This window comes from Osmerus mordax, chromosome 19 (genome assembly GCF_038355195.1).
Source record: "Osmerus mordax isolate fOsmMor3 chromosome 19, fOsmMor3.pri, whole genome shotgun sequence".
In the NCBI taxonomy this organism is placed as follows: domain Eukaryota; kingdom Metazoa; phylum Chordata; class Actinopteri; order Osmeriformes; family Osmeridae; genus Osmerus; species Osmerus mordax.
In genome coordinates, this window is record NC_090068.1 from 3,845,458 (window position 1) to 3,917,546 (window position 72,089).

The 72,089-nt window shown below is 37.7% G+C and overlaps 2 long non-coding RNA genes across 2 annotated transcripts; both read left to right on the forward strand.

The window, feature by feature from the left end:
- The first annotated feature begins 16,046 nt into the window (after nt 1-16,046).
- LOC136963633 (uncharacterized) lies at nt 16,047-16,744 on the forward strand. The gene is made up of 3 exons (XR_010879004.1): nt 16,047-16,079; nt 16,243-16,302; nt 16,383-16,744. It is a non-coding gene; the product is annotated as an uncharacterized lncRNA (long non-coding RNA).
- Nucleotides 16,745-22,561: 5,817 nt separating this feature from the next.
- On the forward strand, nt 22,562-23,259 carry LOC136963632 (uncharacterized). The gene is made up of 3 exons (XR_010879003.1): nt 22,562-22,594; nt 22,758-22,817; nt 22,898-23,259. It is a non-coding gene; the product is annotated as an uncharacterized lncRNA (long non-coding RNA).
- The last annotated feature ends 48,830 nt before the right edge of the window (nt 23,260-72,089 follow it).

Here is a 72,089-nt window from a genome sequence, read left to right on the forward strand (position 1 = left end):
TCGGAATCTAATGGCTAAGTATTGTCAAGTAGCATGGATTAGGTGATTTCCAGTTGATTTGAGTCAGTGTGGCCTGTTTTAGTCCGAAATCTAAGTCAAAGTCGTGTAAACTAGTAAAATGCCAAACATTGTAAATGCATTAAAAACGGATATTCAGGAGCTGAAAAGCACTTTAAAGCAATAAAAGAATGAACGTCTCAAAACTTGGAATTTAATGGCTAAGTATTGTCAAGTAGCATGGATTAGGTGATTTCCAGTTGATTTGAGTCAGTGTGGCCTGTTTTAGCCTGAAATCTAAGTCAAAGTCATGTAATGTGAACGATTACAATGCCAAACATTGTAAAATGCATTGAAAACGGCTATTCAGGAGCTGAAAAGCACTTTAAAGCAATAAAAGAATGAAAGTCTCAAAACTCGGAATCTAATGGCTAAGTATTGTCAATTAGCATGGATTAGGTGATTTCCAGTTGAGTTGACTCAGTGTGGCCTGTGTTAGGCTGAAATCTAAGTCACAGTGATGTAATGTGAACTAGTAAAATGCCAAACATTGTAAATGCATTGAAAACGGCTATTCAGGAGCTGAAAAGCACTTTAAAGCAATAAAAGAATGAAAGTCTCAAAAATCGGAATCTAATTGGTAAATCTTATCAAGTAGCATGGATTAGGTGATTTCCAGTTGATTTGAGTCAGTGTGGCCTGTTTTAGCCTGAAATCTAAGTCAAAGTCATGTAATGTGAACGATTACAATGCCAAACATTGTAAAATGCATTGAAAACGGCTATTCAGGAGCTGAAAAGCACTATAAAGCAATAAAAGAATGAAAGTCTCAAAACTCGGAATCTAATGGCTAAGTATTGTCAATTAGCATGGATTAGGTGATGTCCAGTTGTGTTGAGTCAGTGTGGCCTGTGTTAGGCTGAAATCTAAGTCACAGTGATGTAATGTGAACTAGTAAAATGCCATACATTGTAAATGCATTGAAAACGGCTATTCAGGAGCTGAAAAGCACTTTAAAGCAATAAAAGAATGAAAGTCTCAAAACTCGGAATCTAATGGCTAAGTATTGTCAATTAGCATGGATTAGGTGATTTCCAGTTGATTTGAGTCAGTGTGGCCTGTTTTTTAGGCTGAAATCTAAGTCAAAGTCGTGTGAACTAGTACATTGCCAAAAATTGTAAATGCATTGAAAACGGATATTCAGGAGCTGAAAAGCACTATAAAGCAATAAAAGAATGAAAGTCTCAAAACTCGGAATCTAATGGCTAAGTATTGTCAATTAGCATGGATTAGGTGATGTCCAGTTGAGTTGAGTCAGTGTGGCCTGTGTTAGGCTGAAATCTAAGTCAAAGTCGTGTGAACTAGTACAATTCCAAAAATTGTAAATGCATTGAAAACGGCTATTCAGGAGATGAAAAGCACTATAAAGCAATAAAAGAATGAAAGTCTCAAAACTCGGAATCTAATGGCTAAGTATTGTCAATTAGCATGGATTAGGTGATGTCCAGTTGAGTTGAGTCAGTGTGGCCTGTGTTAGCCTGAAATCTAAGTCAAAGTCATGTAATGTGAACGATTACAATGCCAAACATTGTAAAATGCATTGAAAACGGCTATTCAGGAGCTGAAAAGCACTATAAAGCAATAAAAGAATGAACGTCTCAAAACTTGGAATCTAATGGCTAAGTATTGTCAAGTAGCATGGATTAGGTGATTTCCAGTTGATTTGAGTCAGTGTGGCCGGTTTCTTTTAGGCTGAAATCTGAATCAAAGTCGTATGAACTAGTACAATGCCAAAAATTGTAAATGCATTGAAAACGGATATTCAGGAGCTGAAAAGCACTATAAAGCAATAAAAGAATGAAAGTCTCAAAACTCGGAATCTAATGGCTAAGTATTGTCAATTAGCATGGATTAGGTGATGTCCAGTTGAGTTGAGTCAGTGTGGCCTGTTTTAGGCTGAAATCTAAGTCAAAGTCGTGTAAACTAGTAAAATGCCAAACATTGTAAATGCATTAAAAACGGATATTCAGGAGCTGAAAAGCACTTTAAAGCAATAAAAGAATGAACGTCTCAACACTCGGAATCTGATGGCTAAGTATTGTCAAGTAGCATGGATTAGGTGATTTCCAGTTGATTTGAGTCAGTGTGGCCTGTTTTAGGCTGAAATCTGAGTCAAAGTCGTGTGAACTAGTACAATGCCAAACATTGTAAATGCATTAAAAACTACTATTCAGGAGCTGAAAAGCACTTTAAAGCAATAAAAGAATGAAAGTCTCAAAACTCGGAATCTAATGGCTAAGTATTGTCAAGTAGCATGGATTAGGTGATTTCCAGTTGATTTGAGTCAGTGTGGCCTGTTTTAGGCCGAAATCTAAGTCAAAGTCGTGTAAACTAGTAAAATGCCAAACATTGTAAATGCATTAAAAACGGATATTCAGGAGCTGAAAAGCACTTTAAAGCAATAAAAGAATGAAAGTCTCAAAACTTGGAATCTAATGGCTAAGTATTGTCAAGTAGCATGGATTAGGTGATTTCCAGTTGATTTGAGTCAGTGTGGCCTGTTTTAGCCTGAAATCTAAGTCAAAGTCATGTAATGTGAACGATTACAATGCCAAACATTGTAAAATGCATTGAAAACGGCTATTCAGGAGCTGAAAAGCACTTTAAAGCAATAAAAGAATGAAAGTCTCAAAACTCGGAATCTAATGGCTAAGTATTGTCAATTAGCATGGATTAGGTGATTTCCAGTTGAGTTGACTCAGTGTGGCCTGTGTTAGGCTGAAATCTAAGTCACAGTGATGTAATGTGAACTAGTAAAATGCCAAACATTGTAAATGCATTGAAAACGGCTATTCAGGAGCTGAAAAGCACTTTAAAGCAACAAAAGAATGAAAGTCTCAGAAATCAGAATCTAATTGGTAAATCTTATCAAGTAGCATGGATTAGGTGATTTACAGTTGATTTGAGTCAGTGTGGCCTGTTTTAGCCTGAAATCTAAGTCAAAGTCATGTAATGTGAACGATTACAATGCCAAACATTGTAAAATGCATTGAAAACGGCTATTCAGGAGCTGAAAAGCACTAAAAAGCAATAAAAGAATGAAAGTCTCAAAACGCGGAATCTAATGGCTAAGTATTGTCAATTAGCATGGATTAGGTGATGTCCAGTTGAGTTGAGTCAGTGTGGCCTGTGTTAGGCTGAAATCTAAGTCACAGTGATGTAATGTGAACTAGTAAAATGCCATACATTGTAAATGCATTGAAAACGGCTATTCAGGAGATGAAAAGCACTATAAAGCAATAAAAGAATGAAAGTCTCAAAACTCGGAATCTAATGGCTAAGTATTGTCAATTAGCATGGATTAGGTGATGTCCAGTTGAGTTGAGTCAGTGTGGCCTGTTTTAGGCTGAAATCTAAGTCAAAGTCGTGTAAACTAGTAAAATGCCAAACATTGTAAATGCATTAAAAACGGATATTCAGGAGCTGAAAAGCACTTTAAAGCAATAAAAGAATGAACGTCTCAACACTCGGAATCTGATGGCTAAGTATTGTCAAGTAGCATGGATTAGGTGATTTCCAGTTGATTTGAGTCAGTGTGGCCTGTTTTAGGCTGAAATCTGAGTCAAAGTCGTGTGAACTAGTACAATGCCAAACATTGTAAATGCATTAAAAACTACTATTCAGGAGCTGAAAAGCACTTTAAAGCAATAAAAGAATGAAAGTCTCAAAACTCGGAATCTAATGGCTAAGTATTGTCAAGTAGCATGGATTAGGTGATTTCCAGTTGATTTGAGTCAGTGTGGCCTGTTTTAGGCCGAAATCTAAGTCAAAGTCGTGTAAACTAGTAAAATGCCAAACATTGTAAATGCATTAAAAACGGATATTCAGGAGCTGAAAAGCACTTTAAAGCAATAAAAGAATGAAAGTCTCAAAACTTGGAATCTAATGGCTAAGTATTGTCAAGTAGCATGGATTAGGTGATTTCCAGTTGATTTGAGTCAGTGTGGCCTGTTTTAGCCTGAAATCTAAGTCAAAGTCATGTAATGTGAACGATTACAATGCCAAACATTGTAAAATGCATTGAAAACGGCTATTCAGGAGCTGAAAAGCACTTTAAAGCAATAAAAGAATGAAAGTCTCAAAACTCGGAATCTAATGGCTAAGTATTGTCAATTAGCATGGATTAGGTGATTTCCAGTTGAGTTGACTCAGTGTGGCCTGTGTTAGGCTGAAATCTAAGTCACAGTGATGTAATGTGAACTAGTAAAATGCCAAACATTGTAAATGCATTGAAAACGGCTATTCAGGAGCTGAAAAGCACTTTAAAGCAATAAAAGAATGAAAGTCTCAGAAATCAGAATCTAATTGGTAAATCTTATCAAGTAGCATGGATTAGGTGATTTACAGTTGATTTGAGTCAGTGTGGCCTGTTTTAGCCTGAAATCTAAGTCAAAGTCATGTAATGTGAACGATTACAATGCCAAACATTGTAAAATGCATTGAAAACGGCTATTCAGGAGCTGAAAAGCACTAAAAAGCAATAAAAGAATGAAAGTCTCAAAACGCGGAATCTAATGGCTAAGTATTGTCAATTAGCATGGATTAGGTGATGTCCAGTTGAGTTGAGTCAGTGTGGCCTGTGTTAGGCTGAAATCTAAGTCACAGTGATGTAATGTGAACTAGTAAAATGCCATACATTGTAAATGCATTGAAAACGGCTATTCAGGAGATGAAAAGCACTATAAAGCAATAAAAGAATGAAAGTCTCAAAACTCGGAATCTAATGGCTAAGTATTGTCAATTAGCATGGATTAGGTGATGTCCAGTTGAATTGAGTCAGTGTGGCCTGTGTTAGCCTGAAATCTAAGTCAAAGTCATGTAATGTGAACGATTACAATGCCAAACATTGTAAAATGCATTGAAAACGGCTATTCAGGAGCTGAAAAGCACTATAAAGCAATAAAAGAATGAAAGTCTCAAAACTCGGAATCTAATGGCTAAGTATTGTCAATTAGCATGGATTAGGTGATGTCCAGTTGAGTTGAGTCAGTGTGGCCTGTTTTAGGCTGAAATCTAAGTCAAAGTCGTGTAAACTAGTAAAATGCCAAACATTGTAAATGCATTAAAAACGGATATTCAGGAGCTGAAAAGCACTTTAAAGCAATAAAAGAATGAACGTCTCAACACTCGGAATCTGATGGCTAAGTATTGTCAAGTAGCATGGATTAGGTGATTTCCAGTTCATTTGAGTCAGTGTGGCCTGTTTTAGGCTGAAATCTGAGTCAAAGTCGTGTGAACTAGTACAATGCCAAACATTGTAAATGCATTAAAAACTACAATTCAGGAGCTGAAAAGCACTTTAAAGCAATAAAAGAATGAAAGTCTCAAAACTCGGAATCTAATGGCTAAGTATTGTCAAGTAGCATGGATTAGGTGATTTCCAGTTGATTTGAGTCAGTGTGGCCTGTTTTAGTCCGAAATCTAAGTCAAAGTCGTGTAAACTAGTAAAATGCCAAACATTGTAAATGCATTAAAAACGGATATTCAGGAGCTGAAAAGCACTTTAAAGCAATAAAAGAATGAACGTCTCAAAACTTGGAATTTAATGGCTAAGTATTGTCAAGTAGCATGGATTAGGTGATTTCCAGTTGATTTGAGTCAGTGTGGCCTGTTTTAGCCTGAAATCTAAGTCAAAGTCATGTAATGTGAACGATTACAATGCCAAACATTGTAAAATGCATTGAAAACGGCTATTCAGGAGCTGAAAAGCACTTTAAAGCAATAAAAGAATGAAAGTCTCAAAACTCGGAATCTAATGGCTAAGTATTGTCAATTAGCATGGATTAGGTGATTTCCAGTTGAGTTGACTCAGTGTGGCCTGTGTTAGGCTGAAATCTAAGTCACAGTGATGTAATGTGAACTAGTAAAATGCCAAACATTGTAAATGCATTGAAAACGGCTATTCAGGAGCTGAAAAGCACTTTAAAGCAATAAAAGAATGAAAGTCTCAAAAATCGGAATCTAATTGGTAAATCTTATCAAGTAGCATGGATTAGGTGATTTCCAGTTGATTTGAGTCAGTGTGGCCTGTTTTAGCCTGAAATCTAAGTCAGTCATGTAATGTGAACGATTACAATGCCAAACATTGTAAAATGCATTGAAAACGGCTATTCAGGAGCTGAAAAGCACTATAAAGCAATAAAAGAATGAAAGTCTCAAAACTCGGAATCTAATGGCTAAGTATTGTCAATTAGCATGGATTAGGTGATGTCCAGTTGTGTTGAGTCAGTGTGGCCTGTGTTAGGCTGAAATCTAAGTCACAGTGATGTAATGTGAACTAGTAAAATGCCATACATTGTAAATGCATTGAAAACGGCTATTCAGGAGCTGAAAAGCACTTTAAAGCAATAAAAGAATGAAAGTCTCAAAACTCGGAATCTAATGGCTAAGTATTGTCAATTAGCATGGATTAGGTGATTTCCAGTTGATTTGAGTCAGTGTGGCCTGTTTTTTAGGCTGAAATCTAAGTCAAAGTCGTGTGAACTAGTACATTGCCAAAAATTGTAAATGCATTGAAAACGGATATTCAGGAGCTGAAAAGCACTATAAAGCAATAAAAGAATGAAAGTCTCAAAACTCGGAATCTAATGGCTAAGTATTGTCAATTAGCATGGATTAGGTGATGTCCAGTTGAGTTGAGTCAGTGTGGCCTGTGTTAGGCTGAAATCTAAGTCAAAGTCGTGTGAACTAGTACAATTCCAAAAATTGTAAATGCATTGAAAACGGCTATTCAGGAGATGAAAAGCACTATAAAGCAATAAAAGAATGAAAGTCTCAAAACTCGGAATCTAATGGCTAAGTATTGTCAATTAGCATGGATTAGGTGATGTCCAGTTGAGTTGAGTCAGTGTGGCCTGTGTTAGCCTGAAATCTAAGTCAAAGTCATGTAATGTGAACGATTACAATGCCAAACATTGTAAAATGCATTGAAAACGGCTATTCAGGAGCTGAAAAGCACTATAAAGCAATAAAAGAATGAACGTCTCAAAACTTGGAATCTAATGGCTAAGTATTGTCAAGTAGCATGGATTAGGTGATTTCCAGTTGATTTGAGTCAGTGTGGCCGGTTTCTTTTAGGCTGAAATCTGAATCAAAGTCGTATGAACTAGTACAATGCCAAAAATTGTAAATGCATTGAAAACGGATATTCAGGAGCTGAAAAGCACTATAAAGCAATAAAAGAATGAAAGTCTCAAAACTCGGAATCTAATGGCTAAGTATTGTCAATTAGCATGGATTAGGTGATGTCCAGTTGAGTTGAGTCAGTGTGGCCTGTTTTAGGCTGAAATCTAAGTCAAAGTCGTGTAAACTAGTAAAATGCCAAACATTGTAAATGCATTAAAAACGGATATTCAGGAGCTGAAAAGCACTTTAAAGCAATAAAAGAATGAACGTCTCAACACTCGGAATCTGATGGCTAAGTATTGTCAAGTAGCATGGATTAGGTGATTTCCAGTTGATTTGAGTCAGTGTGGCCTGTTTTAGGCTGAAATCTGAGTCAAAGTCGTGTGAACTAGTACAATGCCAAACATTGTAAATGCATTAAAAACTACTATTCAGGAGCTGAAAAGCACTTTAAAGCAATAAAAGAATGAAAGTCTCAAAACTCGGAATCTAATGGCTAAGTATTGTCAAGTAGCATGGATTAGGTGATTTCCAGTTGATTTGAGTCAGTGTGGCCTGTTTTAGGCCGAAATCTAAGTCAAAGTCGTGTAAACTAGTAAAATGCCAAACATTGTAAATGCATTAAAAACGGATATTCAGGAGCTGAAAAGCACTTTAAAGCAATAAAAGAATGAAAGTCTCAAAACTTGGAATCTAATGGCTAAGTATTGTCAAGTAGCATGGATTAGGTGATTTCCAGTTGATTTGAGTCAGTGTGGCCTGTTTTAGCCTGAAATCTAAGTCAAAGTCATGTAATGTGAACGATTACAATGCCAAACATTGTAAAATGCATTGAAAACGGCTATTCAGGAGCTGAAAAGCACTTTAAAGCAATAAAAGAATGAAAGTCTCAAAACTCGGAATCTAATGGCTAAGTATTGTCAATTAGCATGGATTAGGTGATTTCCAGTTGAGTTGACTCAGTGTGGCCTGTGTTAGGCTGAAATCTAAGTCACAGTGATGTAATGTGAACTAGTAAAATGCCAAACATTGTAAATGCATTGAAAACGGCTATTCAGGAGCTGAAAAGCACTTTAAAGCAACAAAAGAATGAAAGTCTCAGAAATCAGAATCTAATTGGTAAATCTTATCAAGTAGCATGGATTAGGTGATTTACAGTTGATTTGAGTCAGTGTGGCCTGTTTTAGCCTGAAATCTAAGTCAAAGTCATGTAATGTGAACGATTACAATGCCAAACATTGTAAAATGCATTGAAAACGGCTATTCAGGAGCTGAAAAGCACTAAAAAGCAATAAAAGAATGAAAGTCTCAAAACGCGGAATCTAATGGCTAAGTATTGTCAATTAGCATGGATTAGGTGATGTCCAGTTGAGTTGAGTCAGTGTGGCCTGTGTTAGGCTGAAATCTAAGTCACAGTGATGTAATGTGAACTAGTAAAATGCCATACATTGTAAATGCATTGAAAACGGCTATTCAGGAGATGAAAAGCACTATAAAGCAATAAAAGAATGAAAGTCTCAAAACTCGGAATCTAATGGCTAAGTATTGTCAATTAGCATGGATTAGGTGATGTCCAGTTGAGTTGAGTCAGTGTGGCCTGTTTTAGGCTGAAATCTAAGTCAAAGTCGTGTAAACTAGTAAAATGCCAAACATTGTAAATGCATTAAAAACGGATATTCAGGAGCTGAAAAGCACTTTAAAGCAATAAAAGAATGAACGTCTCAACACTCGGAATCTGATGGCTAAGTATTGTCAAGTAGCATGGATTAGGTGATTTCCAGTTGATTTGAGTCAGTGTGGCCTGTTTTAGGCTGAAATCTGAGTCAAAGTCGTGTGAACTAGTACAATGCCAAACATTGTAAATGCATTAAAAACTACTATTCAGGAGCTGAAAAGCACTTTAAAGCAATAAAAGAATGAAAGTCTCAAAACTCGGAATCTAATGGCTAAGTATTGTCAAGTAGCATGGATTAGGTGATTTCCAGTTGATTTGAGTCAGTGTGGCCTGTTTTAGGCCGAAATCTAAGTCAAAGTCGTGTAAACTAGTAAAATGCCAAACATTGTAAATGCATTAAAAACGGATATTCAGGAGCTGAAAAGCACTTTAAAGCAATAAAAGAATGAAAGTCTCAAAACTTGGAATCTAATGGCTAAGTATTGTCAAGTAGCATGGATTAGGTGATTTCCAGTTGATTTGAGTCAGTGTGGCCTGTTTTAGCCTGAAATCTAAGTCAAAGTCATGTAATGTGAACGATTACAATGCCAAACATTGTAAAATGCATTGAAAACGGCTATTCAGGAGCTGAAAAGCACTTTAAAGCAATAAAAGAATGAAAGTCTCAAAACTCGGAATCTAATGGCTAAGTATTGTCAATTAGCATGGATTAGGTGATTTCCAGTTGAGTTGACTCAGTGTGGCCTGTGTTAGGCTGAAATCTAAGTCACAGTGATGTAATGTGAACTAGTAAAATGCCAAACATTGTAAATGCATTGAAAACGGCTATTCAGGAGCTGAAAAGCACTTTAAAGCAATAAAAGAATGAAAGTCTCAGAAATCAGAATCTAATTGGTAAATCTTATCAAGTAGCATGGATTAGGTGATTTACAGTTGATTTGAGTCAGTGTGGCCTGTTTTAGCCTGAAATCTAAGTCAAAGTCATGTAATGTGAACGATTACAATGCCAAACATTGTAAAATGCATTGAAAACGGCTATTCAGGAGCTGAAAAGCACTAAAAAGCAATAAAAGAATGAAAGTCTCAAAACGCGGAATCTAATGGCTAAGTATTGTCAATTAGCATGGATTAGGTGATGTCCAGTTGAGTTGAGTCAGTGTGGCCTGTGTTAGGCTGAAATCTAAGTCACAGTGATGTAATGTGAACTAGTAAAATGCCATACATTGTAAATGCATTGAAAACGGCTATTCAGGAGATGAAAAGCACTATAAAGCAATAAAAGAATGAAAGTCTCAAAACTCGGAATCTAATGGCTAAGTATTGTCAATTAGCATGGATTAGGTGATGTCCAGTTGAATTGAGTCAGTGTGGCCTGTGTTAGCCTGAAATCTAAGTCAAAGTCATGTAATGTGAACGATTACAATGCCAAACATTGTAAAATGCATTGAAAACGGCTATTCAGGAGCTGAAAAGCACTATAAAGCAATAAAAGAATGAAAGTCTCAAAACTCGGAATCTAATGGCTAAGTATTGTCAATTAGCATGGATTAGGTGATGTCCAGTTGAGTTGAGTCAGTGTGGCCTGTTTTAGGCTGAAATCTAAGTCAAAGTCGTGTAAACTAGTAAAATGCCAAACATTGTAAATGCATTAAAAACGGATATTCAGGAGCTGAAAAGCACTTTAAAGCAATAAAAGAATGAACGTCTCAACACTCGGAATCTGATGGCTAAGTATTGTCAAGTAGCATGGATTAGGTGATTTCCAGTTGATTTGAGTCAGTGTGGCCTGTTTTAGGCTGAAATCTGAGTCAAAGTCGTGTGAACTAGTACAATGCCAAACATTGTAAATGCATTAAAAACTACAATTCAGGAGCTGAAAAGCACTTTAAAGCAATAAAAGAATGAAAGTCTCAAAACTCGGAATCTAATGGCTAAGTATTGTCAAGTAGCATGGATTAGGTGATTTCCAGTTGATTTGAGTCAGTGTGGCCTGTTTTAGTCCGAAATCTAAGTCAAAGTCGTGTAAACTAGTAAAATGCCAAACATTGTAAATGCATTAAAAACGGATATTCAGGAGCTGAAAAGCACTTTAAAGCAATAAAAGAATGAACGTCTCAAAACTTGGAATTTAATGGCTAAGTATTGTCAAGTAGCATGGATTAGGTGATTTCCAGTTGATTTGAGTCAGTGTGGCCTGTTTTAGCCTGAAATCTAAGTCAAAGTCATGTAATGTGAACGATTACAATGCCAAACATTGTAAAATGCATTGAAAACGGCTATTCAGGAGCTGAAAAGCACTTTAAAGCAATAAAAGAATGAAAGTCTCAAAACTCGGAATCTAATGGCTAAGTATTGTCAATTAGCATGGATTAGGTGATTTCCAGTTGAGTTGACTCAGTGTGGCCTGTGTTAGGCTGAAATCTAAGTCACAGTGATGTAATGTGAACTAGTAAAATGCCAAACATTGTAAATGCATTGAAAACGGCTATTCAGGAGCTGAAAAGCACTTTAAAGCAATAAAAGAATGAAAGTCTCAAAAATCGGAATCTAATTGGTAAATCTTATCAAGTAGCATGGATTAGGTGATTTCCAGTTGATTTGAGTCAGTGTGGCCTGTTTTAGCCTGAAATCTAAGTCAAAGTCATGTAATGTGAACGATTACAATGCCAAACATTGTAAAATGCATTGAAAACGGCTATTCAGGAGCTGAAAAGCACTATAAAGCAATAAAAGAATGAAAGTCTCAAAACTCGGAATCTAATGGCTAAGTATTGTCAATTAGCATGGATTAGGTGATGTCCAGTTGTGTTGAGTCAGTGTGGCCTGTGTTAGGCTGAAATCTAAGTCACAGTGATGTAATGTGAACTAGTAAAATGCCATACATTGTAAATGCATTGAAAACGGCTATTCAGGAGCTGAAAAGCACTTTAAAGCAATAAAAGAATGAAAGTCTCAAAACTCGGAATCTAATGGCTAAGTATTGTCAATTAGCATGGATTAGGTGATTTCCAGTTGATTTGAGTCAGTGTGGCCTGTTTTTTAGGCTGAAATCTAAGTCAAAGTCGTGTGAACTAGTACATTGCCAAAAATTGTAAATGCATTGAAAACGGATATTCAGGAGCTGAAAAGCACTATAAAGCAATAAAAGAATGAAAGTCTCAAAACTCGGAATCTAATGGCTAAGTATTGTCAATTAGCATGGATTAGGTGATGTCCAGTTGAGTTGAGTCAGTGTGGCCTGTGTTAGGCTGAAATCTAAGTCAAAGTCGTGTGAACTAGTACAATTCCAAAAATTGTAAATGCATTGAAAACGGCTATTCAGGAGATGAAAAGCACTATAAAGCAATAAAAGAATGAAAGTCTCAAAACTCGGAATCTAATGGCTAAGTATTGTCAATTAGCATGGATTAGGTGATGTCCAGTTGAGTTGAGTCAGTGTGGCCTGTGTTAGCCTGAAATCTAAGTCAAAGTCATGTAATGTGAACGATTACAATGCCAAACATTGTAAAATGCATTGAAAACGGCTATTCAGGAGCTGAAAAGCACTATAAAGCAATAAAAGAATGAACGTCTCAAAACTTGGAATCTAATGGCTAAGTATTGTCAAGTAGCATGGATTAGGTGATTTCCAGTTGATTTGAGTCAGTGTGGCCGGTTTCTTTTAGGCTGAAATCTGAATCAAAGTCGTATGAACTAGTACAATGCCAAAAATTGTAAATGCATTGAAAACGGATATTCAGGAGCTGAAAAGCACTATAAAGCAATAAAAGAATGAAAGTCTCAAAACTCGGAATCTAATGGCTAAGTATTGTCAATTAGCATGGATTAGGTGATGTCCAGTTGAGTTGAGTCAGTGTGGCCTGTTTTAGGCTGAAATCTAAGTCAAAGTCGTGTAAACTAGTAAAATGCCAAACATTGTAAATGCATTAAAAACTACAATTCAGGAGCTGAAAAGCACTTTAAAGCAATAAAAGAATGAAAGTCTCAAAACTCGGAATCTAATGGCTAAGTATTGTCAAGTAGCATGGATTAGGTGATTACCAGTTGATTTGAGTCAGTGTGGCCTGTTTTAGGCCGAAATCTAAGTCAAAGTCGTGTAAACTAGTAAAATGCCAAACATTGTAAATGCATTAAAAACGGATATTCAGGAGCTGAAAAGCACTTTAAAGCAATAAAAGAATGAAAGTCTCAAAACTTGGAATTTAATGGCTAAGTATTGTCAAGTAGCATGGATTAGGTGATTTCCAGTTGATTTGAGTCAGTGTGGCCTGTTTTAGCCTGAAATCTAAGTCAAAGTCATGTAATGTGAACGATTACAATGCCAAACATTGTAAAATGCATTGAAAACGGCTATTCAGGAGCTGAAAAGCACTTTAAAGCAATAAAAGAATGAAAGTCTCAAAACTCGGAATCTAATGGCTAAGTATTGTCAATTAGCATGGATTAGGTGATTTCCAGTTGATTTGAGTCAGTGTGGCCGGTTTCTTTTAGGCTGAAATCTGAATCAAAGTCGTATGAACTAGTACAATGCCAAAAATTGTAAATGCATTGAAAACGGATATTCAGGAGCTGAAAAGCACTATAAAGCAATAAAAGAATGAAAGTCTCAAAACTCGGAATCTAATGGCTAAGTATTGTCAATTAGCATGGATTAGGTGATGTCCAGTTGAGTTGAGTCAGTGTGGCCTGTTTTAGGCTGAAATCTAAGTCAAAGTCGTGTAAACTAGTAAAATGCCAAACATTGTAAATGCATTAAAAACTACAATTCAGGAGCTGAAAAGCACTTTAAAGCAATAAAAGAATGAAAGTCTCAAAACTCGGAATCTAATGGCTAAGTATTGTCAAGTAGCATGGATTAGGTGATTTCCAGTTGATTTGAGTCAGTGTGGCCTGTTTTAGGCCGAAATCTAAGTCAAAGTCGTGTAAACTAGTAAAATGCCAAACATTGTAAATGCATTAAAAACGGATATTCAGGAGCTGAAAAGCACTTTAAAGCAATAAAAGAATGAAAGTCTCAAAACTTGGAATTTAATGGCTAAGTATTGTCAAGTAGCATGGATTAGGTGATTTCCAGTTGATTTGAGTCAGTGTGGCCTGTTTTAGCCTGAAATCTAAGTCAAAGTCATGTAATGTGAACGATTACAATGCCAAACATTGTAAAATGCATTGAAAACGGCTATTCAGGAGCTGAAAAGCACTTTAAAGCAATAAAAGAATGAAAGTCTCAAAACTCGGAATCTAATGGCTAAGTATTGTCAATTAGCATGGATTAGGTGATTTCCAGTTGAGTTGACTCAGTGTGGCCTGTGTTAGGCTGAAATCTAAGTCACAGTGATGTAATGTGAACTAGTAAAATGCCAAACATTGTAAATGCATTGAAAACGGCTATTCAGGAGCTGAAAAGCACTTTAAAGCAATAAAAGAATGAAAGTCTCAGAAATCGGAATCTAATTGGTAAATCTTATCAAGTAGCATGGATTAGGTGATTTACAGTTGATTTGAGTCAGTGTGGCCTGTTTTAGCCTGAAATCTAAGTCAAAGTCATGTAATGTGAACGATTACAATGCCAAACATTGTAAAATGCATTGAAAACGGCTATTCAGGAGCTGAAAAGCACTATAAAGCAATAAAAGAATGAAAGTCTCAAAACTCGGAATCTAATGGCTAAGTATTGTCAATTAGCATGGATTAGGTGATGTCCAGTTGAGTTGAGTCAGTGTGGCCTGTGTTAGGCTGAAATCTAAGTCACAGTGATGTAATGTGAACTAGTAAAATGCCATACATTGTAAATGCATTGAAAACGGCTATTCAGGAGCTGAAAAGCACTTTAAAGCAATAAAAGAATGAAAGTCTCAAAACTCGGAATCTAATGGCTAAGTATTGTCAATTAGCATGGATTAGGTGATTTCCAGTTGATTTGAGTCAGTGTGGCCTGTTTTTTAGGCTGAAATCTAAGTCAAAGTCGTGTGAACTAGTACATTGCCAAAAATTGTAAATGCATTGAAAACGGATATTCAGGAGCTGAAAAGCACTATAAAGCAATAAAAGAATGAAAGTCTCAAAACTCGGAATCTAATGGCTAAGTATTGTCAATTAGCATGGATTAGGTGATGTCCAGTTGAGTTGAGTCAGTGTGGCCTGTTTTAGGCTGAAATCTAAGTCAAAGTCGTGTAAACTAGTAAAATGCCAAACATTGTAAATGCATTAAAAACGGATATTCAGGAGCTGAAAAGCACTTCAAAGCAATAAAAGAATGAACGTCTCAACACTCGGAATCTGATGGCTAAGTATTGTCAAGTAGCATGGATTAGGTGATTTCCAGTTGATTTGAGTCAGTGTGGCCTGTTTTAGGCTGAAATCTGAGTCAAAGTCGTGTGAACTAGTACAATGCCAAACATTGTAAATGCATTAAAAACTACAATTCAGGAGCTGAAAAGCACTATAAAGCAATAAAAGAATGAACGTCTCAAAACTTGGAATCTAATGGCTAAGTATTGTCAAGTAGCATGGATTAGGTGATTTCCAGTTGAGTTGAGTCAGTGTGGCCTGTTTTAGGCTGAAATCTGAGTCAAAGTCGTGTGAACTAGTACAATGCCAAACATTGTAAATGCATTAAAAACTACAATTCAGGAGCTGAAAAGCATTTTAAAGCAATAAAAGAATGAAAGTCTCAAAACTCGGAATCTAATGGCTAAGTATTGTCAAGTAGCATGGATTAGGTGATTTCCAGTTGATTTGAGTCAGTGTGGCCTGTTTTAGGCCGAAATCTAAGTCAAAGTCGTGTAAACTAGTAAAATGCCAAACATTGTAAATGCATTAAAAACTACTATTCAGGAGCTGAAAAGCACTTTAAAGCAATAAAAGAATGAAAGTCTCAAAACTTGGAATCTAATGGCTAAGTATTGTCAAGTAGCATGGATTAGGTGATTTCCAGTTGATTTGAGTCAGTGTGGCCTGTTTTAGCCTGAAATCTAAGTCAAAGTCATGTAATGTGAACGATTACAATGCCAAACATTGTAAAATGCATTGAAAACGGCTATTCAGGAGCTGAAAAGCACTTTAAAGCAATGTGACAGGTGGGAGGGGGATAAACCAGGGAGCCATTTGGTTCACCTGGTTCTGTCACATGACCACCGTAATTTCAATTAAATGCAGGTAGATGGCATACCACAGTTAGTGTTGTTTTAATCAGAGCTGGCCGGCGGTGATAAATTGGAAGCGGGTAAGGACAAGCGTCACCACGTAACCCATGTTTACAAATGTTTGTGTTTTAATTGAGATTTTAAGACGGTAAATGTGAGGTGAATTAAACAGAGTAAATTGTGGGAGTAAATGAGTAATGTTTATACTGCTTTGTATTGATTATGCATTTATTGTTGTTGTAGTGTCCTGTGCTAGAAACGCATGGTTCCCATCTGAAATCTGACCTCAGCACAGACGTAAAGGTATTAATTGACCAGTGTAATATTATGTAAAATCAGTGTTTTGATACACAAGTGACTAAAATAATGTCTGCTATTTTCAGGGATCATTAGTAGCCACTGTTTTTCCCACCGTAGAATTTCACTAACACAAATTAGTTAAAACATTCGCTGTTCCCCAGCCTAATAGCCTATTACAGGACAGCAGTTCAGGGCTTGCAGTTTGCCGTTGAGTGCCTTTGTTATGTAAACCACCTCCAAGTTTTGTGTGTCATTTATTTTGTTTGACGGGCGTTATTCTGTCCTTTCGTTTCTTTGCAGTGAGAGTGCCCCCCCCTTGTGTTTGGATTGATTTAATTATATTAGTTTGATTTGACTTTATGTAACAGGCAACGTAATAAGATCGCAGCCTTGGTGCAGCTTGTTGTGCTAGCGGCTCGAGGGAACACCAACTGTACCGTAAATAAAGTGCATTATTTTTGTACGCCGCCTCCTCCCCTTTTCATTTAATTGAACACACCTTCGTGATAACTACTGTTCTAGCTTACCGCTGGCTCTTGGTGAAGAGCCAGTAGGGTGTAGGTTACATTTGGCGCTGCGAGTAGGGTGGAGGTGGTGTGAAATTTTGCCTGGCTACTTGTGTATATTTTGTTGTTTGTTAGATACATATATGTATTTTCTTTGTGGAGGTGGTTATTTTAAAAGGCATTAGATTGGTGGGGAAAACAGTGGTTACCACGAGGAAGATTCATCACACTTCGCTCTCAAGGTTGGCTTCTCATCATCAACATGTCTGATACCTTGGAGGAACAGGTTAGGGCTTTGACAGAGCTGGTTAAACAGCTTCAAGCTGATAACCAGCAACTTAGAGGACAGGCAGGTCCTTCAAATATATCAGACTCTGACCAGGATTCTCTCAACAATCCTACTAGGCGAACCTCTGTTGAGCGTCTGTTATGTCTACCTAGAGAAAGAAAATGTTCAAGGTTTTCTGGTAAAATGTCTGTTGACAATATGTCTGTAGAAGACTGGATTGAGGAGGCAAAGCGGTCATTGGCGGTCCGCCCTATGCCTGGATTTGAGCAGGCTTTGTTTCTGTATGATTTATTGGATGGAGAGGCTAAGCGGGAGATTAAGTTTAGTCCAGCAGCTGATCGCAATGACCCACAGAGAATTTTTGCCGTTTTGAAAAATAACTTTCGTTGCTCCAAATCTCTTAATGCTTTACACCGCCAGTTTTATCACCGCCGGCAGTTTGAAAGTGAATCTGTGAGGGAATATTCCCATGTTTTAATGGAGTTAATGGAACAGATTAAGGAGAGGGATGATGATTTAGAGCATTCGGATCGCGTCCTCCGTGACCAGTTTGTCGAAGGTCTCCGTAATGATAAACTGCAGGGTGACTTGCTGGATAAAATCTCAGCTAACCAGCGGTTACTTTTTAGGGATATACGAAATGAAGCCCTCGATTGGCTTAATAGGCGTACACAAACCACCCCCCGAGCCCGTGCATATTCCTGCAATTCCTATGAGGCAGACACTAATGCCGTTACAGCCAGTCCCTCCTCTGAGTTTACAGAACTGAAGGAGTGCCTTCGCAAACAACAGTCTCAGCTTGATGTAATTTTAGCCCAACTAGGACAGTCACGCAGTCTTACCAGTTCCACTCACAGACCGGCAGCAGCTCAGCCTAGGCCCTACAAGTTCCAGGCAGATGGGAAGCCCATATGCTTACGTTGTAACCAAGCTGGCCATATAGCTAGAATGTGCAGGGTTTTCATTCCAGGAGGTCAGGGGGTAGCAACACGGAGTGACTACCCTGGCGGGGTGCAGACTACGGTAACCACCAACAGTGTGATGCAGCCGGAAAACTAGCGCCCTCTGGTGTTGGGAGCTTGACACCGGGGGGGGGTTTGATGGGCTCAAAACAGAAGACTTCATCTACTAACACCCGTCTTATCGGAAGTTGTCCAGTCATTGACATTCGTCTTGGGGGTGTACTTACACGCTGCCTCCTCGATACTGGCTCCATGGTAACAACGGTGACTGAGAGTTTTTTTCGGCAGCATGTACAACCTCAGACCACTGAAGCGATGCAGCCATGTGATTGGCTACAGCTTAAAGCAGCTAATGGGATAGCCATTCCCTACCTGGGTTATCTTGAGCTTGACTTAGAGGTGCTGGGCAAAGCCCTCCCAAAAATAGGAGTGTTGGTGGTTAGAGATGCATTGGACCCCACCACGCGGCAACAGAAGATGGCTGTGCCAGGCTTGCTGGGAATGAACGCTATTAGTCCCTGCTACCAAGAACTGTTCAAGGAACATGGGCAGGATCTCTTCCATTGCCCGCCAGTACAGGCCGCGGAGAATGGATGGAAACAAGCGTTATCCGAATGTCAAAGCTTGGAGCGCATCTCTGGCTCTGGGTGCATTGGGAAGGCAGTAGTACAGCCAGGTCCCACTCTTCGTATACCGGCTGGGTGCCTTAAGTTTGTGCAGGCCACTTGCTCGCTTGTCCCAGGCTCTATTGTGTCATGCTTCCTCGAGCCCCTACCCTATGGAGAAGGGCAGTTGCCTGTGCATCTCCTTATCTCGTCTGCCTTATTGCCCATTACTCAGGGCAAAGTGAATGTACCAGTGGTTAACGTAGGGATAGAAGACCAGTGGCTCCAACCCCGCAGTATACTGGGAACCCTTCACATAGTAGACTCCACCTCTGGTGATGGTACAGGTAACGAGCAGGTAGCTCTTGTTCAAGCAGCAGGGGCTAGCACCATAGCCCCGGTAGATTTCGGGGGGGTACCTTGGCCAAACCTTTCATGTTCACAACAGCAGGAAGCTAGGGCCCTTCTAGAGCAGTACCGAAGGGTATTCAGTGAACACGACGGGGACTTGGGTTGTACAGCACTAGTCCAACATGAGATACACTTAGTGGAAACGACCCCAGTACGGCAACGTTACCGGCGTCTGCCTCCATCTCAGTTTGCACAAGTCAAGGCTCATGTACATGAACTGGTAGGGAAGGGGATAGTTCAACCTAGTTGTAGTCCATACGCTTCACCTATCGTAGTGGTCCAAAAGAAAGATGGTACAATCCGCCTTTGTGTGGACTATAGACAACTTAATGCCAAAACAAGAAAGGACGCATACCCTCTTCCAAGAATAGAGGAATCCTTGGATGCACTAACGGGGGCCACACTGTTTTCGACTCTAGACCTGGCCTCTGGATACCATCAAGTTCCCATGGCTGAAAAGGATAAAGATAAGACTGCCTTCTGTACACCCTTTGGGTTATTTGAATTTAATCGCATGCCCTTTGGCCTATGTAATGCCCCGAGTACATTCCAGCGCCTGATGGAAAGAATCTTTGGCGACCAAAGTTTCCACTCATTGTTGTTGTACTTGGATGATATCGTGATTTTTTCATCCTCGTTTCAACAGCATTTACAACGATTACAAGTGGTATTGGGTAGACTCAAGGAACACAACTTAAAACTTAAATTGAGCAAATGCCATTTTTTCCAAGAGGAAGTACAATATTTAGGACATGTAATATCAGCTCGTGGAGTGGCAACTGACCCAGATAAGATCCGGACTGTCCTGCAGTGGAAACGCCCTTCCACCCTGACTGACCTGCGTTCATTTTTGGGGTTTGCCTCTTATTACCGCAGGTTCGTGGCAGGCTTTGCCAGGCATGCAGGGCCTTTACACAAGCTCGTTGCAGCAGTCCAAGGGAAAGGAAAGAAAAGGGGTGGATCTAACACTATGCTGGGGAATCTCTGGAATGACCACTGTGAACAAGCATTCGAAACACTGAAACAGAAACTTGTAAGTGCCCCAGTTCTCAAGTATGCAGACTTCTCAAAGCCATTTATCCTTGAGATTGATGCCAGTCACCAGGGCCTGGGTGGGGTCCTGTCTCAGGAAGTGGACGGAAAGAGACGTCCCATTGCCTTTGCCAGTAGAACCTTGCGACCATCTGAAAGAAACATGTCGAACTACAGTTCGATGAAGCTAGAGTTTCTGGCATTGAAATGGGCGGTGACGGAGAGGTTCAGGGAATATTTGCTCGGGGCCAAATTTATTGTCTATACAGACAACAATCCCTTAAGCCACCTGCAGACTGCCAAGTTAGCTGCAGTTGAACAGAGGTGGGCCTCCCAGTTGGCAAGTTTTGACTTTCAGCTGAAATATCGCCCTGGTACAGCAAACCAGAATGCCGACGCCCTGTCACGTCAAAATCGTGATTTGTCTCCACAGCTTGTCACAGCAGTCGTCTCTGGCATCACGGTCCCAATGGAGTTGAGGGTGCCCGAGGTACTAACGGAACACCCGGCACGACAAGCAGTGATCGCCACCATCGATGCAGCTCCCATCCGCTTGCCAGCAGACCTACGAGCACTCCAGGCAAAAGACGTAGTGATTGGGGCCTTTTTGGCGTATTGGAGGAGGGCCCGGCCGCCAAATAGACAGGAGAGACCACAGGAAGCCACGATGGTACTGGAGCTAGCTCGTCAGTGGCGCAGAATCCGAGAGCAGGATGGCATCTTGTATCGTGAGATTCAACGACCCCCAGCGCGGAACCTTAAACTACAGCTACTACTACCAAAAGTTCTGCTCAAGGAGGTATTAACCAGCTTGCATGACAATCATGGCCACCAAGGGGTGGAAAGAACTACTGAACTAGTCCGTCAGAGGTGTTACTGGCCTAGGATGCGTCGGGACATTGAGCAGTGGTGCAAAGAATGTGAGCGGTGTTCCCTAGCCAAGGGAGTGGTTCCTACTGCACGCACCTATGCAGGCCACCTGTTGGCCACCAAACCACTGGAAGTTGTCGCTATTGACTTCTCAACCATGGAAAAAGCAAGTAATGGCTATGAAAATGTTCTAATTGTTACAGATGTGTTTTCCAAATTCACCCAAGCTTATCCAACTGCTAATCAGCAGGCAGAGACTGTGGCCAAGGTCCTTACGGAAAAGTGGTTCTACTCCTTTGGGGTGCCAAAAAGAATCCACTCAGACCAAGGCCGGTCCTTTGAGGGAGAATTGCTGAAGCGTTTGTGCAAGTTGTATGGGATCAACAAAAGCAGAACCACTCCCTATCATCCGCAGGGAAACGGGCAATGTGAACGTTTTAATCGCACACTCCATGACCTTTTGCGGACCCTGCCTCCTGAGAAGAAGAAAAGGTGGCCCCAAGCCCTCCCACACTTGCTGTTTGCATACAACACATCTGTGCATCAGTCCACGGGTCATTCCCCATACGAACTCATGTTTGGGCAGAAGCCCCAACTTCCGGTGGATTTCTTGCTGGGGCTGGGAGCAGCAGATCCAGATGATACACCCCCAGCCGATTGGGTCACTACCCACCAAGAACACCTTGCTGAAATTTACGCTGACGCCAAGAGCCGTCTGGAGGCAGCAGCGGCCACTAGAGAACGTTACAGTCACCCCCCACCCCTTCTCCCAGTGAATACCAGGGTGTATCGTAGAAGCCATCCACTCGGCCGGCACAAAATCCAAGATTCTTGGGACCCAAGAATATACCGAGTGGTGAAATGCCGGGACGACAAGGGTCTTGTGTACCATCTTACACCTGAAGATGGGTTGGGTCCAGACATGAATGTCCACCGCTCCGAGTTGCAAGCTCTGCCAAGCCAGGATAAACCACCGGTGGATGCTCCTTGGGACATGCTATGTGGCACACCAGAAAATGAGAGACAAAAAATTAATGAAGAGGATGAGGATGAGGTGTGGTTTCAAGCTCTACCTAATCTGCCAGATGCAAGGCCAGGCTGCGAAGTTGGACAAGATGGGACAGTGACTGGACCACAACTGGACAACAACTGCCCGCCACAAGTTGACCAGGCAACCCCAATGACAACAGTAGTTGGCACAGGTAGCTCCTCTCCAGAGGTGGAGTCAGACGCACCCCAAGAAATGATGCCGTTGGGAGAAGACCCAGTGAGACGCCCAAGACGGGCACGAGCAGGCCAACACTCCAACCCCTTCCGGTTGCCACAGTCAGTTACCCAACACCTAGAAGCCCAACAAAACGCCATTCGGTCAGTAAACCTTACCCCCAGCTACTATTTTAGGCCATGGCATTAGAAAGAATAGATCAACGGCACCGGGACGGTGACCTTTTAAAGTGGGGGAAATATGTGACAGGTGGGAGGGGGATAAACCAGGGAGCCATTTGGTTCACCTGGTTCTGTCACATGACCACCGTAATTTCAATTAAATGCAGGTAGATGGCATACCACAGTTAGTGTTGTTTTAATCAGAGCTGGCCGGCGGTGATAAATTGGAAGCGGGTAAGGACAAGCGTCACCACGTAACCCATGTTTACAAATGTTTGTGTTTTAATTGAGATTTTAAGACGGTAAATGTGAGGTGAATTAAACAGAGTAAATTGTGGGAGTAAATGAGTAATGTTTATACTGCTTTGTATTGATTATGCATTTATTGTTGTTGTAGTGTCCTGTGCTAGAAACGCATGGTTCCCATCTGAAATCTGACCTCAGCACAGACGTAAAGGTATTAATTGACCAGTGTAATATTATGTAAAATCAGTGTTTTGATACACAAGTGACTAAAATAATGTCTGCTATTTTCAGGGATCATTAGTAGCCACTGTTTTTCCCACCGTAGAATTTCACTAACACAAATTAGTTAAAACATTCGCTGTTCCCCAGCCTAATAGCCTATTACAGGACAGCAGTTCAGGGCTTGCAGTTTGCCGTTGAGTGCCTTTGTTATGTAAACCACCTCCAAGTTTTGTGTGTCATTTATTTTGTTTGACGGGCGTTATTCTGTCCTTTCGTTTCTTTGCAGTGAGAGTGCCCCCCCCTTGTGTTTGGATTGATTTAATTATATTAGTTTGATTTGACTTTATGTAACAGGCAACGTAATAAGATCGCAGCCTTGGTGCAGCTTGTTGTGCTAGCGGCTCGAGGGAACACCAACTGTACCGTAAATAAAGTGCATTATTTTTGTACGCCGCCTCCTCCCCTTTTCATTTAATTGAACACACCTTCGTGATAACTACTGTTCTAGCTTACCGCTGGCTCTTGGTGAAGAGCCAGTAGGGTGTAGGTTACAGCAATAAAAGAATGAAAGTCTCAAAACTCGGAATCTAATGGCTAAGTATTATCAATTAGCATGGATTAGGTGATTTCCAGTTGAGTTGACTCAGTGTGGCCTGTGTTAGGCTGAAATCTAAGTCACAGTGATGTAATGTGAACTAGTAAAATGCCAAACATTGTAAATGCATTGAAAACGGCTATTCAGGAGCTGAAAAGCACTTTAAAGCAATAAAAGAATGAAAGTCTCAGAAATCGGAATCTAATTGGTAAATCTTATCAAGTAGCATGGATTAGGTGATTTCCAGTTGATTTGAGTCAGTGTGGCCTGTTTTAGCCTGAAATCTAAGTCAAAGTCATGTAATGTGAACGATTACAATGCCAAACATTGTAAAATGCATTGAAAACGGCTATTCAGGAGCTGAAAAGCACTATAAAGCAATAAAAGAATGAACGTCTCAACACTCGGAATCTGATGGCTAAGTATTGTCAAGTAGCATGGATTAGGTGATTTCCAGTTGATTTGAGTCAGTGTGGCCGGTTTTTTTTAGGCTGAAATCTGAATCAAAGTCGTGTGAACTAGTACAATGCCAAAAATTGTAAATGCATTGAAAACGGATATTCAGGAGCTGAAAAGCACTATAAAGCAATAAAAGAATGAAAGTCTCAAAACTCGGAATCTAATGGCTAAGTATTGTCAATTAGCATGGATTAGGTGATGTCCAGTTGAGTTGAGTCAGTGTGGCCTGTTTTTGGCTGAAATCTAAGTCAAAGTCGTGTAAACTAGTAAAATGCCAAACATTGTAAATGCATTAAAAACGGATATTCAGGAGCTGAAAAGCACTTTAAAGCAATAAAAGAATGAACGTCTCAACACTCGGAATCTGATGGCTAAGTATTGTCAAGTAGCATGGATTAGGTGATTTCCAGTTGATTTGAGTCAGTGTGGCCTGTTTTAGGCTGAAATCTGAGTCAAAGTCGTGTGAACTAGTACAATGCCAAACATTGTAAATGCATTAAAAACTGATATTCAGGAGCTGAAAAGCACTTTAAAGCAATAAAAGAATGAAAGTCTCAAAACTTGGAATCTAATGGCTAAGTATTGTCAAGTAGCATGGATTAGGTGATTTCCAGTTGATTTGAGTCAGTTTGGCCTGTTTTAGCCTGAAATCTAAGTCAAAGTCATGTAATGTGAACGATTACAATGCCAAACATTGTAAATGCATTGAAAACGGCTATTCAGGAGCTGAAAAGCACTTTAAAGCAATAAAAGAATGAAAGTCTCAGAAATCGGAATCTAATTGGTAAATCTTATCAAGTAGCATGGATTAGGTGATTTCCAGTTGATTTGAGTCAGTGTGGCCTGTTTTAGGCCGAAATCTAAGTCAAAGTCGTGTAAACTAGTAAAATGCCAAACATTGTAAATGCATTAAAAACGGATATTCAGGAGCTGAAAAGCACTTTAAAGCAATAAAAGAATGAAAGTCTCAAAACTTGGAATTTAATGGCTAAGTATTGTCAAGTAGCATGGATTAGGTGATTTCCAGTTGATTTGAGTCAGTGTGGCCTGTTGTAGCCTGAAATCTAAGTCAAAGTCATGTAATGTGAACGATTACAATGCCAAACATTGTAAAATGCATTGAAAACGGCTATTCAGGAGCTGAAAAGCACTTTAAAGCAATAAAAGAATGAAAGTCTCAAAACTCGGAATCTAATGGCTAAGTATTGTCAATTAGCATGGATTAGGTGATTTCCAGTTGAGTTGACTCAGTGTGGCCTGTGTTAGGCTGAAATCTAAGTCACAGTGATGTAATGTGAACTAGTAAAATGCCAAACATTGTAAATGCATTGAAAACGGCTATTCAGGAGCTGAAAAGCACTTTAAAGCAATAAAAGAATGAAAGTCTCAGAAATCGGAATCTAATAGGTAAATCTTATGAAGTAGCATGGATTAGGTGATTTACAGTTGATTTGAGTCAGTGTGGCCTGTTTTAGCCTGAAATCTAAGTCAAAGTCATGTAATGTGAACGATTACAATGCCAAACATTGTAAAATGCATTGAAAACGGCTATTCAGGAGCTGAAAAGCACTATAAAGCAATAAAAGAATGAAAGTCTCAAAACTCGGAATCTAATGGCTAAGTATTGTCAATTAGCATGGATTAGGTGATGTCCAGTTGAGTTGAGTCAGTGTGGCCTGTGTTAGGCTGAAATCTAAGTCACAGTGATGTAATGTGAACTAGTAAAATGCCATACATTGTAAATGCATTGAAAACGGCTATTCAGTAGCTGAAAAGCACTTTAAAGCAATAAAAGAATGAAAGTCTCAAAACTCGGAATCTAATGGCTAAGTATTGTCAATTAGCATGGATTATGTGATTTCCAGTTGATTTGAGTCAGTGTGGCCTGTTTTTTAGGCTGAAATCTAAGTCAAAGTCGTGTGAACTAGTACATTGCCAAAAATTGTAAATGCATTGAAAACGGATATTCAGGAGCTGAAAAGCACTATAAAGCAATAAAAGAATGAAAGTCTCAAAACTCGGAATCTAATGGCTAAGTATTGTCAATTAGCAAGGATTAGGTGATGTCAAATTGAGTTGAGTCAGTGTGGCCTGTGTTAGGCTGAAATCTAAGTCAAAGTCGTGTGAACTAGTAGAATGCCAAACATTGTAAATGCATTAAAAACGGATATTCAGGAGCTGAAAAGCACTTTAAAGCAATAAAAGAATGAACGTCTCAACACTCGGAATCTGATGGCTAAGTATTGTCAAGTAGCATGGATTAGGTGATTTCCAGTTGATTTGAGTCAGTGTGGCCTGTTTTAGGCTGAAATCTGAGTCAAAGTCGTGTGAACTAGTACAATGCCAAACATTGTAAATGCATTAAAAACTACTATTCAGGAGCTGAAAAGCACTTTAAAGCAATAAAAGAATGAACGTCTCAACACTCGGAATCTGATGGCTAAGTATTGTCAAGTAGCATGGATTAGGTGATTTCCAGTTGATTTGAGTCAGTGTGGCCTGTTTTAGGCTGAAATCTGAGTCAAAGTCGTGTGAACTAGTACAATGCCAAACATTGTAAATGCATTGAAAACGGCTATTCAGTAGCTGAAAAGCACTTTAAAGCAATAAAAGAATGAAAGTCTCAGAAATCGGAATCTAATTGGTAAATCTTATCAAGTAGCATGGATTAGGTGATTTCCAGTTGATTTGAGTCAGTGTGGCCTGTTTTAGGCCGAAATCTAAGTCAAAGTCGTGTAAACTAGTAAAATGCTAAACATTGTAAATGCATTAAAAACGGATATTCAGGAGCTGAAAAGCACTTTAAAGCAATAAAAGAATGAAAGTCTCAAAACTTGGAATTTAATGGCTAAGTATTGTCAAGTAGCATGGATTAGGTGATTTCCAGTTGATTTGAGTCAGTGTGGCCTGTTTTAGCCTGAAATCTAAGTCAAAGTCATGTAATGTGAACGATTACAATGCCAAACATTGTAAAATGCATTGAAAACGGCTATTCAGGAGCTGAAAAGCACTTTAAAGCAATAAAAGAATGAAAGTCTCAAAACTCGGAATCTAATGGCTAAGTATTGTCAATTAGCATGGATTAGGTGATTTCCAGTTGAGTTGACTCAGTGTGGCCTGTGTTAGGCTGAAATCTAAGTCACAGTGATGTAATGTGAACTAGTAAAATGCCAAACATTGTAAATGCATTGAAAACGGCTATTCAGGAGCTGAAAAGCACTTTAAAGCAATAAAAGAATGAAAGTCTCAGAAATCGGAATCTAATTGGTAAATCTTATCAAGTAGCATGGATTAGGTGATTTACAGTTGATTTGAGTCAGTGTGGCCTGTTTTAGCCTGAAATCTAAGTCAAAGTCATGTAATGTGAACGATTACAATGCCAAACATTGTAAAATGCATTGAAAACGGCTATTCAGGAGCTGAAAAGCACTATAAAGCAATAAAAGAATGAAAGTCTCAAAACTCGGAATCTAATGGCTAAGTATTGTCAATTAGCATGGATTAGGTGATGTCCAGTTGAGTTGAGTCAGTGTGGCCTGTGTTAGGCTGAAATCTAAGTCACAGTGATGTAATGTGAACTAGTAAAATGCCATACATTGTAAATGCATTGAAAACGGCTATTCAGGAGCTGAAAAGCACTTTAAAGCAATAAAAGAATGAAAGTCTCAAAATTCGGAATCTAATGGCTAAGTATTGTCAATTAGCATGGATTAGGTGATTTCCAGTTGATTTGAGTCAGTGTGGCCTGTTTTTTAGGCTGAAATCTAAGTCAAAGTCGTGTGAACTAGTACATTGCCAAAAATTGTAAATGCATTGAAAACGGATATTCAGGAGCTGAAAAGCACTATAAAGCAATAAAAGAATGAAAGTCTCAAAACTCGGAATCTAATGGCTAAGTATTGTCAATTAGCATGGATTAGGTGATGTCCAGTTGAGTTGAGTCAGTGTGGCCTGTGTTAGGCTGAAATCTAAGTCAAAGTCGTGTGAACTAGTACAATTCCAAAAATTGTAAATGCATTGAAAACGGCTATTCAGGAGATGAAAAGCACTATAAAGCAATAAAAGAATGAAAGTCTCAAAACTCGGAATCTAATGGCTAAGTATTGTCAATTAGCATGGATTAGGTGATTTCCAGTTGATTTGAGTCAGTGTGGCCTGTTTTAGGCTGAAATCTGAGTCAAAGTCGTGTGAACTAGTACAATGCCAAACATTGTAAATGCATTAAAAACTACTATTCAGGAGCTGAAAAGCACTTTAAAGCAATAAAAGAATGAAAGTCTCAAAACTCGGAATCTAATGGCTAAGTATTGTCAAGTAGCATGGATTAGGTGATTTCCAGTTGATTTGAGTCAGTGTGGCCTGTTTTAGGCCGAAATCTAAGTCAAAGTCGTGTAAACTAGTAAAATGCCAAACATTGTAAATGCATTAAAAACGGATATTCAGGAGCTGAAAAGCACTTTAAAGCAATAAAAGAATGAAAGTCTCAAAACTTGGAATCTAATGGCTAAGTATTGTCAAGTAGCATGGATTAGGTGATTTCCAGTTGATTTGAGTCAGTGTGGCCTGTTTTAGCCTGAAATCTAAGTCAAAGTCATGTAATGTGAACGATTACAATGCCAAACATTGTAAAATGCATTGAAAACGGCTATTCAGGAGCTGAAAAGCACTTTAAAGCAATAAAAGAATGAAAGTCTCAAAACTCGGAATCTAATGGCTAAGTATTGTCAATTAGCATGGATTAGGTGATTTCCAGTTGAGTTGACTCAGTGTGGCCTGTGTTAGGCTGAAATCTAAGTCACAGTGATGTAATGTGAACTAGTAAAATGCCAAACATTGTAAATGCATTGAAAACGGCTATTCAGGAGCTGAAAAGCACTTTAAAGCAATAAAAGAATGAAAGTCTCAGAAATCAGAATCTAATTGGTAAATCTTATCAAGTAGCATGGATTAGGTGATTTACAGTTGATTTGAGTCATTGTGGCCTGTTTTAGCCTGAAATCTAAGTCAAAGTCATGTAATGTGAACGATTACAATGCCAAACATTGTAAAATGCATTGAAAACGGCTATTCAGGAGCTGAAAAGCACTATAAAGCAATAAAAGAATGAAAGTCTCAAAACGCGGAATCTAATGGCTAAGTATTGTCAATTAGCATGGATTAGGTGATGTCCAGTTGAGTTGAGTCAGTGTGGCCTGTGTTAGGCTGAAATCTAAGTCACAGTGATGTAATGTGAACTAGTAAAATGCCATACATTGTAAATGCATTGAAAACGGCTATTCAGGAGATGAAAAGCACTATAAAGCAATAAAAGAATGAAAGTCTCAAAACTCGGAATCTAATGGCTAAGTATTGTCAATTAGCATGGATTAGGTGATGTCCAGTTGAATTGAGTCAGTGTGGCCTGTGTTAGCCTGAAATCTAAGTCAAAGTCATGTAATGTGAACGATTACAATGCCAAACATTGTAAAATGCATTGAAAACGGCTATTCAGGAGCTGAAAAGCACTATAAAGCAATAAAAGAATGAAAGTCTCAAAACTCGGAATCTAATGGCTAAGTATTGTCAATTAGCATGGATTAGGTGATGTCCAGTTGAGTTGAGTCAGTGTGGCCTGTTTTAGGCTGAAATCTAAGTCAAAGTCGTGTAAACTAGTAAAATGCCAAACATTGTAAATGCATTAAAAACGGATATTCAGGAGCTGAAAAGCACTTTAAAGCAATAAAAGAATGAAAGTCTCAAAACTTGGAATCTAATGGCTAAGTATTGTCAGGTAGCATGGATTAGGTGATTTCCAGTTGATTTGAGTCAGTGTGGCCTGTTTTAGCCTGAAATCTAAGTCAAAGTCATGTAATGTGAACGATTACAATGCCAAACATTGTAAAATGCATTGAAAACGGCTATTCAGGAGCTGAAAAGCACTTTAAAGCAATAAAAGAATGAAAGTCTCAAAACTCGGAATCTAATGGCTAAGTATTGTCAATTAGCATGGATTAGGTGATTTCCAGTTGAGTTGACTCAGTGTGGCCTGTGTTAGGCTGAAATCTAAGTCACAGTGATGTAATGTGAACTAGTAAAATGCCAAACATTGTAAATGCATTGAAAACGGCTATTCAGGAGCTGAAAAGCACTTTAAAGCAATAAAAGAATGAAAGTCTCAGAAATCAGAATCTAATTGGTAAATCTTATCAAGTAGCATGGATTAGGTGATTTACAGTTGATTTGAGTCAGTGTGGCCTGTTTTAGCCTGAAATCTAAGTCAAAGTCATGTAATGTGAACGATTACAATGCCAAACATTGTAAAATGCATTGAAAACGGCTATTCAGGAGCTGAAAAGCACTAAAAAGCAATAAAAGAATGAAAGTCTCAAAACGCGGAATCTAATGGCTAAGTATTGTCAATTAGCATGGATTAGGTGATGTCCAGTTGAGTTGAGTCAGTGTGGCCTGTGTTAGGCTGAAATCTAAGTCACAGTGATGTAATGTGAACTAGTAAAATGCCATACATTGTAAATGCATTGAAAACGGCTATTCAGGAGATGAAAAGCACTATAAAGCAATAAAAGAATGAAAGTCTCAAAACTCGGAATCTAATGGCTAAGTATTGTCAATTAGCATGGATTAGGTGATGTCCAGTTGAATTGAGTCAGTGTGGCCTGTGTTAGCCTGAAATCTAAGTCAAAGTCATGTAATGTGAACGATTACAATGCCAAACATTGTAAAATGCATTGAAAACGGCTATTCAGGAGCTGAAAAGCACTATAAAGCAATAAAAGAATGAAAGTCTCAAAACTCGGAATCTAATGGCTAAGTATTGTCAATTAGCATGGATTAGGTGATGTCCAGTTGAGTTGAGTCAGTGTGGCCTGTTTTAGGCTGAAATCTAAGTCAAAGTCGTGTAAACTAGTAAAATGCCAAACATTGTAAATGCATTAAAAACGGATATTCAGGAGCTGAAAAGCACTTTAAAGCAATAAAAGAATGAACGTCTCAACACTCGGAATCTGATGGCTAAGTATTGTCAAGTAGCATGGATTAGGTGATTTCCAGTTCATTTGAGTCAGTGTGGCCTGTTTTAGGCTGAAATCTGAGTCAAAGTCGTGTGAACTAGTACAATGCCAAACATTGTAAATGCATTAAAAACTACAATTCAGGAGCTGAAAAGCACTTTAAAGCAATAAAAGAATGAAAGTCTCAAAACTCGGAATCTAATGGCTAAGTATTGTCAATTAGCATGGATTAGGTGATGTCCAGTTGAGTTGAGTCAGTGTGGCCTGTTTTAGGCTGAAATCTAAGTCAAAGTCGTGTAAACTAGTAAAATGCCAAACATTGTAAATGCATTAAAAACGGATATTCAGGAGCTGAAAAGCACTTTAAAGCAATAAAAGAATGAACGTCTCAACACTCGGAATCTGATGGCTAAGTATTGTCAAGTAGCATGGATTAGGTGATTTCCAGTTGATTTGAGTCAGTGTGGCCTGTTTTAGGCTGAAATCTGAGTCAAAGTCGTGTGAACTAGTACAATGCCAAACATTGTAAATGCATTAAAAACTACAATTCAGGAGCTGAAAAGCACTTTAAAGCAATAAAAGAATGAAAGTCTCAAAACTCGGAATCTAATGGCTAAGTATTGTCAAGTAGCATGGATTAGGTGATTTCCAGTTGATTTGAGTCAGTGTGGCCTGTTTTAGTCCGAAATCTAAGTCAAAGTCGTGTAAACTAGTAAAATGCCAAACATTGTAAATGCATTAAAAACGGATATTCAGGAGCTGAAAAGCACTTTAAAGCAATAAAAGAATGAACGTCTCAAAACTTGGAATTTAATGGCTAAGTATTGTCAAGTAGCATGGATTAGGTGATTTCCAGTTGATTTGAGTCAGTGTGGCTTGTTTTAGCCTGAAATCTAAGTCAAAGTCATGTAATGTGAACGATTACAATGCCAAACATTGTAAAATGCATTGAAAACGGCTATTCAGGAGCTGAAAAGCACTTTAAAGCAATAAAAGAATGAAAGTCTCAAAACTCGGAATCTAATGGCTAAGTATTGTCAATTAGCATGGATTAGGTGATTTCCAGTTGAGTTGACTCAGTGTGGCCTGTGTTAGGCTGAAATCTAAGTCACAGTGATGTAATGTGAACTCGTAAAATGCCAAACATTGTAAATGCATTGAAAACGGCTATTCAGGAGCTGAAAAGCACTTTAAAGCAATAAAAGAATGAAAGTCTCAAAAATCGGAATCTAATTGGTAAATCTTATCAAGTAGCATGGATTAGGTGATTTCCAGTTGATTTGAGTCAGTGTGGCCTGTTTTAGCCTGAAATCTAAGTCAAAGTCATGTAATGTGAACGATTACAATGCCAAACATTGTAAAATGCATTGAAAACGGCTATTCAGGAGCTGAAAAGCACTATAAAGCAATAAAAGAATGAAAGTCTCAAAACTCGGAATCTAATGGCTAAGTATTGTCAATTAGCATGGATTAGGTGATGTCCAGTTGTGTTGAGTCAGTGTGGCCTGTGTTAGGCTGAAATCTAAGTCACAGTGATGTAATGTGAACTAGTAAAATGCCATACATTGTAAATGCATTGAAAACGGCTATTCAGGAGCTGAAAAGCACTTTAAAGCAATAAAAGAATGAAAGTCTCAAAACTCGGAATCTAATGGCTAAGTATTGTCAATTAGCATGGATTAGGTGATTTCCAGTTGATTTGAGTCAGTGTGGCCTGTTTTTTAGGCTGAAATCTAAGTCAAAGTCGTGTGAACTAGTACATTGCCAAAAATTGTAAATGCATTGAAAACGGATATTCAGGAGCTGAAAAGCACTATAAAGCAATAAAAGAATGAAAGTCTCAAAACTCGGAATCTAATGGCTAAGTATTGTCAATTAGCATGGATTAGGTGATGTCCAGTTGAGTTGAGTCAGTGTGGCCTGTGTTAGGCTGAAATCTAAGTCAAAGTCGTGTGAACTAGTACAATTCCAAAAATTGTAAATGCATTGAAAACGGCTATTCAGGAGATGAAAAGCACTATAAAGCAATAAAAGAATGAAAGTCTCAAAACTCGGAATCTAATGGCTAAGTATTGTCAATTAGCATGGATTAGGTGATGTCCAGTTGAGTTGAGTCAGTGTGGCCTGTGTTAGCCTGAAATCTAAGTCAAAGTCATGTAATGTGAACGATTACAATGCCAAACATTGTAAAATGCATTGAAAACGGCTATTCAGGAGCTGAAAAGCACTATAAAGCAATAAAAGAATGAACGTCTCAAAACTTGGAATCTAATGGCTAAGTATTGTCAAGTAGCATGGATTAGGTGATTTCCAGTTGATTTGAGTCAGTGTGGCCGGTTTCTTTTAGGCTGAAATCTGAATCAAAGTCGTATGAACTAGTACAATGCCAAAAATTGTAAATGCATTGAAAACGGATATTCAGGAGCTGAAAAGCACTATAAAGCAATAAAAGAATGAAAGTCTCAAAACTCGGAATCTAATGGCTAAGTATTGTCAATTAGCATGGATTAGGTGATGTCCAGTTGAGTTGAGTCAGTGTGGCCTGTTTTAGGCTGAAATCTAAGTCAAAGTTGTGTAAACTAGTAAAATGCCAAACATTGTAAATGCATTAAAAACTACAATTCAGGAGCTGAAAAGCACTTTAAAGCAATAAAAGAATGAAAGTCTCAAAACTCGGAATCTAATGGCTAAGTATTGTCAAGTAGCATGGATTAGGTGATTTCCAGTTGATTTGAGTCAGTGTGGCCTGTTTTAGGCCGAAATCTAAGTCAAAGTCGTGTAAACTAGTAAAATGCCAAACATTGTAAATGCATTAAAAACGGATATTCAGGAGCTGAAAAGCACTTTAAAGCAATAAAAGAATGAAAGTCTCAAAACTTGGAATTTAATGGCTAAGTATTGTCAAGTAGCATGGATTAGGTGATTTCCAGTTGATTTGAGTCAGTGTGGCCTGTTTTAGCCTGAAATCTAAGTCAAAGTCATGTAATGTGAACGATTACAATGCCAAACATTGTAAAATGCATTGAAAACGGCTATTCAGGAGCTGAAAAGCACTTTAAAGCAATAAAAGAATGAAAGTCTCAAAACTCGGAATCTAATGGCTAAGTATTGTCAATTAGCATGGATTAGGTGATTTCCAGTTGAGTTGACTCAGTGTGGCCTGTGTTAGGCTGAAATCTAAGTCACAGTGATGTAATGTGAACTAGTAAAATGCCAAACATTGTAAATGCATTGAAAACGGCTATTCAGGAGCTGAAAAGCACTTTAAAGCAATAAAAGAATGAAAGTCTCAGAAATCGGAATCTAATTGGTAAATCTTATCAAGTAGCATGGATTAGGTGATTTACAGTTGATTTGAGTCAGTGTGGCCTGTTTTAGCCTGAAATCTAAGTCAAAGTCATGTAATGTGAACGATTACAATGCCAAACATTGTAAAATGCATTGAAAACGGCTATTCAGGAGCTGAAAAGCACTATAAAGCAATAAAAGAATGAAAGTCTCAAAACTCGGAATCTAATGGCTAAGTATTGTCAATTAGCATGGATTAGGTGATTTCCAGTTGATTTGAGTCAGTGTGGCCTGTTTTTTAGGCTGAAATCTAAGTCAAAGTCGTGTGAACTAGTACATTGCCAAAAATTGTAAATGCATTGAAAACGGATATTCAGGAGCTGAAAAGCACTATAAAGCAATAAAAGAATGAAAGTCTCAAAACTCGGAATCTAATGGCTAAGTATTGTCAATTAGCATGGATTAGGTGATGTCCAGTTGAGTTGAGTCAGTGTGGCCTGTGTTAGGCTGAAATCTAAGTCAAAGTCGTGTGAACTAGTACAATTCCAAAAATTGTAAATGCATTGAAAACGGCTATTCAGGAGATGAAAAGCACTATAAAGCAATAAAAGAATGAAAGTCTCAAAACTTGGAATCTAATGGCTAAGTATTGTCAAGTAGCATGGATTAGGTGATTTCCAGTTGATTTGAGTCAGTGTGGCCTGTTTTAGCCTGAAATCTAAGTCAAAGTCATGTAATGTGAACGATTACAATGCCAAACATTGTAAAATGCATTGAAAACGGCTATTCAGGAGCTGAAAAGCACTTTAAAGCAATAAAAGAATGAAAGTCTCAAAACTCGGAATCTAATGGCTAAGTATTGTCAATTAGCATGGATTAGGTGATTTCCAGTTGAGTTGACTCAGTGTGGCCTGTGTTAGGCTGAAATCTAAGTCACAGTGATGTAATGTGAACTAGTAAAATGCCAAACATTGTAAATGCATTGAAAACGGCTATTCAGGAGCTGAAAAGCACTTTAAAGCAATAAAAGAATGAAAGTCTCAGAAATCGGAATCTAATTGGTAAATCTTATCAAGTAGCATGGATTAGGTGATTTCCAGTTGATTTGAGTCAGTGTGGCCTGTTTTAGCCTGAAATCTAAGTCAAAGTCATGTAATGTGAACGATTACAATGCCAAACATTGTAAAATGCATTGAAAACGGCTATTCAGGAGCTGAAAAGCACTATAAAGCAATAAAAGAATGAACGTCTCAAAACTTGGAATCTAATGGCTAAGTATTGTCAAGTAGCATGGATTAGGTGATTTCCAGTTGATTTGAGTCAGTGTGGCCGTTTTTTTTTAGGCTGAAATCTGAATCAAAGTCGTGTGAACTAGTACAATGCCAAAAATTGTAAATGCATTGAAAACGGATATTCAGGAGCTGAAAAGCACTATAAAGCAATAAAAGAATGAAAGTCTCAAAACTCGGAATCTAATGGCTAAGTATTGTCAATTAGCATGGATTAGGTGATGTCCAGTTGAGTTGAGTCAGTGTGGCCTGTTTTAGGCTGAAATCTAAGTCAAAGTCGTGTAAACTAGTAAAATGCCAAACATTGTAAATGCATTAAAAACAGATATTCAGGAGCTGAAAAGCACTTTAAAGCAATAAAAGAATGAACGTCTCAACACTCGGAATCTGATGGCTAAGTATTGTCAAGTAGCATGGATTAGGTTATTTCCAGTTCATTTGAGTCAGTGTGGCCTGTTTTAGGCTGAAATCTGAGTCAAAGTCGTGTGAACTAGTACAATGCCAAACATTGTAAATGCATTAAAAACTACAATTCAGGAGCTGAAAAGCATTTTAAAGCAATAAAAGAATGAAAGTCTCAAAACTCGGAATCTAATGGCTAAGTATTGTCAAGTAGCATGGATTAGGTGATTTCCAGTTGATTTGAGTCAGTGTGGCCTGTTTTAGGCCGAAATCTAAGTCAAAGTCGTGTAAACTAGTAAAATGCCAAGCATTGTAAATGCATTAAAAACGGATATTCAGGAGCTGAAAAGCACTTTAAAGCAATAAAAGAATGAAAGTCTCAAAACTCGGAATCTAATGGCTAAGTATTGTCAAGTAGCATGGATTAGGTGATGTCCAGTTGAGTTGAGTCAGTGTGGCCTGTGTTAGCCTGAAATCTAAGTCAAAGTCATGTAATGTGAACGATTACAATGCCAAACATTGTAAAATGCATTGAAAACGGCTATTCAGGAGCTGAAAAGCACTATAAAGCAATAAAAGAATGAACGTCTCAAAACTTGGAATCTAATGGCTAAGTATTGTCAAGTAGCATGGATTAGGTGATTTCCAGTTGATTTGAGTCAGTGTGGCCTGTTTTAGGCTGATATCTGAATCAAAGTCGTGTGAACTAGTACAATGCCAAAAATTGTAAATGCATTGAAAACGGATATTCAGGAGCTGAAAAGCACTATAAAGCAATAAAAGAATGAAAGTCTCAAAACTCGGAATCTAATGGCTAAGTATTGTCAATTAGCATGGATTAGGTGATGTCCAGTTGAGTTGAGTCAGTGTGGCCTGTTTTAGGCTGAAATCTAAGTCAAAGTCGTGTAAACTAGTAAAATGCCAAACATTGTAAATGCATTAAAAACGGATATTCAGGAGCTGAAAAGCACTTTAAAGCAATAAAAGAATGAACGTCTCAACACTCGGAATCTGATGGCTAAGTATTGTCAAGTAGCATGGATTAGGTGATTTCCAGTTGATTTGAGTCAGTGTGGCCTGTTTTAGGCTGAAATCTGAGTCAAAGTCGTGTGAACTAGTACAATGCCAAACATTGTAAATGCATTAAAAACTACAATTCAGGAGCTGAAAAGCACTATAAAGCAATAAAAGAATGAAAGTCTCAAAACTCGGAATCTAATGGCTAAGTATTGTCAATTAGCATGGATTAGGTGATTTCCAGTTGAGTTGACTCAGTGTGGCCTGTGTTAGGCTGAAATCTAAGTCACAGTGATGTAATGTGAACTAGTAAAATGCCAAACATTGTAAATGCATTGAAAACGGCTATTCAGGAGCTGAAAAGCACTTTAAAGCAATAAAAGAATGAAAGTCTCAGAAATCGGAATCTAATTGGTAAATCTTATCAAGTGGCATGGATTAGGTGATTTACAGTTGATTTGAGTCAGTGTGGCCTGTTTTAGCCTGAAATCTAAGTCAAAGTCATGTAATGTGAACGATTACAATGCCAAACATTGTAAAATGCATTGAAAACGGCTATTCAGGAGCTGAAAAGCACTATAAAGCAATAAAAGAATGAAAGTCTCAAAACTCGGAATCTAATGGCTAAGTATTGTCAATTAGCATGGATTAGGTGATGTCCAGTTGAGTTGAGTCAGTGTGGCCTGTGTTAGGCTGAAATCTAAGTCACAGTGATGTAATGTGAACTAGTAAAATGCCATACATTGTAAATGCATTGAAAACGGCTATTCAGGAGCTGAAAAGCACTTTAAAGCAATAAAAGAATGAAAGTCTCAAAACTCGGAATCTAATGGCTAAGTATTGTCAATTAGCATGGATTAGGTGATTTCCAGTTGATTTGAGTCAGTGTGGCCTGTTTTAGCCTGAAATCTAAGTCAAAGTCATGTAATGTGAACGATTACAATGCCAAACATTGTAAAATGCATTGAAAACGGCTATTCAGGAGCTGAAAAGCACTATAAAGCAATAAAAGAATGAAAGTCTCAAAACTCGGAATCTAATGGCTAAGTATTGTCAATTAGCATGGATTAGGTGATGTCCAGTTGAGTTGAGTCAGTGTGGCCTGTGTTAGGCTGAAATCTAAGTCACAGTGATGTAATGTGAACTAGTAAAATGCCATACATTGTAAATGCATTGAAAACGGCTATTCAGGAGCTGAAAAGCACTTTAAAGCAATAAAAGAATGAAAGTCTCAAAACTCGGAATCTAATGGCTAAGTATTGTCAATTAGCATGGATTAGGTGATTTCCAGTTGATTTGAGTCAGTGTGGCCTGTTTTTTAGGCTGAAATCTAAGTCAAAGTCGTGTGAACTAGTACATTGCCAAAAATTGTAAATGCATTGAAAACGGATATTCAGGAGCTGAAAAGCACTATAAAGCAATAAAAGAATGAAAGTCTCAAAACTCGGAATCTAATGGCTAAGTATTGTCAATTAGCATGGATTAGGTGATGTCCAGTTGAGTTGAGTCAGTGTGGCCTGTGTTAGGCTGAAATCTAAGTCAAAGTCGTGTGAACTAGTACAATTCCAAAAATTGTAAATGCATTGAAAACGGCTATTCAGGAGATGAAAAGCACTATAAAGCAATAAAAGAATGAAAGTCTCAAAACTCGGAATCTAATGGCTAAGTATTGTCAATTAGCATGGATTAGGTGATGTCCAGTTGAGTTGAGTCAGTGTGGCCTGTGTTAGCCTGAAATCTAAGTCAAAGTCATGTAATGTGAACGATTACAATGCCAAACATTGTAAAATGCATTGAAAACGGCTATTCAGGAGCTGAAAAGCACTATAAAGCAATAAAAGAATGAACGTCTCAAAACTTGGAATCTAATGGCTAAGTATTGTCAAGTAGCATGGATTAGGTGATTTCAAGTTGAGTTGAGTCAGTGTGGCCTGTTTTAGGCTGAAATCTGAGTCAAAGTCGTGTGAACTAGTACAATGCCAAACATTGTAAATGCATTAAAAACTACAATTCAGGAGCTGAAAAGCATTTTAAAGCAATAAAAGAATGAAAGTCTCAAAACTCGGAATCTAATGGCTAAGTATTGTCAAGTAGCATGGATTAGGTGATTTCCAGTTGATTTGAGTCAGTGTGGCCTGTTTTAGGCCGAAATCTAAGTCAAAGTCGTGTAAACTAGTAAAATGCCAAACATTGTAAATGCATTAAAAACGGATATTCAGGAGCTGAAAAGCACTTTAAAGCAATAAAAGAATGAACGTCTCAACACTCGGAATCTGATGGCTAAGTATTGTCAAGTAGCATGGATTAGGTGATTTCCAGTTGATTTGAGTCAGTGTGGCCTGTTTTAGGCTGAAATCTGAGTCAAAGTCGTGTGAACTAGTACAATGCCAAACATTGTAAATGCATTAAAAACTACAATTCAGGAGCTGAAAAGCACTATAAAGCAATAAAAGAATGAAAGTCTCAAAACTCGGAATCTAATGGCTAAGTATTGTCAATTAGCATGGATTAGGTGATTTCCAGTTGAGTTGACTCAGTGTGGCCTGTGTTAGGCTGAAATCTAAGTCACAGTGATGTAATGTGAACTAGTAAAATGCCAAACATTGTAAATGCATTGAAAACGGCTATTCAGGAGCTGAAAAGCACTTTAAAGCAATAAAAGAATGAAAGTCTCAGAAATCGGAATCTAATTGGTAAATCTTATCAAGTGGCATGGATTAGGTGATTTACAGTTGATTTGAGTCAGTGTGGCCTGTTTTAGCCTGAAATCTAAGTCAAAGTCATGTAATGTGAACGATTACAATGCCAAACATTGTAAAATGCATTGAAAACGGCTATTCAGGAGCTGAAAAGCACTATAAAGCAATAAAAGAATGAAAGTCTCAAAACTCGGAATCTAATGGCTAAGTATTGTCAATTAGCATGGATTAGGTGATGTCCAGTTGAGTTGAGTCAGTGTGGCCTGTGTTAGGCTGAAATCTAAGTCACAGTGATGTAATGTGAACTAGTAAAATGCCATACATTGTAAATGCATTGAAAACGGCTATTCAGGAGCTGAAAAGCACTTTAAAGCAATAAAAGAATGAAAGTCTCAAAACTCGGAATCTAATGGCTAAGTATTGTCAATTAGCATGGATTAGGTGATTTCCAGTTGATTTGAGTCAGTGTGGCCTGTTTTAGCCTGAAATCTAAGTCAAAGTCATGTAATGTGAACGATTACAATGCCAAACATTGTAAAATGCATTGAAAACGGCTATTCAGGAGCTGAAAAGCACTATAAAGCAATAAAAGAATGAAAGTCTCAAAACTCGGAATCTAATGGCTAAGTATTGTCAATTAGCATGGATTAGGTGATGTCCAGTTGAGTTGAGTCAGTGTGGCCTGTGTTAGGCTGAAATCTAAGTCACAGTGATGTAATGTGAACTAGTAAAATGCCATACATTGTAAATGCATTGAAAACGGCTATTCAGGAGCTGAAAAGCACTTTAAAGCAATAAAAGAATGAAAGTCTCAAAACTCGGAATCTAATGGCTAAGTATTGTCAATTAGCATGGATTAGGTGATTTCCAGTTGATTTGAGTCAGTGTGGCCTGTTTTTTAGGCTGAAATCTAAGTCAAAGTCGTGTGAACTAGTACATTGCCAAAAATTGTAAATGCATTGAAAACGGATATTCAGGAGCTGAAAAGCACTATAAAGCAATAAAAGAATGAAAGTCTCAAAACTCGGAATCTAATGGCTAAGTATTGTCAATTAGCATGGATTAGGTGATGTCCAGTTGAGTTGAGTCAGTGTGGCCTGTGTTAGGCTGAAATCTAAGTCAAAGTCGTGTGAACTAGTACAATTCCAAAAATTGTAAATGCATTGAAAACGGCTATTCAGGAGATGAAAAGCACTATAAAGCAATAAAAGAATGAAAGTCTCAAAACTCGGAATCTAATGGCTAAGTATTGTCAATTAGCATGGATTAGGTGATGTCCAGTTGAGTTGAGTCAGTGTGGCCTGTGTTAGCCTGAAATCTAAGTCAAAGTCATGTAATGTGAACGATTACAATGCCAAACATTGTAAAATGCATTGAAAACGGCTATTCAGGAGCTGAAAAGCACTTTAAAGCAATAAAAGAATGAAAGTCTCAAAACTCGGAATCTAATGGCTAAGTATTGTCAAGTAGCATGGATTAGGTGATTTCCAGTTGAGTTGAGTCAGTGTGGCCTGTTTTAGGCTGAAATCTGAGTCAAAGTCGTGTGAACTAGTACAATGCCAAACATTGTAAATGCATTAAAAACTACAATTCAGGAGCTGAAAAGCATTTTAAAGCAATAAAAGAATGAAAGTCTCAAAACTCGGAATCTAATGGCTAAGTATTGTCAAGTAGCATGGATTAGGTGATTTCCAGTTGATTTGAGTCAGTGTGGCCTGTTTTAGGCCGAAATCTAAGTCAAAGTCGTGTAAACTAGTAAAATGCCAAACATGGTAAATGCATTAAAAACGGATATTCAGGAGCTGAAAAGCACTTTAAAGCAATAAAAGAATGAAAGTCTCAAAACTTGGAATCTAATGGCTAAGTATTGTCAAGTAGCATGGATTAGGTGATTTCCAGTTGATTTGAGTCAGTGTGGCCTGTTTTAGCCTGAAATCTAAGTCGAAGTCATGTAATGTGAACGATTACAATGCCAAACATTGTAAAATGCATTGAAAACGGCTATTCAGGAGCTGAAAAGCACTATAAAGCAATAAAAGAATGAACGTCTCAAAACTTGGAATCTAATGGCTAAGTATTGTCAAGTAGCATGGATTAGGTGATTTCCAGTTGATTTGAGTCAGTGTGGCCGTTTTTTTTAGGCTGAAATCTGAATCAAAGTCGTGTGAACTAGTACAATGCCAAAAATTGTAAATGCATTGAAAACGGATATTCAGGAGCTGAAAAGCACTATAAAGCAATAAAAGAATGAAAGTCTCAAAACTCGGAATCTAATGGCTAAGTATTGTCAATTAGCATGGATTAGGTGATGTCCAGTTGAGTTGAGTCAGTGTGGCCTGTTTTAGGCTGAAATCTAAGTCAAAGTCGTGTAAACTAGTAAAATGCCAAACATTGTAAATGCATTAAAAACGGATATTCAGGAGCTGAAAAGCACTTTAAAGCAATAAAAGAATGAACGTCTCAACACTCGGAATCTGATGGCTAAGTATTGTCAAGTAGCATGGATTAGGTGATTTCCAGTTGATTTGAGTCAGTGTGGCCTGTTTTAGGCTGAAATCTGAGTCAAAGTCGTGTGAACTAGTACAATGCCAAACATTGTAAATGCATTAAAAACTACTATTCAGGAGCTGAAAAGCACTTTAAAGCAATAAAAGAATGAATGTCTCAACACTCGGAATCTGATGGCTAAGTATTGTCAAGTAGCATGGATTAGGTGATTTCCAGTTGATTTGAGTCAGTGTGGCCTGTTTTAGGCTGAAATCTAAGTCAAAGTCGTGTAAACTAGTAAACTGCCAAACATTGTAAATGCATTGAAAACGGCTATTCAGGAGCTGAAAAGCACTTTAAAGCAATAAAAGAATGAAAGTCTCAGAAATCGGAATCTAATTGGTAAATCTTATCAAGTAGCATGGACTAGGTGATTTCCAGTTGATTTGAGTCAGTGTGGCCTGTTTTAGCCTGAAATCTAAGTCAAAGTCATGTAATGTGAACGATTACAATGCCAAACATTGTAAAATGCATTGAAAACGGCTATTCAGGAGCTGAAAAGCACTATAAAGCAATAAAAGAATGAACGTCTCAACACTCGGAATCTGATGGCTAAGTATTGTCAAGTAGCATGGATTAGGTTATTTCCAGTTGAGTTGATGTAACGGAAAGGATTTTTAACTCGGATCCTTGAGGCGCACAACCAACACAGTGAAATAATTTATAATAAATATCCCTTTATTAATACACAGTTCTAAAAACAGAAGACTTAAGTCATGAGCAAATCGCAGCCCTACACCTGGTGCCAAAAGCTAATGTCAGCAAATCCACAGCAATTTACATCAAATTCACAGCAAAACCCACAGCAATTGCACTGCAAACCCACAACACTGCAAACATTATAACACACCATAAACGTATGCCGCAAAACGGCGACCGGCTCATAACCCCCAGTCCCTCACAGAAGTAGCAGAAGATCCAGATTGATATAAAAGTAAGTAAAAAATAGACCACTCATGAGAGGATTTGTCCAGCGATCCCACCAGTCCAGACACCACTCACGACCCAGCTGATGACTTCAGGGCTCCAGTGTAACGCAGCCGCAAGCGCACCGCAGTTCCACCAAAACTGTCCTTTCACAGCGGTGGCGTATGTTTCCCACGGAACTGCGAAAGAAGAATAAGATAGATCAGGACCCGCACTGGCAGTGAGGTTAAACCACTAGGCTGTCACACGGCAATGTGGTACAGGCAAGTGTATTTCCCTTCCCTTTGCTGCCGAAATAGAGAGCGTTGTACGTCTTTTGGTGGGGCGCACGATACCAGTGTCCTCCAGCGTTTCTTGACGTTGTTTCGTTGTGTGCGTTGTATGATCCTTCTGCTCGATCGTAACGGTTGCTGTTCCACTCCGTGGAGGTTCGTCGTTGAGTCCTTTCTGGGCGCCTGCCAATAACCAGCCTCCCCGTTGAATGCCGTCCTCCGCATTTAATTCCTCCCGTCACCAATCACGTCGGTCTCATTAGAGGCCATTTGGCACACCTGTTGGGAAACGCTACAAACCATACACCATTCTAAAATAACCACTTACCATTGTTCAACCCCGCCCACTACCAACAGCCAATATTTACATGTCACAATCACAAAACACCCAAACGTTGTCGCCCCGTTACATTGACTCAGTGTGGCCTGTGTTAGGCTGAAATCTAAGTCACAGTGATGTAATGTGAACTAGTAAAATGCCAAACATTGTAAATGCATTGAAAACGGCTATTCAGGAGCTGAAAAGCACTTTAAAGCAATAAAAGAATGAAAGTCTCAAAAATCGGAATCTAATGGCTAAATCTTGTCAAGTATCTTAGATTAGGTGATTTACAGTTGATTTGAGTCAGTGTGGCCTGTTTTAGCCTGAAATCTAAGTCAAAGTCATGTAATGTGAACGATTACAATGCCAAACATTGTAAAATGCATTGAAAACGGCTATTCAGGAGCTGAAAAGCACTATAAAGCAATAAAAGAATGAAAGTCTCAAAACTCGGAATCTAATGGCTAAGTATTGTCAATTAGCATGGATTAGGTGATGTCCAGTTGAGTTGAGTCAGTGTGGCCTGTGTTAGGCTGAAATCTAAGTCACAGTGATGTAATGTGAACTAGTAAAATGCCATACATTGTAAATGCATTGAAAACGGCTATTCAGGAGCTGAAAAGCACTTTAAAGCAATAAAAGAATGAAAGTCTCAAAACTCGGAATCTAATGGCTAAGTATTGTCAATTAGCATGGATTATGTGATTTCCAGTTGATTTGAGTCAGTGTGGCCTGTTTTTTAGGCTGAAATCTAAGTCAAAGTCGTGTGAACTAGTACATTGCCAAAAATTGTAAATGCATTGAAAACGGATATTCAGGAGCTGAAAAGCACTATAAAGCAATAAAAGAATGAAAGTCTCAAAACTCGGAATCTAATGGCTAAGTATTGTCAATTAGCATGGATTAGGTGATGTCCAGTTGAGTTGAGTCAGTGTGGCCTGTGTTAGGCTGAAATCTAAGTCAAAGTCGTGTGAACTAGTAAAATGCCAAACATTGTAAATGCATTAAAAACTACTATTCAGGAGCTGAAAAGCACTTTAAAGCAATAAAAGAATGAACGTCTCAACACTCGGAATCTGATGGCTAAGTATTGTCAAGTAGCATGGATTAGGTGATTTCCAGTTGATTTGAGTCAGTGTGGCCTGTTTTAGGCTGAAATCTGAGTCAAAGTCGTGTGAACTAGTACAATGCCAAACATTGTAAATGCATTAAAAACTACTATTCAGGAGCTGAAAAGCACTTTAAAGCAATAAAAGAATGAAAGTCTCAAAACTCGGAATCTAATGGCTAAGTATTGTCAAGTAGCATGGATTAGGTGATTTCCAGTTGATTTGAGTCAGTGTGGCCTGTTTTAGGCCGAAATCTAAGTCAAAGTCGTGTAAACTAGTAAAATGCCAAACATTGTAAATGCATTAAAAACGGATATTCAGGAGCTGAAAAGCACTTTAAAGCAATAAAAGAATGAAAGTCTCAAAACTTGGAATCTAATGGCTAAGTATTGTCAAGTAGCATGGATTAGGTGATTTCCAGTTGATTTGAGTCAGTGTGGCCTGTTTTAGCCTGAAATCTAAGTCAAAGTCATGTAATGTGAAAGATTACAATGCCAAACATTGTAAAATGCATTGAAAACGGCTATTCAGGAGCTGAAAAGCACTTTAAAGCAATAAAAGAATGAAAGTCTCAAAACTCGGAATCTAATGGCTAAGTATTGTCAATTAGCATGGATTAGGTGATGTCCAGTTGAGTTGAGTCAGTGTGGCCTGTGTTAGGCTGAAATCTAAGTCACAGTGATGTAATGTGAACTAGTAAAATGCCATACATTGTAAATGCATTGAAAACGGCTATTCAGGAGCTGAAAAGCACTTTAAACCAATAAAAGAATGAAAGTCTCAAAACTCGGAATCTAATGGCTAAGTATTGTCAAGTAGCATGGATTAGGTGATTTCCAGTTGATTTGAGTCAGTGTGGCCTGTTTTAGCCTGAAATCTAAGTCAAAGTCATGTAATGTGAACGATTACAATGCCAAACATTGTAAAATGCATTGAAAACGGCTATTCAGGAGCTGAAAAGCACTTTAAAGCAATAAAAGAATGAAAGTCTCAAAACTCGGAAAATGCATTGAAAACGGCTATTCAGGAGCTGAAAAGCACTATAAAGCAATAAAAGAATGAAAGTCTCAAAACTCGGAATCTAATGGCTAAGTATTGTCAATTAGCATGGATTAGGTGATGTCCAGTTGAGTTGAGTCAGTGTGGCCTGTGTTAGGCTGAAATCTAAGTCACAGTGATGTAATGTGAACTAGTAAAATGCCATACATTGTAAATGCATTGAAAACGGCTATTCAGGAGCTGAAAAGCACTTTAAAGCAATAAAAGAATGAAAGTCTCAAAACTCGGAATCTAATGGCTAAGTATTGTCAATTAGCATGGATTAGGTGATTTCCAGTTGATTTGAGTCAGTGTGGCCTGTTTTTTAGGCTGAAATCTAAGTCAAAGTCGTGTGAACTAGTACATTGCCAAAAATTGTAAATGCATTGAAAACGGATATTCAGGAGCTGAAAAGCACTATAAAGCAATAAAAGAATGAAAGTCTCAAAACTCGGAATCTAATGGCTAAGTATTGTCAATTAGCATGGATTAGGTGATGTCCAGTTGAGTTGAGTCAGTGTGGCCTGTGTTAGGCTGAAATCTAAGTCAAAGTCGTGTGAACTAGTACAATTCCAAAAATTGTAAATGCATTGAAAACGGCTATTCAGGAGATGAAAAGCACTATAAAGCAATAAAAGAATGAAAGTCTCAAAACTCGGAATCTAATGGCTAAGTATTGTCAATTAGCATGGATTAGGTGATGTCCAGTTGAGTTGAGTCAGTGTGGCCTGTGTTAGCCTGAAATCTAAGTCAAAGTCATGTAATGTGAACGATTACAATGCCAAACATTGTAAAATGCATTGAAAACGGCTATTCAGGAGCTGAAAAGCACTATAAAGCAATAAAAGAATGAACGTCTCAAAACTTGGAATCTAATGGCTAAGTATTGTCAAGTAGCATGGATTAGGTGATTTCCAGTTGAGTTGAGTCAGTGTGGCCTGTTTTAGGCTGAAATCTGAGTCAAAGTCGTGTGAACTAGTACAATGCCAAACATTGTAAATGCATTAAAAACTACAATTCAGGAGCTGAAAAGCATTTTAAAGCAATAAAAGAATGAAAGTCTCAAAACTCGGAATCTAATGGCTAAGTATTGTCAAGTAGCATGGATTAGGTGATTTCCAGTTGATTTGAGTCAGTGTGGCCTGTTTTAGGCCGAAATCTAAGTCAAAGTCGTGTAAACTAGTAAAATGCCAAACATGGTAAATGCATTAAAAACGGATATTCAGGAGCTGAAAAGCACTTTAAAGCAATAAAAGAATGAAAGTCTCAAAACTTGGAATCTAATGGCTAAGTATTGTCAAGTAGCATGGATTAGGTGATTTCCAGTTGATTTGAGTCAGTGTGGCCTGTTTTAGCCTGAAATCTAAGTCAAAGTCATGTAATGTGAACGATTACAATGCCAAACATTGTAAAATGCATTGAAAACGGCTATTCAGGAGCTGAAAAGCACTATAAAGCAATAAAAGAATGAACGTCTCAAAACTTGGAATCTAATGGCTAAGTATTGTCAAGTAGCATGGATTAGGTGATTTCCAGTTGATTTGAGTCAGTGTGGCCGTTTTTTTTAGGCTGAAATCTGAATCAAAGTCGTGTGAACTAGTACAATGCCAAAAATTGTAAATGCATTGAAAACGGATATTCAGGAGCTGAAAAGCACTATAAAGCAATAAAAGAATGAAAGTCTCAAAACTCGGAATCTAATGGCTAAGTATTGTCAATTAGCATGGATTAGGTGATGTCCAGTTGAGTTGAGTCAGTGTGGCCTGTTTTAGGCTGAAATCTAAGTCAAAGTCGTGTAAACTAGTAAAATGCCAAACATTGTAAATGCATTAAAAACGGATATTCAGGAGCTGAAAAGCACTTTAAAGCAATAAAAGAATGAACGTCTCAACACTCGGAATCTGATGGCTAAGTATTGTCAAGTAGCATGGATTAGGTGATTTCCAGTTGATTTGAGTCAGTGTGGCCTGTTTTAGGCTGAAATCTGAGTCAAAGTCGTGTGAACTAGTACAATGCCAAACATTGTAAATGCATTAAAAACTACTATTCAGGAGCTGAAAAGCACTTTAAAGCAATAAAAGAATGAATGTCTCAACACTCGGAATCTGATGGCTAAGTATTGTCAAGTAGCATGGATTAGGTGATTTCCAGTTGATTTGAGTCAGTGTGGCCTGTTTTAGGCTGAAATCTAAGTCAAAGTCGTGTAAACTAGTAAACTGCCAAACATTGTAAATGCATTGAAAACGGCTATTCAGGAGCTGAAAAGCACTTTAAAGCAATAAAAGAATGAAAGTCTCAGAAATCGGAATCTAATTGGTAAATCTTATCAAGTAGCATGGACTAGGTGATTTCCAGTTGATTTGAGTCAGTGTGGCCTGTTTTAGCCTGAAATCTAAGTCAAAGTCATGTAATGTGAACGATTACAATGCCAAACATTGTAAAATGCATTGAAAACGGCTATTCAGGAGCTGAAAAGCACTATAAAGCAATAAAAGAATGAACGTCTCAACACTCGGAATCTGATGGCTAAGTATTGTCAAGTAGCATGGATTAGGTTATTTCCAGTTGAGTTGATGTAACGGAAAGGATTTTTAACTCGGATCCTTGAGGCGCACAACCAACACAGTGAAATAATTTATAATAAATATCCCTTTATTAATACACAGTTCTAAAAACAGAAGACTTAAGTCATGAGCAAATCGCAGCCCTACACCTGGTGCCAAAAGCTAATGTCAGCAAATCCACAGCAATTTACATCAAATTCACAGCAAAACCCACAGCAATTGCACTGCAAACCCACAACACTGCAAACATTATAACACACCATAAACGTATGCCGCAAAACGGCGACCGGCTCATAACCCCCAGTCCCTCACAGAAGTAGCAGAAGATCCAGATTGATATAAAAGTAAGTAAAAAATAGACCACTCATGAGAGGATTTGTCCAGCGATCCCACCAGTCCAGACACCACTCACGACCCAGCTGATGACTTCAGGGCTCCAGTGTAACGCAGCCGCAAGCGCACCGCAGTTCCACCAAAACTGTCCTTTCACAGCGGTGGCGTATGTTTCCCACGGAACTGCGGAAGAAGAATAAGATAGATCAGGACCCGCACTGGCAGTGAGGTTAAACCACTAGGCTGTCACACGGCAATGTGGTACAGGCAAGTGTATTTCCCTTCCCTTTGCTGCCGAAATAGAGAGCGTTGTACGTCTTTTGGTGGGGCGCACGATACCAGTGTCCTCCAGCGTTTCTTGACGTTGTTTCGTTGTGTGCGTTGTATGATCCTTCTGCTCGATCGTAACGGTTGCTGTTCCACTCCGTGGAGGTTCGTCGTTGAGTCCTTTCTGGGCGCCTGCCAATAACCAGCCTCCCCGTTGAATGCCGTCCTCCGCATTTAATTCCTCCCGTCACCAATCACGTCGGTCTCATTAGAGGCCATTTGGCACACCTGTTGGGAAACGCTACAAACCATACACCATTCTAAAATAACCACTTACCATTGTTCAACCCCGCCCACTACCAACAGCCAATATTTACATGTCACAATCACAAAACACCCAAACGTTGTCGCCCCGTTACATTGACTCAGTGTGGCCTGTGTTAGGCTGAAATCTAAGTCACAGTGATGTAATGTGAACTAGTAAAATGCCAAACATTGTAAATGCATTGAAAACGGCTATTCAGGAGCTGAAAAGCACTTTAAAGCAATAAAAGAATGAAAGTCTCAAAAATCGGAATCTAATGGCTAAATCTTGTCAAGTATCTTAGATTAGGTGATTTACAGTTGTTTTGAGTCAGTGTGGCCTGTTTTAGCCTGAAATCTAAGTCAAAGTCATGTAATGTGAACGATTACAATGCCAAACATTGTAAAATGCATTGAAAACGGCTATTCAGGAGCTGAAAAGCACTATAAAGCAATAAAAGAATGAAAGTCTCAAAACTCGGAATCTAATGGCTAAGTATTGTCAATTAGCATGGATTAGGTGATGTCCAGTTGAGTTGAGTCAGTGTGGCCTGTGTTAGGCTGAAATCTAAGTCACAGTGATGTAATGTGAACTAGTAAAATGCCATACATTGTAAATGCATTGAAAACGGCTATTCAGGAGCTGAAAAGCACTTTAAAGCAATAAAAGAATGAAAGTCTCAAAACTCGGAATCTAATGGCTAAGTATTGTCAATTAGCATGGATTATGTGATTTCCAGTTGATTTGAGTCAGTGTGGCCTGTTTTTTAGGCTGAAATCTAAGTCAAAGTCGTGTGAACTAGTACATTGCCAAAAATTGTAAATGCATTGAAAACGGATATTCAGGAGCTGAAAAGCACTATAAAGCAATAAAAGAATGAAAGTCTCAAAACTCGGAATCTAATGGCTAAGTATTGTCAATTAGCATGGATTAGGTGATGTCCAGTTGAGTTGAGTCAGTGTGGCCTGTGTTAGGCTGAAATCTAAGTCAAAGTCGTGTGAACTAGTAAAATGCCAAACATTGTAAATGCATTAAAAACGGATATTCAGGAGCTGAAAAGCACTTTAAAGCAATAAAAGAATGAACGTCTCAACACTCGGAATCTGATGGCTAAGTATTGTCAAGTAGCATGGATTAGGTGATTTCCAGTTGATTTGAGTCAGTGTGGCCTGTTTTAGGCTGAAATCTGAGTCAAAGTCGTGTGAACTAGTACAATGCCAAACATTGTAAATGCATTAAAAACTACTATTCAGGAGCTGAAAAGCACTTTAAAGCAATAAAAGAATGAAAGTCTCAAAACTCGGAATCTAATGGCTAAGTATTGTCAAGTAGCATGGATTAGGTGATTTCCAGTTGATTTGAGTCAGTGTGGCCTGTTTTAGGCCGAAATCTAAGTCAAAGTCGTGTAAACTAGTAAAATGCCAAACATTGTAAATGCATTAAAAACGGCTATTCAGGAGCTGAAAAGCACTTTAAAGCAATAAAAGAATGAAAGTCTCAAAACTTGGAATCTAATGGCTAAGTATTGTCAAGTAGCATGGATTAGGTGATTTCCAGTTGATTTGAGTCAGTGTGGCCTGTTTTAGCCTGAAATCTAAGTCAAAGTCATGTAATGTGAAAGATTACAATGCCAAACATTGTAAAATGCATTGAAAACGGCTATTCAGGAGCTGAAAAGCACTTTAAAGCAATAAAAGAATGAAAGTCTCAAAACTCGGAATCTAATGGCTAAGTATTGTCAATTAGCATGGATTAGGTGATTTCCAGTTGAGTTGACTCAGTGTGGCCTGTGTTAGGCTGAAATCTAAGTCACAGTGATGTAATGTGAACTAGTAAAATGCCAAACATTGTAAATGCATTGAAAACGGCTATTCAGGAGCTGAAAAGCACTTTAAAGCAATAAAAGAATGAACGTCTCAACACTCGGAATCTGATGGCTAAGTATTGTCAAGTAGCATGGATTAGGTGATTTCCAGTTGATTTGAGTCAGTGTGGCCTGTTTTAGGCTGAAATCTGAGTCAAAGTCGTGTGAACTAGTACAATGCCAAACATTGTAAATGCATTAAAAACTACTATTCAGGAGCTGAAAAGCACTTTAAAGCAATAAAAGAATGAAAGTCTCAAAACTCGGAATCTAATGGCTAAGTATTGTCAAGTAGCATGGATTAGGTGATTTCCAGTTGATTTGAGTCAGTGTGGCCTGTTTTAGGCCGAAATCTAAGTCAAAGTCGTGTAAACTAGTAAAATGCCAAACATTGTAAATGCATTAAAAACGGATATTCAGGAGCTGAAAAGCACTTTAAAGCAATAAAAGAATGAAAGTCTCAAAACTTGGAATCTAATGGCTAAGTATTGTCAAGTAGCATGGATTAGGTGATTTCCAGTTGATTTGAGTCAGTGTGGCCTGTTTTAGCCTGAAATCTAAGTCAAAGTCATGTAATGTGAACGATTACAATGCCAAACATTGTAAAATGCATTGAAAACGGCTATTCAGGAGCTGAAAAGCACTATAAAGCAATAAAAGAATGAAAGTCTCAAAACTCGGAATCTAATGGCTAAGTATTGTCAATTAGCATGGATTAGGTGATGTCCAGTTGAGTTGAGTCAGTGTGGCCTGTTTTAGGCTGAAATCTAAGTCAAAGTCGTGTAAACTAGTAAAATGCCAAACATTGTAAATGCATTAAAAACGGATATTCAGGAGCTGAAAAGCACTTTAAAGCAATAAAAGAATGAACGTCTCAACACTCGGAATCTGATGGCTAAGTATTGTCAAGTAGCATGGATTAGGTGATTTCCAGTTGATTTGAGTCAGTGTGGCCTGTTTTAGGCTGAAATCTGAGTCAAAGTCGTGTGAACTAGTACAATGCCAAACATTGTAAATGCATTAAAAACTACTATTCAGGAGCTGAAAAGCACTTTAAAGCAATAAAAGAATGAAAGTCTCAAAACTCGGAATCTAATGGCTAAGTATTGTCAATTAGCATGGATTAGGTGATTTCCAGTTGAGTTGACTCAGTGTGGCCTGTGTTAGGCTGAAATCTAGGTCAAAGTCGTGTGAACTAGTACAATGCCAAACATTGTAAATGCATTAAAAACTACTATTCAGGAGCTGAAAAGCACTTTAAACCAATAAAAGAATGAAAGTCTCAAAACTCGGAATCTAATGGCTAAGTATTGTCAATTAGCATGGATTAGGTGATGTCCAGTTGAGTTGAGTCAGTGTGGCCTGTTTTAGGCTGAAATCTAAGTCAAAGTCGTGTAAACTAGTAAAATGCCAAACATTGTAAATGCATTAAAAACGGATATTCAGGAGCTGAAAAGCACTTTAAAGCAATAAAAGAATGAACGTCTCAACACTCGGAATCTGATGGCTAAGTATTGTCAAGTAGCATGGATTAGGTGATTTCCAGTTGATTTGAGTCAGTGTGGCCTGTTTTAGGCTGAAATCTGAGTCAAAGTCGTGTGAACTAGTACAATGCCAAACATTGTAAATGCATTAAAAACTACTATTCAGGAGCTGAAAAGCACTTTAAAGCAATAAAAGAATGAAAGTCTCAAAACTCGGAATCTAATGGCTAAGTATTGTCAATTAGCATGGATTAGGTGATTTCCAGTTGAGTTGACTCAGTGTGGCCTGTGTTAGGCTGAAATCTAAGTCAAAGTCGTGTAAACTAGTAAAATGCCAAACATTGTAAATGCATTGAAAACGGCTACAGGAGCTGAAAAGCACTTTAAAGCAATAAAAGAATGAAAGTCTCAGAAATCGGAATCTAATTGGTAAATCTTATCAAGTAGCATGGATTAGGTGATTTCCAGTTGATTTGAGTCAGTGTGGCCTGTTTTAGCCTGAAATCTAAGTCAAAGTCATGTAATGTGAACGATTACAATGCCAAACATTGTAAAATGCATTGAAAACGGCTATTCAGGAGCTGAAAAGCACTATAAAGCAATAAAAGAATGAAAGTCTCAAAACTCGGAATCTAATGGCTAAGTATTGTCAATTAGCATGGATTAGGTGATGTCCAGTTGAGTTGAGTCAGTGTGGCCTGTTTTAGGCTGAAATCTAAGTCAAAGTCGTGTAAACTAGTAAAATGCCAAACATTGTAAATGCATTAAAAACGGATATTCAGGAGCTGAAAAGCACTTTAAAGCAATAAAAGAATGAACGTCTCAACACTCGGAATCTGATGGCTAAGTATTGTCAAGTAGCATGGATTAGGTGATTTCCAGTTGATTTGAGTCAGTGTGGCCTGTTTTAGGCTGAAATCTGAGTCAAAGTCGTGTGAACTAGTACAATGCCAAACATTGTAAATGCATTAAAAACTACAATTCAGGAGCTGAAAAGCATTTTAAAGCAATAAAAGAATGAAAGTCTCAAAACTCGGAATCTAATGGCTAAGTATTGTCAAGTAGCATGGATTAGGTGATTTCCAGTTGATTTGAGTCAGTGTGGCCTGTTTTAGGCCGAAATCTAAGTCAAAGTCGTGTAAACTAGTAAAATGCCAAACATTGTAAATGCATTAAAAACGGATATTCAGGAGCTGAAAAGTACTTTAAAGCAATAAAAGAATGAAAGTCTCAAAACTTGGAATCTAATGGCTAAGTATTGTCAAGTAGCATGGATTAGGTGATTTCCAGTTGATTTGAGTCAGTGTGGCCTGTTTTAGCCTGAAATCTAAGTCAAAGTCATGTAATGTGAACGATTACAATGCCAAAAATTGTAAATGCATTGAAAACGGCTATTCAGGAGATGAAAAGCACTATAAAGCAATAAAAGAATGAAAGTCTCAAAACTCGGAATCTAATGGCTAAGTATTGTCAATTAGCATGGATTAGGTGATGTCCAGTTGAATTGAGTCAGTGTGGCCTGTGTTAGCCTGAAATCTAAGTCAAAGTCATGTAATGTGAACTAGTAAAATGCCAAACATTGTAAATGCATTGAAAACGGCTATTCAGGAGCTGAAAAGCACTTTAAAGCAATAAAAGAATGAAAGTCTCAGAAATCGGAATCTAATGGCTAAATCTTGTCAAGTATCTTAGATTAGGTGATTTACAGTTGATTTGAGTCAGTGTGGCCTGTTTTAGCCTGAAATCTAAGTCAAAGTCATGTAATGTGAACGATTACAATGCCAAACATTGTAAAATGCATTGAAAACGGCTATTCAGGAGCTGAAAAGCACTATAAAGCAATAAAAGAATGAAAGTCTCAAAACTCGGAATCTAATGGCTAAGTATTGTCAATTAGCATGGATTAGGTGATGTCCAGTTGAGTTGAGTCAGTGTGGCCTGTGTTAGGCTGAAATCTAAGTCACAGTGATGTAATGTGAACTAGTAAAATGCCATACATTGTAAATGCATTGAAAACGGCTATTCAGGAGCTGAAAAGCACTTTAAAGCAATAAAAGAATGAAAGTCTCAAAACTCGGAATCTAATGGCTAAGTATTGTCAATTAGCATGGATTATGTGATTTCCAGTTGATTTGAGTCAGTGTGGCCTGTTTTTTAGGCTGAAATCTAAGTCAAAGTCGTGTAAACTAGTAAAATGCCAAACATTGTAAATGCATTAAAAACGGATATTCAGGAGCTGAAAAGCACTTTAAAGCAATAAAAGAATGAACGTCTCAACACTCGGAATCTGATGGCTAAGTATTGTCAAGTAGCATGGATTAGGTGATTTCCAGTTGATTTGAGTCAGTGTGGCCTGTTTTAGGCTGAAATCTGAGTCAAAGTCGTGTGAACTAGTACAATGCCAAACATTGTAAATGCATTAAAAACTACAATTCAGGAGCTGAAAAGCATTTTAAAGCAATAAAAGAATGAAAGTCTCAAAACTCGGAATCTAATGGCTAAGTATTGTCAAGTAGCATGGATTAGGTGATTTCCAGTTGATTTGAGTCAGTGTGGCCTGTTTTAGGCCGAAATCTAAGTCAAAGTCGTGTAAACTAGTAAAATGCCAAACATTGTAAATGCATTAAAAACGGATATTCAGGAGCTGAAAAGTACTTTAAAGCAATAAAAGAATGAAAGTCTCAAAACTTGGAATCTAATGGCTAAGTATTGTCAAGTAGCATGGATTAGGTGATTTCCAGTTGATTTGAGTCAGTGTGGCCTGTTTTAGCCTGAAATCTAAGTCAAAGTCATGTAATGTGAACGATTACAATGCCAAAAATTGTAAATGCATTGAAAACGGCTATTCAGGAGATGAAAAGCACTATAAAGCAATAAAAGAATGAAAGTCTCAAAACTCGGAATCTAATGGCTAAGTATTGTCAATTAGCATGGATTAGGTGATGTCCAGTTGAATTGAGTCAGTGTGGCCTGTGTTAGCCTGAAATCTAAGTCAAAGTCATGTAATGTGAACTAGTAAAATGCCAAACATTGTAAATGCATTGAAAACGGCTATTCAGGAGCTGAAAAGCACTTTAAAGCAATAAAAGAATGAAAGTCTCAAAAATCGGAATCTAATGGCTAAATCTTGTCAAGTATCTTAGATTAGGTGATTTACAGTTGATTTGAGTCAGTGTGGCCTGTTTTAGCCTGAAATCTAAGTCAAAGTCATGTAATGTGAAAGATTACAATGCCAAACATTGTAAAATGCATTGAAAACGGCTATTCAGGAGCTGAAAAGCACTATAAAGCAATAAAAGAATGAAAGTCTCAAAACTCGGAATCTAATGGCTAAGTATTGTCAATTAGCATGGATTAGGTGATGTCCAGTTGAGTTGAGTCAGTGTGGCCTGTGTTAGGCTGAAATCTAAGTCACAGTGATGTAATGTGAACTAGTAAAATGCCATACATTGTAAATGCATTGAAAACGGCTATTCAGGAGCTGAAAAGCACTTTAAAGCAATAAAAGAATGAAAGTCTCAAAACTCGGAATCTAATGGCTAAGTATTGTCAATTAGCATGGATTATGTGATTTCCAGTTGATTTGAGTCAGTGTGGCCTGTTTTTTAGGCTGAAATCTAAGTCAAAGTCGTGTGAACTAGTACATTGCCAAAAATTGTAAATGCATTGAAAACGGCTATTCAGGAGCTGAAAAGCACTATAAAGCAATAAAAGAATGAAAGTCTCAAAACTCGGAATCTAATGGCTAAGTATTGTCAATTAGCATGGATTAGGTGATGTCCAGTTGAGTTGAGTCAGTGTGGCCTGTGTTAGGCTGAAATCTAAGTCAAAGTCGTGTGAACTAGTACAATGCCAAAAATTGTAAATGCATTGAAAACGGCTATTCAGGAGATGAAAAGCACTATAAAGCAATAAAAGAATGAAAGTCTCAAAACTCGGAATCTAATGGCTAAGTATTGTCAATTAGCATGGATTAGGTGATGTCCAGTTGAGTTGAGTCAGTGTGGCCTGTGTTAGGCTGAAATCTAAGTCAAAGTCGTGTGAACTAGTACAATGCCAAAAATTGTAAATGCATTGAAAACGGCTATTCAGGAGATGAAAAGCACTATAAAGCAATAAAAGAATGAAAGTCTCAAAACTCGGAATCTAATGGCTAAGTATTGTCAATTAGCATGGATCAGGTGATGTCCAGTTGAATTGAGTCAGTGTGGCCTGTGTTACCCTGAAATCTAAGTCAAAGTCATGTAATGTGAACGATTACAATGCCAAACATTTAAAAATGCATTGAAAACGGCTATTCAGGAGCTGAAAAGCACTATAAAGCAATAAAAGAATGAAAGTCTCAAAACTCGGAATCTAATGGCTAAGTATTGTCAATTAGCATGGATTAGGTGATGTCCAGTTGAGTTGAGTCAGTGTGGCCTGTTTTAGGCTGAAATCTAAGTCAAAGTCGTGTAAACTAGTAAAATGCCAAACATTGTAAATGCATTAAAAACGGATATTCAGGAGCTGAAAAGCACTTTAAAGCAATAAAAGAATGAACGTCTCAACACTCGGAATCTGATGGCTAAGTATTGTCAAGTAGCATGGATTAGGTGATTTCCAGTTGATTTGAGTCAGTGTGGCCTGTTTTAGGCTGAAATCTGAGTCAAAGTCGTGTGAACTAGTACAATGCCAAACATTGTAAATGCATTAAAAACTACAATTCAGGAGCTGAAAAGCACTTTAAAGCAATAAAAGAATGAAAGTCTCAAAACTCGGAATCTAATGGCTAAGTATTGTCAATTAGCATGGATTAGGTGATGTCCAGTTGAGTTGAGTCAGTGTGGCCTGTGTTAGGCTGAAATCTAAGTCAAAGTCGTGTGAACTAGTACAATGCCAAAAATTGTAAATGCATTGAAAACGGCTATTCAGGAGATGAAAAGCACTATAAAGCAATAAAAGAATGAAAGTCTCAAAACTCGGAATCTAATGGCTAAGTATTGTCAATTAGCATGGATTAGGTGATGTCCAGTTGAGTTGAGTCAGTGTGGCCTGTGTTAGGCTGAAATCTAAGTCAAAGTCGTGTGAACTAGTACAATGCCAAAAATTGTAAATGCATTGAAAACGGCTATTCAGGAGATGAAAAGCACTATAAAGCAATAAAAGAATGAAAGTCTCAAAACTCGGAATCTAATGGCTAAGTATTGTCAATTAGCATGGATCAGGTGATGTCCAGTTGAATTGAGTCAGTGTGGCCTGTGTTACCCTGAAATCTAAGTCAAAGTCATGTAATGTGAACGATTACAATGCCAAACATTTAAAAATGCATTGAAAACGGCTATTCAGGAGCTGAAAAGCACTATAAAGCAATAAAAGAATGAAAGTCTCAAAACTCGGAATCTAATGGCTAAGTATTGTCAATTAGCATGGATTAGGTGATGTCCAGTTGAGTTGAGTCAGTGTGGCCTGTTTTAGGCTGAAATCTAAGTCAAAGTCGTGTAAACTAGTAAAATGCCAAACATTGTAAATGCATTAAAAACGGATATTCAGGAGCTGAAAAGCACTTTAAAGCAATAAAAGAATGAACGTCTCAACACTCGGAATCTGATGGCTAAGTATTGTCAAGTAGCATGGATTAGGTGATTTCCAGTTGATTTGAGTCAGTGTGGCCTGTTTTAGGCTGAAATCTGAGTCAAAGTCGTGTGAACTAGTACAATGCCAAACATTGTAAATGCATTAAAAACTACAATTCAGGAGCTGAAAAGCACTTTAAAGCAATAAAAGAATGAAAGTCTCAAAACTTGGAATCTAATGGCTAAGTATTGTCAAGTAGCATGGATTAGGTGATTTCCACTTGATTTGAGTCAGTGTGGCCTGTTTTAGCCTGAAATCTAAGTCAAAGTCATGTAATGTGAACGATTACAATGCCAAACATTGTAAAATGCATTGAAAACGGCTATTCAGGAGCTGAAAAGCACTTTAAAGCAATAAAAGAATGAAAGTCTCAAAACTCGGAATCTAATGGCTAAGTAATGTCAATTGGCATGGATTAGGTGATTTCCAGTTGAGTTGACTCAGTGTGGCCTGTGTTAGGCTGAAATCTAAGTCACAGTGATGTAATGTGAACTAGTAAAATGCCAAACATTGTAAATGCATTGAAAACGGCTATTCAGGAGCTGAAAAGCACTATAAAGCAATAAAAGAATGAAAGTCTCAAAAATCGGAATCTAATTGGTAAGTATTGTCAATTAGCATGGATTAGGTGATGTCCAGTTGAGTTGAGTCAGTGTGGCCTGTGTTAGGCTGAAATCTAAGTCACAGTGATGTAATGTGAACTAGTAAAATGCCATACATTGTAAATGCATTAAAAACGGATATTCAGGAGCTGAAAAGCACTTTAAAGCAATAAAAGAATGAACGTCTCAACACTCGGAATCTGATGGCTAAGTATTGTCAAGTAGCATGGATTAGGTGATTTCCAGTTGATTTGAGTCAGTGTGGCCTGTTTTAGGCTGAAATCTGAGTCAAAGTCGTGTGAACTAGTACAATGCCAAACATTGTAAATGCATTAAAAACTACTATTCAGGAGCTGAAAAGCACTTTAAAGCAATAAAAGAATGAAAGTCTCAAAACTCGGAATCTAATGGCTAAGTATTGTCAAGTAGCATGGATTAGGTGATTTCCAGTTGATTTGAGTCAGTGTGGCCTGTTTTAGGCCGAAATCTAAGTCAAAGTCGTGTAAACTAGTAAAATGCCAAACATTGTAAATGCATTAAAAACGGATATTCAGGAGCTGAAAAGCACTTTAAAGCAATAAAAGAATGAACGTCTCAAAACTTGGAATCTAATGGCTAAGTATTGTCAAGTAGCATGGATTAGGTGATTTCCAGTTGATTTGAGTCAGTGTGGCCGGTTTTAGCCTGAAATCTAAGTCAAAGTCATGTAATGTGAACGATTACAATGCCAAACATTGTAAAATGCATTGAAAACGGCTATTCAGGAGCTGAAAAGCACTTTAAAGCAATAAAAGAATGAAAGTCTCAAAACTCGGAATCTAATGGCTAAGTATTGTCAATTAGCATGGATTAGGTGATTTCCAGTTGAGTTGACTCAGTGTGGCCTGTGTTAGGCTGAAATCTAAGTCACAGTGATGTAATGTGAACTAGTAAAATGCCAAACATTGTAAATGCATTGAAAACGGCTATTCAGGAGCTGAAAAGCACTTTAAAGCAATAAAAGAATGAACGTCTCAACACTCGGAATCTGATGGCTAAGTATTGTCAAGTAGCATGGATTAGGTGATTTCCAGTTGATTTGAGTCAGTGTGGCCTGTTTTAGGCTGAAATCTGAGTCAAAGTCGTGTGAACTAGTACAATGCCAAACATTGTAAATGCATTAAAAACTACTATTCAGGAGCTGAAAAGCACTTTAAAGCAATAAAAGAATGAAAGTCTCAAAACTCGGAATCTAATGGCTAAGTATTGTCAAGTAGCATGGATTAGGTGATTTCCAGTTGATTTGAGTCAGTGTGGCCTGTTTTAGGCCGAAATCTAAGTCAAAGTCGTGTAAACTAGTAAAATGCCAAACATTGTAAATGCATTAAAAACGGATATTCAGGAGCTGAAAAGCACTTTAAAGCAATAAAAGAATGAAAGTCTCAAAACTTGGAATCTAATGGCTAAGTATTGTCAAGTAGCATGGATTAGGTGATTTCCAGTTGATTTGAGTCAGTGTGGCCTGTTTTAGCCTGAAATCTAAGTCAAAGTCATGTAATGTGAACGATTACAATGCCAAACATTGTAAAATGCATTGAAAACGGCTATTCAGGAGCTGAAAAGCACTTTAAAGCAATAAAAGAATGAAAGTCTCAAAACTCGGAATCTAATGGCTAAGTATTGTCAATTAGCATGGATTAGGTGATGTCCAGTTGAGTTGAGTCAGTGTGGCCTGTTTTAGGCTGAAATCTAAGTCAAAGTCGTGTAAACTAGTAAAATGCCAAACATTGTAAATGCATTAAAAACGGATATTCAGGAGCTGAAAAGCACTTTAAAGCAATAAAAGAATGAACGTCTCAACACTCGGAATCTGATGGCTAAGTATTGTCAAGTAGCATGGATTAGGTGATTTCCAGTTGATTTGAGTCAGTGTGGCCTGTTTTAGGCTGAAATCTGAGTCAAAGTCGTGTGAACTAGTACAATGCCAAACATTGTAAATGCATTAAAAACTACTATTCAGGAGCTGAAAAGCACTTTAAAGCAATAAAAGAATGAAAGTCTCAAAACTCGGAATCTAATGGCTAAGTATTGTCAATTAGCATGGATTAGGTGATTTCCAGTTGAGTTGACTCAGTGTGGCCTGTGTTAGGCTGAAATCTAAGTCAAAGTCGTGTAAACTAGTAAAATGCCAAACATTGTAAATGCATTGAAAACGGCTACAGGAGCTGAAAAGCACTTTAAAGCAATAAAAGAATGAAAGTCTCAGAAATCGGAATCTAATTGGTAAATCTTATCAAGTAGCATGGATTAGGTGATTTCCAGTTGATTTGAGTCAGTGTGGCCTGTTTTAGCCTGAAATCTAAGTCAAAGTCATGTAATGTGAACGATTACAATGCCAAACATTGTAAAATGCATTGAAAACGGCTATTCAGGAGCTGAAAAGCACTATAAAGCAATAAAAGAATGAAAGTCTCAAAACTCGGAATCTAATGGCTAAGTATTGTCAATTAGCATGGATTAGGTGATGTCCAGTTGAGTTGAGTCAGTGTGGCCTGTTTTAGGCTGAAATCTAAGTCAAAGTCGTGTAAACTAGTAAAATGCCAAACATTGTAAATGCATTAAAAACGGATATTCAGGAGCTGAAAAGCACTTTAAAGCAATAAAAGAATGAACGTCTCAACACTCGGAATCTGATGGCTAAGTATTGTCAAGTAGCATGGATTAGGTGATTTCCAGTTGATTTGAGTCAGTGTGGCCTGTTTTAGGCTGAAATCTAAGTCAAAGTCATGTAATGTGAACGATTACAATGCCAAAAATTGTAAATGCATTGAAAACGGCTATTCAGGAGATGAAAAGCACTATAAAGCAATAAAAGAATGAAAGTCTCAAAACTCGGAATCTAATGGCTAAGTATTGTCAATTAGCATGGATTAGGTGATGTCCAGTTGAATTGAGTCAGTGTGGCCTGTGTTAGCCTGAAATCTAAGTCAAAGTCATGTAATGTGAACTAGTAAAATGCCAAACATTGTAAATGCATTGAAAACGGCTATTCAGGAGCTGAAAAGCACTTTAAAGCAATAAAAGAATGAAAGTCTCAAAACTCGGAATCTAATGGCTAAGTATTGTCAATTAGCATGGATTATGTGATTTCCAGTTGATTTGAGTCAGTGTGGCCTGTTTTTTAGGCTGAAATCTAAGTCAAAGTCGTGTGAACTAGTACATTGCCAAAAATTGTAAATGCATTGAAAACGGATATTCAGGAGCTGAAAAGCACTATAAAGCAATAAAAGAATGAAAGTCTCAAAACTCGGAATCTAATGGCTAAGTATTGTCAATTAGCATGGATTAGGTGATGTCCAGTTGAGTTGAGTCAGTGTGGCCTGTGTTAGGCTGAAATCTAAGTCAAAGTCGTGTGAACTAGTACAATGCCAAAAATTGTAAATGCATTGAAAACGGCTATTCAGGAGATGAAAAGCACTATAAAGCAATAAAAGAATGAAAGTCTCAAAACTCGGAATCTAATGGCTAAGTATTGTCAATTAGCATGGATCAGGTGATGTCCAGTTGAATTGAGTCAGTGTGGCCTGTGTTACCCTGAAATCTAAGTCAAAGTCATGTAATGTGAACGATTACAATGCCAAACATTTTAAAATGCATTGAAAACGGCTATTCAGGAGCTGAAAAGCACTATAAAGCAATAAAAGAATGAAAGTCTCAAAACTCGGAATCTAATGGCTAAGTATTGTCAATTAGCATGGATTAGGTGATGTCCAGTTGAGTTGAGTCAGTGTGGCCTGTTTTAGGCTGAAATCTAAGTCAAAGTCGTGTAAACTAGTAAAATGCCAAACATTGTAAATGCATTAAAAACGGATATTCAGGAGCTGAAAAGCACTTTAAAGCAATAAAAGAATGAACGTCTCAACACTCGGAATCTGATGGCTAAGTATTGTCAAGTAGCATGGATTAGGTGATTTCCAGTTGATTTGAGTCAGTGTGGCCTGTTTTAGGCTGAAATCTGAGTCAAAGTCGTGTGAACTAGTACAATGCCAAACATTGTAAATGCATTAAAAACTACAATTCAGGAGCTGAAAAGCACTTTAAAGCAATAAAAGAATGAAAGTCTCAAAACTTGGAATCTAATGGCTAAGTATTGTCAAGTAGCATGGATTAGGTGATTTCCACTTGATTTGAGTCAGTGTGGCCTGTTTTAGCCTGAAATCTAAGTCAAAGTCATGTAATGTGAACGATTACAATGCCAAACATTGTAAAATGCATTGAAAACGGCTATTCAGGAGCTGAAAAGCACTTTAAAGCAATAAAAGAATGAAAGTCTCAAAACTCGGAATCTAATGGCTAAGTAATGTCAATTAGCATGGATTAGGTGATTTCCAGTTGAGTTGACTCAGTGTGGCCTGTGTTAGGCTGAAATCTAAGTCACAGTGATGTAATGTGAACTAGTAAAATGCCAAACATTGTAAATGCATTGAAAACGGCTATTCAGGAGCTGAAAAGCACTATAAAGCAATAAAAGAATGAAAGTCTCAAAAATCGGAATCTAATTGGTAAGTATTGTCAATTAGCATGGATTAGGTGATGTCCAGTTGAGTTGAGTCAGTGTGGCCTGTGTTAGGCTGAAATCTAAGTCACAGTGATGTAATGTGAACTAGTAAAATGCCATACATTGTAAATGCATTAAAAACGGATATTCAGGAGCTGAAAAGCACTTTAAAGCAATAAAAGAATGAACGTCTCAACACTCGGAATCTGATGGCTAAGTATTGTCAAGTAGCATGGATTAGGTGATTTCCAGTTGATTTGAGTCAGTGTGGCCTGTTTTAGGCTGAAATCTGAGTCAAAGTCGTGTGAACTAGTACAATGCCAAACATTGTAAATGCATTAAAAACTACTATTCAGGAGCTGAAAAGCACTTTAAAGCAATAAAAGAATGAAAGTCTCAAAACTTGGAATCTAATGGCTAAGTATTGTCAAGTAGCATGGATTAGGTGATTTCCAGTTGATTTGAGTCAGTGTGGCCTGTTTTAGCCTGAAATCTAAGTCAAAGTCATGTAATGTGAACGATTACAATGCCAAACATTGTAAAATGCATTGAAAACGGCTATTCAGGAGCTGAAAAGCACTTTAAAGCAATAAAAGAATGAAAGTCTCAAAACTCGGAATCTAATGGCTAAGTATTGTCAATTAGCATGGATTAGGTGATGTCCAGTTGAGTTGAGTCAGTGTGGCCTGTTTTAGGCTGAAATCTAAGTCAAAGTCGTGTAAACTAGTAAAATGCCAAACATTGTAAATGCATTAAAAACGGATATTCAGGAGCTGAAAAGCACTTTAAAGCAATAAAAGAATGAACGTCTCAACACTCGGAATCTGATGGCTAAGTATTGTCAAGTAGCATGGATTAGGTGATTTCCAGTTGATTTGAGTCAGTGTGGCCTGTTTTAGGCTGAAATCTGAGTCAAAGTCGTGTGAACTAGTACAATGCCAAACATTGTAAATGCATTAAAAACTACTATTCAGGAGCTGAAAAGCACTTTAAAGCAATAAAAGAATGAAAGTCTCAAAACTCGGAATCTAATGGCTAAGTATTGTCAATTAGCATGGATTAGGTGATTTCCAGTTGAGTTGACTCAGTGTGGCCTGTGTTAGGCTGAAATCTAAGTCAAAGTCGTGTAAACTAGTAAAATGCCAAACATTGTAAATGCATTGAAAACGGCTACAGGAGCTGAAAAGCACTTTAAAGCAATAAAAGAATGAAAGTCTCAGAAATCGGAATCTAATTGGTAAATCTTATCAAGTAGCATGGATTAGGTGATTTCCAGTTGATTTGAGTCAGTGTGGCCTGTTTTAGCCTGAAATCTAAGTCAAAGTCATGTAATGTGAACGATTACAATGCCAAACATTGTAAAATGCATTGAAAACGGCTATTCAGGAGCTGAAAAGCACTATAAAGCAATAAAAGAATGAAAGTCTCAAAACTCGGAATCTAATGGCTAAGTATTGTCAATTAGCATGGATTAGGTGATGTCCAGTTGAGTTGAGTCAGTGTGGCCTGTTTTAGGCTGAAATCTAAGTCAAAGTCGTGTAAACTAGTAAAATGCCAAACATTGTAAATGCATTAAAAACGGATATTCAGGAGCTGAAAAGCACTTTAAAGCAATAAAAGAATGAACGTCTCAACACTCGGAATCTGATGGCTAAGTATTGTCAAGTAGCATGGATTAGGTGATTTCCAGTTGATTTGAGTCAGTGTGGCCTGTTTTAGGCTGAAATCTAAGTCAAAGTCATGTAATGTGAACGATTACAATGCCAAAAATTGTAAATGCATTGAAAACGGCTATTCAGGAGATGAAAAGCACTATAAAGCAATAAAAGAATGAAAGTCTCAAAACTCGGAATCTAATGGCTAAGTATTGTCAATTAGCATGGATTAGGTGATGTCCAGTTGAATTGAGTCAGTGTGGCCTGTGTTAGCCTGAAATCTAAGTCAAAGTCATGTAATGTGAACTAGTAAAATGCCAAACATTGTAAATGCATTGAAAACGGCTATTCAGGAGCTGAAAAGCACTTTAAAGCAATAAAAGAATGAAAGTCTCAAAACTCGGAATCTAATGGCTAAGTATTGTCAATTAGCATGGATTATGTGATTTCCAGTTGATTTGAGTCAGTGTGGCCTGTTTTTTAGGCTGAAATCTAAGTCAAAGTCGTGTGAACTAGTACAATGCCAAACATTGTAAATGCATTAAAAACTACAATTCAGGAGCTGAAAAGCACTTTAAAGCAATAAAAGAATGAACGTCTCAAAACTCGGAATCTAATGGCTAAGTATTGTCAATTAGCATGGATTAGGTGATTTCCAGTTGAGTTGACTCAGTGTGGCCTGTGTTAGGCTGAAATCTAAGTCAAAGTCGTGTAAACTAGTAAAATGCCAAACATTGTAAATGCATTGAAAACGGCTACAGGAGCTGAAAAGCACTTTAAAGCAATAAAAGAATGAAAGTCTCAGAAATCGGAATCTAATTGGTAAATCTTATCAAGTAGCATGGATTAGGTGATTTCCAGTTGATTTGAGTCAGTGTGGCCTGTTTTAGCCTGAAATCTAAGTCAAAGTCATGTAATGTGAACGATTACAATGCCAAACATTGTAAAATGCATTGAAAACGGCTATTCAGGAGCTGAAAAGCACTATAAAGCAATAAAAGAATGAAAGTCTCAAAACTCGGAATCTAATGGCTAAGTATTGTCAATTAGCATGGATTAGGTGATGTCCAGTTGAGTTGAGTCAGTGTGGCCTGTTTTAGGCTGAAATCTAAGTCAAAGTCGTGTAAACTAGTAAAATGCCAAACATTGTAAATGCATTAAAAACGGATATTCAGGAGCTGAAAAGCACTTTAAAGCAATAAAAGAATGAACGTCTCAACACTCGGAATCTGATGGCTAAGTATTGTCAAGTAGCATGGATTAGGTGATTTCCAGTTGATTTGAGTCAGTGTGGCCTGTTTTAGGCTGAAATCTGAGTCAAAGTCGTGTGAACTAGTACAATGCCAAACATTGTAAATGCATTAAAAACTACAATTCAGGAGCTGAAAAGCATTTTAAAGCAATAAAAGAATGAAAGTCTCAAAACTCGGAATCTAATGGCTAAGTATTGTCAAGTAGCATGGATTAGGTGATTTCCAGTTGATTTGAGTCAGTGTGGCCTGTTTTAGGCCGAAATCTAAGTCAAAGTCGTGTAAACTAGTAAAATGCCAAACATTGTAAATGCATTAAAAACGGATATTCAGGAGCTGAAAAGTACTTTAAAGCAATAAAAGAATGAAAGTCTCAAAACTTGGAATCTAATGGCTAAGTATTGTCAAGTAGCATGGATTAGGTGATTTCCAGTTGATTTGAGTCAGTGTGGCCTGTTTTAGCCTGAAATCTAAGTCAAAGTCATGTAATGTGAACGATTACAATGCCAAAAATTGTAAATGCATTGAAAACGGCTATTCAGGAGATGAAAAGCACTATAAAGCAATAAAAGAATGAAAGTCTCAAAACTCGGAATCTAATGGCTAAGTATTGTCAATTAGCATGGATTAGGTGATGTCCAGTTGAATTGAGTCAGTGTGGCCTGTGTTAGCCTGAAATCTAAGTCAAAGTCATGTAATGTGAACTAGTAAAATGCCAAACATTGTAAATGCATTGAAAACGGCTATTCAGGAGCTGAAAAGCACTTTAAAGCAATAAAAGAATGAAAGTCTCAGAAATCGGAATCTAATGGCTAAATCTTGTCAAGTATCTTAGATTAGGTGATTTACAGTTGATTTGAGTCAGTGTGGCCTGTTTTAGCCTGAAATCTAAGTCAAAGTCATGTAATGTGAACGATTACAATGCCAAACATTGTAAAATGCATTGAAAACGGCTATTCAGGAGCTGAAAAGCACTATAAAGCAATAAAAGAATGAAAGTCTCAAAACTCGGAATCTAATGGCTAAGTATTGTCAATTAGCATGGATTAGGTGATGTCCAGTTGAGTTGAGTCAGTGTGGCCTGTGTTAGGCTGAAATCTAAGTCACAGTGATGTAATGTGAACTAGTAAAATGCCATACATTGTAAATGCATTGAAAACGGCTATTCAGGAGCTGAAAAGCACTTTAAAGCAATAAAAGAATGAAAGTCTCAAAACTCGGAATCTAATGGCTAAGTATTGTCAATTAGCATGGATTATGTGATTTCCAGTTGATTTGAGTCAGTGTGGCCTGTTTTTTAGGCTGAAATCTAAGTCAAAGTCGTGTAAACTAGTAAAATGCCAAACATTGTAAATGCATTAAAAACGGATATTCAGGAGCTGAAAAGCACTTTAAAGCAATAAAAGAATGAACGTCTCAACACTCGGAATCTGATGGCTAAGTATTGTCAAGTAGCATGGATTAGGTGATTTCCAGTTGATTTGAGTCAGTGTGGCCTGTTTTAGGCTGAAATCTGAGTCAAAGTCGTGTGAACTAGTACAATGCCAAACATTGTAAATGCATTAAAAACTACAATTCAGGAGCTGAAAAGCATTTTAAAGCAATAAAAGAATGAAAGTCTCAAAACTCGGAATCTAATGGCTAAGTATTGTCAAGTAGCATGGATTAGGTGATTTCCAGTTGATTTGAGTCAGTGTGGCCTGTTTTAGGCCGAAATCTAAGTCAAAGTCGTGTAAACTAGTAAAATGCCAAACATTGTAAATGCATTAAAAACGGATATTCAGGAGCTGAAAAGTACTTTAAAGCAATAAAAGAATGAAAGTCTCAAAACTTGGAATCTAATGGCTAAGTATTGTCAAGTAGCATGGATTAGGTGATTTCCAGTTGATTTGAGTCAGTGTGGCCTGTTTTAGCCTGAAATCTAAGTCAAAGTCATGTAATGTGAACGATTACAATGCCAAAAATTGTAAATGCATTGAAAACGGCTATTCAGGAGATGAAAAGCACTATAAAGCAATAAAAGAATGAAAGTCTCAAAACTCGGAATCTAATGGCTAAGTATTGTCAATTAGCATGGATTAGGTGATGTCCAGTTGAATTGAGTCAGTGTGGCCTGTGTTAGCCTGAAATCTAAGTCAAAGTCATGTAATGTGAACTAGTAAAATGCCAAACATTGTAAATGCATTGAAAACGGCTATTCAGGAGCTGAAAAGCACTTTAAAGCAATAAAAGAATGAAAGTCTCAAAAATCGGAATCTAATGGCTAAATCTTGTCAAGTATCTTAGATTAGGTGATTTACAGTTGATTTGAGTCAGTGTGGCCTGTTTTAGCCTGAAATCTAAGTCAAAGTCATGTAATGTGAACGATTACAATGCCAAACATTGTAAAATGCATTGAAAACGGCTATTCAGGAGCTGAAAAGCACTATAAAGCAATAAAAGAATGAAAGTCTCAAAACTCGGAATCTAATGGCTAAGTATTGTCAATTAGCATGGATTAGGTGATGTCCAGTTGAGTTGAGTCAGTGTGGCCTGTGTTAGGCTGAAATCTAAGTCACAGTGATGTAATGTGAACTAGTAAAATGCCATACATTGTAAATGCATTGAAAACGGCTATTCAGGAGCTGAAAAGCACTTTAAAGCAATAAAAGAATGAAAGTCTCAAAACTCGGAATCTAATGGCTAAGTATTGTCAATTAGCATGGATTATGTGATTTCCAGTTGATTTGAGTCAGTGTGGCCTGTTTTTTAGGCTGAAATCTAAGTCAAAGTCGTGTGAACTAGTACATTGCCAAAAATTGTAAATGCATTGAAAACGGCTATTCAGGAGCTGAAAAGCACTATAAAGCAATAAAAGAATGAAAGTCTCAAAACTCGGAATCTAATGGCTAAGTATTGTCAATTAGCATGGATTAGGTGATGTCCAGTTGAGTTGAGTCAGTGTGGCCTGTGTTAGGCTGAAATCTAAGTCAAAGTCGTGTGAACTAGTACAATGCCAAAAATTGTAAATGCATTGAAAACGGCTATTCAGGAGATGAAAAGCACTATAAAGCAATAAAAGAATGAAAGTCTCAAAACTCGGAATCTAATGGCTAAGTATTGTCAATTAGCATGGATCAGGTGATGTCCAGTTGAATTGAGTCAGTGTGGCCTGTGTTACCCTGAAATCTAAGTCAAAGTCATGTAATGTGAACGATTACAATGCCAAACATTTAAAAATGCATTGAAAACGGCTATTCAGGAGCTGAAAAGCACTATAAAGCAATAAAAGAATGAAAGTCTCAAAACTCGGAATCTAATGGCTAAGTATTGTCAATTAGCATGGATTAGGTGATGTCCAGTTGAGTTGAGTCAGTGTGGCCTGTTTTAGGCTGAAATCTAAGTCAAAGTCGTGTAAACTAGTAAAATGCCAAACATTGTAAATGCATTAAAAACGGATATTCAGGAGCTGAAAAGCACTTTAAAGCAATAAAAGAATGAACGTCTCAACACTCGGAATCTGATGGCTAAGTATTGTCAAGTAGCATGGATTAGGTGATTTCCAGTTGATTTGAGTCAGTGTGGCCTGTTTTAGGCTGAAATCTGAGTCAAAGTCGTGTGAACTAGTACAATGCCAAACATTGTAAATGCATTAAAAACTACAATTCAGGAGCTGAAAAGCACTTTAAAGCAATAAAAGAATGAAAGTCTCAAAACTTGGAATCTAATGGCTAAGTATTGTCAAGTAGCATGGATTAGGTGATTTCCACTTGATTTGAGTCAGTGTGGCCTGTTTTAGCCTGAAATCTAAGTCAAAGTCATGTAATGTGAACGATTACAATGCCAAACATTGTAAAATGCATTGAAAACGGCTATTCAGGAGCTGAAAAGCACTTTAAAGCAATAAAAGAATGAAAGTCTCAAAACTCGGAATCTAATGGCTAAGTAATGTCAATTGGCATGGATTAGGTGATTTCCAGTTGAGTTGACTCAGTGTGGCCTGTGTTAGGCTGAAATCTAAGTCACAGTGATGTAATGTGAACTAGTAAAATGCCAAACATTGTAAATGCATTGAAAACGGCTATTCAGGAGCTGAAAAGCACTATAAAGCAATAAAAGAATGAAAGTCTCAAAAATCGGAATCTAATTGGTAAGTATTGTCAATTAGCATGGATTAGGTGATGTCCAGTTGAGTTGAGTCAGTGTGGCCTGTGTTAGGCTGAAATCTAAGTCACAGTGATGTAATGTGAACTAGTAAAATGCCATACATTGTAAATGCATTAAAAACGGATATTCAGGAGCTGAAAAGCACTTTAAAGCAATAAAAGAATGAACGTCTCAACACTCGGAATCTGATGGCTAAGTATTGTCAAGTAGCATGGATTAGGTGATTTCCAGTTGATTTGAGTCAGTGTGGCCTGTTTTAGGCTGAAATCTGAGTCAAAGTCGTGTGAACTAGTACAATGCCAAACATTGTAAATGCATTAAAAACTACTATTCAGGAGCTGAAAAGCACTTTAAAGCAATAAAAGAATGAAAGTCTCAAAACTCGGAATCTAATGGCTAAGTATTGTCAAGTAGCATGGATTAGGTGATTTCCAGTTGATTTGAGTCAGTGTGGCCTGTTTTAGGCCGAAATCTAAGTCAAAGTCGTGTAAACTAGTAAAATGCCAAACATTGTAAATGCATTAAAAACGGATATTCAGGAGCTGAAAAGCACTTTAAAGCAATAAAAGAATGAACGTCTCAAAACTTGGAATCTAATGGCTAAGTATTGTCAAGTAGCATGGATTAGGTGATTTCCAGTTGATTTGAGTCAGTGTGGCCGGTTTTAGCCTGAAATCTAAGTCAAAGTCATGTAATGTGAACGATTACAATGCCAAACATTGTAAAATGCATTGAAAACGGCTATTCAGGAGCTGAAAAGCACTTTAAAGCAATAAAAGAATGAAAGTCTCAAAACTCGGAATCTAATGGCTAAGTATTGTCAATTAGCATGGATTAGGTGATTTCCAGTTGAGTTGACTCAGTGTGGCCTGTGTTAGGCTGAAATCTAAGTCACAGTGATGTAATGTGAACTAGTAAAATGCCAAACATTGTAAATGCATTGAAAACGGCTATTCAGGAGCTGAAAAGCACTTTAAAGCAATAAAAGAATGAACGTCTCAACACTCGGAATCTGATGGCTAAGTATTGTCAAGTAGCATGGATTAGGTGATTTCCAGTTGATTTGAGTCAGTGTGGCCTGTTTTAGGCTGAAATCTGAGTCAAAGTCGTGTGAACTAGTACAATGCCAAACATTGTAAATGCATTAAAAACTACTATTCAGGAGCTGAAAAGCACTTTAAAGCAATAAAAGAATGAAAGTCTCAAAACTCGGAATCTAATGGCTAAGTATTGTCAAGTAGCATGGATTAGGTGATTTCCAGTTGATTTGAGTCAGTGTGGCCTGTTTTAGGCCGAAATCTAAGTCAAAGTCGTGTAAACTAGTAAAATGCCAAACATTGTAAATGCATTAAAAACGGATATTCAGGAGCTGAAAAGCACTTTAAAGCAATAAAAGAATGAAAGTCTCAAAACTTGGAATCTAATGGCTAAGTATTGTCAAGTAGCATGGATTAGGTGATTTCCAGTTGATTTGAGTCAGTGTGGCCTGTTTTAGCCTGAAATCTAAGTCAAAGTCATGTAATGTGAACGATTACAATGCCAAACATTGTAAAATGCATTGAAAACGGCTATTCAGGAGCTGAAAAGCACTTTAAAGCAATAAAAGAATGAAAGTCTCAAAACTCGGAATCTAATGGCTAAGTATTGTCAATTAGCATGGATTAGGTG